At 41.8% G+C, this 72,089-nt stretch overlaps 2 protein-coding genes across 2 annotated transcripts in view; one reads left to right on the forward strand and one right to left on the reverse strand.

The window, feature by feature from the left end:
- Positions 1–15,454, reverse strand: part of cpped1 (calcineurin-like phosphoesterase domain containing 1) — a 29,519-nt gene extending 14,065 nt beyond the window's left edge. The window contains exons 1-3 of the mRNA XM_041029559.1: positions 15,279–15,454; positions 11,730–11,948; positions 903–1,075 (exon numbers count right to left, since the gene is read on the reverse strand). Of these exons, the coding sequence (XP_040885493.1) occupies positions 903–1,075; positions 11,730–11,948; positions 15,279–15,342 (456 nt within the window). The 5' untranslated portion in view covers positions 15,343–15,454. The remainder of the gene's footprint in view (positions 1–902; positions 1,076–11,729; positions 11,949–15,278) is intronic.
- A 1,747-nt stretch (positions 15,455–17,201) lies between these two features.
- On the forward strand, positions 17,202–57,616 carry shisa9a (shisa family member 9a). The gene is made up of 4 exons (XM_041029221.1): positions 17,202–17,716; positions 18,504–18,610; positions 48,323–48,508; positions 56,727–57,616. Exons 1-4 carry the CDS (start codon positions 17,202–17,204, stop codon positions 57,614–57,616), a joined length of 1,698 nt encoding a protein of 565 aa, XP_040885155.1.
- Positions 57,617–72,089: the final 14,473 nt, after the last annotated feature.

Here is a 72,089-nt window from a genome sequence, read left to right on the forward strand (position 1 = left end):
TTACCTGCACCTCATTCATTTTTCAAACTGTAACAACAATTTGTCTAGCTGTAAGAAAGGGTTATTTTTATTTTTATATAGTCATCTCCATTCCTACAGTTAGTTTTTCTTTTCCTGGATGGCCATACGATCAAAGTGAGCCATCGCAGGGGGTTTGGAAATTTGTTTCAAGTTATATTATGGGAGTAGGCCTACATTTAAATGGTGAGCAGAAAACAATTCATTTCAAATGCCATCTATGATTTTAAGATGAACACATTAACAGTGGGTCAAGAAATTGTAGAATTAAAAAATGAAAAAGAAGTTACGAATGCAAGTTAGAGATACAATCTGACAGTGTTATAACTGACAGAGTGAACCCTGATCTCCCTCTGATTTAGATAAACATCTCTCTGATGAACTGATGCACTTCAGACGTTTGATCAGATCTGACACACAGAGTGCGCCTCCATCAAAGCTGGCCACTAAACAAAATGCTAATTCAAAAAAACAAAAAAACAAAAAACAAAACAGCAATGACGTGTGAACAGGCTGTCACTTATGGCCGCTGACTATGAACTCATCTGGACGGTGTACTTTGATGACTTGATCAAGCCTGTGTTCTAGGTAGAACAGTTTTTTCAGTTTATTAGTGCTGTGTTGTAGTGGCTGTTGCTGTGCACTACTATTTAATTCTCATGTTTGCATGTATGTTTTCTTTTACAGTCAGTACGGTGATGTTTGATTAAGGTGTCATTATTCTACCTGTGGTTTTTGTTTCGACCTTTAAAAATGCACTCCACAGATTTTACACATGAAAATCATTAACTGGCCATGATTAGTCCTGCTCAGCCTGTAAAAACAGTTTTATAATGTGCTGTACTGTGCTCTATTACTGCTGAATATCTAAGGTGTCTGCTTACCCAGAAGCTGAAATAGTCATCCCCCCATGCACTGCAGTACTGCTCCACTGTACTGGGGGTGGGTGTGTTGCCCAAGTCATGGTTGCCACTGACAAACACCAGAGGGATGGAGGGATCTGTTCCCTTCAAGGCTGCCTTCAGGTCTCTCTCCTGACCTTCTCTGAATGGCGTGTCTGGAGGGGGAAGCAAAAGGGGAACTTAGCTTGTGTCCTTGTGACAAATAAGGTAGTGGTTGCAGTTCACATAAGAAAAAAAAAAACCAAATCAATACTGATTTAGAAAAGAAGATGTTCATTAACAATAACATCTAACTTGGACAAGATAAAAATGAGATGGAACGAAAGTGAAATTTATATGGATGTGGATGATAAGTGTCAGATGGAGAGTGTGAAGGGTACTACAGGTGAGAGTCGCCTAAGGGAAGGGGGATTATGTGGATGATAATGATGACAGCTCAGAGAATGATCAATGCCCCGTACAGCTCGACTTTATATCACCATGGTTACTGACACGATGAGTGGCGTTCTGGTGGTACTCTCTGTGGTCAGCGCGGTGAACTCAACCTTTCTGTGTTGAGCTGCTGTGCGGGCCACAGCTGTGTGAAACACTTGCCACGTTCCTTGCTCTTAAGATACTTGAGGCTACTTGTCTTACAAGATCTTCACCATGTGTTCAGTTGTTTGTTGTGTTAAAATCAGCCATACTACTCCATTAAGCCTGGAGTTCAGAGAGAGGAGAAGCATGAAAATATGACGGAAACGTTTTGAGTCAGATTAATTCAGCCCCAGCACGGGGAAAGGGCAGAGAATGGGTGAGACTCAAATCTATTTATAATTTAGAATGTATATCAAACAAACCTATCGGCCCCTGCTCTCAAGTTATTCCTCCCTCTCCCTCGTCTCCTCTCCCTTATTTCTTTTCCTTTTTACTCATCTCAGTAATTATTTTACTGGCCTACTTTTGGTGCAAACGTTTCCTTGGATGTTTGGATAGGACTCATTACATAAGAGCCTTTACAGACAGAACATCTTGTGCATGACAGAGTGAGAGAATGAAGAGTTTAAAATGTAACCAGATAAAAAGGTAAAACATCGTCCCCCCCTCCCCCCGTTTTTTATAATTAACTTAGCCTGTCAAACCTCAGATTGTCAATACAACACGGACAGGCACTCAAATGTAAAGAGAGACATTAAGGCGCTTTTTCTTGTGTGACACGTTTAATACTGCATTGGTATGTTTAACTGCACACAGTATATTAATTTCATAAAGTAACATGTTGTATTTCAACAAGTACAATTAGTTCAGCAATAAAATGTTCATAGATCATAAATAGCAGCCAACAGTCTGGTTAAGTATGGACTGAAGGAGCAAACATTCAGTGTCAGAGTTGAAGAATTAACATTGACTTTATCCACTTGGATGAGCAGTCTATATGGACTAGCAGCTATGCTAGCTGCCTCCTCTGCGGGGAACAGCCAACAACAGTCCTTCCTCGCGCGCATGATCATGTTTTGGTTTGTATGCACGGAGAAGAGAGAGCAGGGCAAGGAGGAGATGAGCGAACAAATGCGCTTGACAATGGAATAAGGTTTTACCCAACTGATATAATTAAAAAAAAGGATAATAAAAATTATGAACTCTTATTATAAGTGTGGATAGTGAAGGCTTAGTTATGCACAAAGCAAGTTACCTTACTCATCAATGCACAGTGTTATCAGTAATTATCAATAAGTACAGCAGTGGTCCTAGCAATGGCCTCCAGAGGATGAAGCATAAAGAAGATCTGAACAAAACTAAACATCCAGGTTGTTCCCCTGTGAGCTGACAGTCTGAAGATGAATGCCGATGAAAGTGATGACAGCTGAGGCCACGACAATGTGGACTCATTATTCCACAATCACAATATTTGACCGCTGCCTCAATTACATAGAAACAAAGGCAGCCTCATTAATGAAGCTGGGATGGAGAATAGGGGGCGCACAAGGTTGTCATTTGAAAAGCTGAGGCAATTGTAGCAGCTGGTAGTTCTCAACTAACCCTGCTGTTACAGAGAAGTGGATTTTAACAGATTTATTCACAAGTGGAACACTTTCCCTGTTTTAAGGTCCGTTTCAACACGTTTAGAGGATCTAGGAGGGGAAGTGAATGAGAAGCACTCTCCCCTGTTTCAAACACCACCAATGGTGGCCCTTTTAGCAAGGCACCTGACCTTCTCAGCTGCTCCGGTGGAGCTTCTCAGTGGTAAAGAAGAGAAAAAAAATGTTTTATCCTTGACACTACCCAAGTGTGAATGTGTGAAATTAGGGGGGAGAGAAGCAGGGTGGGGTTCGTCCAGAGCATCTAGCCGCACTTAACTTTGTCCCGATAAATAAATGTGAATAAATAGCACTGGTAGCCTCACACAGAGGCAGGGACGCTGTGCTGTCTTCTGCTTCCATACACCTCCAGCTGCCTGCCTAACACAGCATATCCATGAATCATCCCTCTGCATTACATGGCTCAAACCAATGCTCAACCATATAGTCACCCATCAATCTGCATTTGAGACGCCTTGCTTGAGATTAGTGGGATGGTGTAAACCCATTAAGGTAACAGGTCGTGTCAAGTTGAACAATCATAGGTTATTTGGATGAACATGTCCTGCTGTGGTTGAAGAGAAAGCCTGCACAGTTATGATGTGAACCCATTTACCCTTTATGGACGTGCAATAATTAGAAAAAAGCCAAAAAGAGTAATAAAATGCTGCAGATGCGTTCACTTCAAAACTAAGCACGATTCTCTGTGCTCAGGAAACAATAAGGAATCATGAAACATTCTGTGAAAAATGAATTTTATGCATACATTTTCTCATTTTCCCTCTTTTGAAATAAGTAATTTATGTAAAGAGTGGGGTATACGGAAATATAAAAAAAAAAAGAAAAAAAAAACAATACTGCTCTCCGCTCTCTCTGGAGCTCTGACTGAAAGGCCTTGTTCATTTAATGAGATTGCAGCACCGTGATTTTCAAACCCTGACAGGAGACTTTGGCAGGTTCTTGTTGAGCCTGCCCAACATTGTAAGCACTCCTCTCAATTCCCTCTAAAGACTGGCTGTCGACACTACACACAGGCCTCAGTGCGTGGGGTCTTACTGCTGCATACATTGTCTTCACTTAAACAACTCTATATTCAATGTATATTTGCACATTGGCACTCGTGGCACTGGTCTACAGTTTAAAACAAGGTGGTAGCTGAGATGAAGTCATTTTAACGCTATAATAAATCTTTTACACACAACCTATTAACAGTGCCTAGTAACATCAACCAGTATGGGTTCATTTAATGTTTAGATCTATCGTCTGAAGAAGACGTCAGCTCTTCACTTTGACGTGAACGTCTTTGCCTGTCTGATAAGGTGTTTTGTCATCAACTGATAGTATCCTCTCCCAACACAGAAATGGGCCGATGTCAACAAACTTGTGCAGTGCTTGTCTCTTATCTGCTGTCCTATCCACACACTAAGCTGAACATATCCGCAGCTTTGAAAATTCCATTGTCCTTGTCCATAGTGCCAGGAAGCTGAGGGGAATGGATGTGCTCAGTCTGATCGTCCTTATTTACATAAATCTAATATGATATGTCATAAACTGTGAAGTCTTCAAACCAAATTGAGCCGAGATTATTTGAAGACTGGATTTTGGATTTAAGCACGAGTGAAGAGCATCAGCAATAATGGGGGTGTTAGGGCCGGCCTATCAGTAATACTGCAGTACTTTTTAGGACACATTGCAATACATGTTTATTTCTAGTAGTCCCTGCAACACGTCCGCATTAAAACGTTCCTGTTTATATTCATCAGTGGTTGAATTAAACAAAACAGTATTTATTCAAACAAGGCAACTGCACATAAAGGCTTTTAATAGGTGTTAATTGATAATAAATAATGCCATGATGTAGGCCTACATACTGTGGCTTAGTTCTATAGTGCTCAAGCTCGACAAAAAAGTGCATTCAACAAGAAACCCTCAATTATCATGCATTACAGCGCATATAATTCAGAGAGGGAGACGTCTAGTACATGAGACAGAGCTGGAACTGCGTTTAAAATCCCTACTGTTCACAGGACAGGATTTCAGGGAAATCAGAAGGGGGTTGGTAGGTTATATAATCCAGGCAGAATTAGTAAATAGGGTGTGATTTTTTTTCTTCTATAGACCAATCAGTATTCAGATGCTATAATGCCATGATTCTACATACTCCGGCGCAGTAGGCAGCAGCATGAACCTTTAAAGTTGGTTTGCGACCTGCCAAATAAACACACTGAAGAGAAAAAGTGTCTGTGACGCATGTATGTGCGCTCGATGTTTGTGATTTAGTCATTTGCTATAACCCATGTAGAACATTGAGTTTATTCAACGTATTACCCACCCCTAGCCGCTGCTGTACTGGACTGCTGCGGTGAAGAGGGAGCTGAGCCTGAAGGTGAAATTCTTGATTTACCAGTCGATCTATGTTTCCATCCTCAGCTATGGTCATGAGCTTTGTGTAATAACCAAAGGAATAAGATCACTGGTACAAGAGGCTGAAATTAGTTTGAGTTTGCAGGGTGGCTTGAGGGACAGTTTAAGGGGCTCAGACATCAGAGGGGAGCTCTGAATAGAGCTGCTGTTCCTTTACCCTGAAAGGAGACAGCTGAGGTGGTTTGGACGTCTGTTATGGTTTATGGGAGAGAATAACTGGTTTGTGTACATGTCAAATGACCAAAGTGAGCACACTGGGAGGATTACATACCCCTTCGGGCTTGGGAACCTGGGAAAGTCTTTCGATCCTCCAGGAGGACCTGGACGATGTGGCTTAGGAGAAGGATGTCTTTGCCACCTTTCTTGTCTTGCTGCCACCACAGCCTGGACTTGGATAAGGTGTCAAAAATGGATGGATGGACTCACACAGACATTTACTGGGGTTTTCTTACAGGGTCCCAGGATCTTTTCAGACTGACACTTGAACTGTGTTTCTCCTGAGTGCCTATGAAAGTGTGAAAGCGGTAACAAAGAGACATTTCTAAACTTATACACTCCTGGCAGCTCCAAACCCCCTAAGAAACCTATTACTTCCCACAAGCCACTGGATGAACCCATTAGAAAAACACACACAGAACATCCCTACTCACTCGCACGCCCCCTCCCAAAAAATGTTTCCACGTGTCCCAAAAACAAATTCTCCCTAGGCAGTCTATCCTTCAAACTCTCCTCTCTTCAGCTTCAGAATCCCACAGAGAGCCACATTTTATCTGCCTTCAACGGCAATTAAACAGGTTTCCACAGCTACAGAGAGGGGACAGGGAAGTCCCAAGGTAACCTCTACTTCACCTTTGTGAGTTTTACTCACATGCGTGCACAAACACGCAGATGCGCACACATACTTGAACACTCCTCCCGCTGTATCATGCGTAACATCCCTCACGAACCCCCAGAGACGCAGCTAGAATCCTTTGTAGTGCTCATTAGGAGAGTGTTAAGTCCAGCATGTTTCTCTAATCTAATCAGCTCTCAATCTCGCTCTTTTCCCCCCCGCCTCCTCCCTCTGCCGCCGCACCCCTCCCTGCTCTTTATCCCCTTCATTTGTCAGCTTTGAAAGTAAGTGAGAGAAAGACACAAGAGAGTGAAAGTGAGAGAGGGAGAGGCAGAGATAGGGAGAGAACGAATGGCGAGATTGAAGGAAGTCCTTGAGATGAGAAAGCGTCTCTTGGGGGCTAGCTTGGATTGGAGAGGAGACAGGGAATTGAGATCAAGGAACTTTCTGTCAGTAAAGGTCTGGGTGACATGATGTTGTGGGAACAAATGCAAGCCAGCTTCCTTTTAGGAAGCACGACCTGTTTGGTATTGGGGAACACAATTGTTCCGTGGGGACCACTGGGATGGGATTCACATGAAGTCCATCACGGTTCCTCTCCATCTTGTGTGCACGAGTGCTCCTGATCACAGCTTCACCAACAATTCTTCAATAAGAATTTATTAAACAGTGACAGACAACGGTTTCGTGCCTTCATATCGAGATAAGTTTAAAAAAAACCAACACTGATGAACACAAAGATGCCATTGTTTTTTTCATGTTTGCTCCTGAACAATTAAAACTTTTGATTCCTCAGTCCACCAGATTTAATTCACACTGATGCCTCAAATAGATTCATCACAGGCAAGAATAAGTGAGTGTTTGCGTACAGTGTCAGACTCGCAAATGAGGGTTGTCAAAATAAGGTATGAAGCATGAGACCGCAGCTGTTTAGAGAACAGACAGATGATAGAGGAAAGAGTAAGGGAAAGGAAAAGAGACTGTGAGAGCGACGGAGAGGAGAGATAGAGAGTGAAATCTGTGGGAACAGAAATACAGTTGCCAATTTCCCGTCGCCGACAGGCAGCAGTGTTGACAATGCCGGTTGACAGCCAGCTTCCCCTGGCCGCCACCCATTCATTCTGTATTGTAAATAAACAGTTTAAGGGGAAATGTCAAGCGAGAGACGGAAGGAGCAGCTCCTAATATCTCTTCCCTCCTACCCACCGATGCAGCAGCCCAGTTGCCAGGCAAGTGACGGACGTGGCGAGTAATGAGGATGGCACACACAACCTGCTCTGCTGGGGCTGACAGTAACAAGGGCTGACGCCACGGCGTTTAAAGGTCCTCAAGGCCTTGCGGTTTTAAACCCCATGCTTACACTATCTACTGTCCCACTGTGCATCTGAAATAGATCTCGCTGTGACCTATAAATGCGACTGATCAGAGGGAGACGGGGAGAGTGGTGGAAAATGGACGGCGGCCATGTTTTGGTCTAAATGGTGCAGTCATGGAGATGATAAGGATACTTGGACGCCTACAGCAAGACTCTTGGATGATAGGGAGAGACAGCTCCAGGAGTGCTCATGACTGTCCCCCGTGCAGCTAAAACTGGTGGTCATTATGACCCAAAAAAGAGAAGAGGAAGGCAAGAGTTGCTCTGTGACTAATCCAAGCCAAATCTGTGTTGCATATGAATAGTTTGCCTTAAGTCAAATTTTAGAAACAGGGGCCAAGGACATTCTACACATGACACACTGCACCAAATATAACAAAATATTCTGCTTTTGCATAATAACTTACATAATCTTTAAATCAGCATCAGGCTCAGCGATACTTTCATCATGATCCAGTCAAACATGTAAACAGATGCACAGAGAGAGAAGACATGCAGCGACGGAGAGAGAGAGAGAGAGAGAGAGAGAGAGAGAGAGAGAGAGAGAGAGAGAGAGAGAGAGAGAGAGAGAGAGAGAGAGAGAGAGAGAGAGAGAGAGAGACAGGTTCGCCTGCCGACTTCTTTTCTCTCTCTGTGCCCATTCCTTGAGGCCAGTCAGCCAGGCAGGCACCTCATGCTAGCTCCCTAATTGTCATGCAAAGGTAGTTTGCATTGGTTGGCAGCTTGCGGCTCTTTTTTGTTGAACATTAACTCCGCAGTGGGTCCTGCCAGGCCGTTTCGTTTACCCTGTTATCGAATCAGGCAGCTGGACATCGAGAAAAACGCACACCACGCCGTAGTCACTCATTTCATTACAGTTACGTCAACAAAAGCATCCGTTTGCCACTAATGCCTGCCAGGCTACACAGTCAAGGTCCTCTACTGAGAAACGCAGCAGTATTGTCTATAGCTTTAAAAGGCCTTTATAAGTGGAATTGGCTGGCTCATGTTTACAAGTTAACATTAATAATCATATCTCTAGTCACCACAAAAACAGAGACAGGGACCAAAGGAAGAACAATTAAACACAGTATGATCCAAACACAGCATGTCAGCCCCAAACAAGGTGGAAAATGAGCAGCAAAATGATTATTTTGTTTACTTGGCAGGTAGGTATCCAACTCTGTTCAAACCCAGTTCTATTCTGAGAATCTATTTGTCTGTCTGGACAGTTGAGAGGATCTGATGAATTGGGGAAACCAGCTGCCAATGTGGCAACAGAAATTGTCTTGCTGGTTCAGAGACATCTAACATGTCTTACTCAGAGCATAAGACTGATGAGGAGAAACCAGTGTACACTACAGTTGGATATTATTTACAGACTAAATGATTGAATACAAAGGCCTCATATTCTCCATCTGCAACCAGTATTCATCTGCTGAACCATTTCAACATAGCAAAGTCTTGCCTTCATGTAAACAGCTTGACGGCAACCAGGTGCTTTTATATAGATAAATATTACATGCTGTCACAGGGGGGTCTGATGTTAACAGACTAAACTTATGAACAAGGCAGAGAACCATTTTTTTTTTAGCTCCCAGCTGCAGTGGGAACACAGTAGACACTGTTATAGATTTTTAGAATTTAAAGTCTGGTTGGTCTGATCAAATAGCCGAAATCTTCATCAGCATCAGCCTGAGAATAGCCAGAAGGCCTGTGCTTTTTCATAGATAAATATCAGCTGCTGTCATAAGGGAGCACGTTGTTTACAGACTCTGGCTTAGAAACAGAGAAGGCTAATGTTCAAACCTACCTCAATGAGGAATATTCTGCAGCTGAACCATAATATTCAGCTGATGTTCTTCACGAACTGTATTAATTAGATTAGGAATCTCAGAGGGCAGCTGAGAATACATTAATCGATATATATATATTATATATTATATATATCAGACATATTCCATTCTCTTTAAAGGCGGACGAATGCCAGAAAGCTCACTCGGCTTCTGCTAAGAACATATTTGAGAATCTGCAGCAATGGACACAGTATGAGGACAGTTTGAAAATTCAAGACTTTCTACATGTTCACTCACTCCTGACGGCTATTTCTATACATGTGTGTGAAATAATTCAGTCTAACAAAACACCACATCTATTATAAGTGTCCTCCTTTAGGGTTACATTGCATATTTTGCCCAAATGCCAGACACATATACACTGATATTGCAGGTCATCACACACCTCTCTTACCTGCTGCACTGGGGACACATATAATCAATTCTGCCTGAGGCTCAAAAATGAGACTCAGATTACACTGCATGCCTATTTGTAATTCTATATGATAGAAAAAGCATGAAATCTTAATGGTTTCAGAAACATTCATGTCACATTTTACTATTATAGCAAATATATTTGACATTGGCATAATAGCTCCTTACAGTGCAGCTTTCCTGGCTAATCAGGAAGTCATCTCATGCTGGGCAGGACAGAAACTAAAACCCCCAGTGGAAATGAAGTGAGAAGAGTCAGGTTCAACACTGCTGATGGGTCTGCCCTCTACACATCATGAAACACACTGAAATATCGGAGCGAGTGCCTGACATATCACAGATACATGGTTAGTTTAAATAATAATCCAGTAATCTGCTTAAAGTGACTAAGATCTCAGCGAGAAAAGGTGTGATGGCAAATGAAAAGCTGTCAAGAATGTAAAGTTTACATCAAATTTGCTGTGGGTGCAGGATGGAGTGTGGTTGGTGGTGCAGCTTTCAAAACGTGACGTTGCCTGGCAATTTGTGGGCGGTGTGTCCCAGGGTACAACATAGATTTTTCACAGATTTGTTTAGGGTCAAGCGCACAGAGTTGCTGGGTTTTCTCTGGAAGAAGGAAAATAACTTCTGCAGTGCCTATAAAACTATATCAGCATCAATAGTTAGTGTAATATAGTGACTGTAGATGTAATTTACTAACTCAAAAAAGTGGATTTACTGTCTAATAACTCTTTAAGCATCAGATTTTGCATTTAGACATATGGAGTTGGGTGTTTAAATAGAGCAGTGAAATGTAATGTGTGTGTAGTTGGCTGAGACCAGCTGATGACCCGCTGATGTGGGAGGAAGAGACTTCTGTTCCTGCCTGAACCTACAATGAAAGTCCTCCAGATCCATACGGTTAGTGTCATACATCAGATCACTTCTTAGTCATAACAGTGATTAACACAGATGAACAGTGAACGATGTCCCTCATATAAAAAGAACTGTATTATATGTGTGTAGTTAGCAGCCTCATGACCTTACTAGAAGGTTTGTTCGCTATCCACAGATCCAAATAAGTCACCAGTTGCTTTATTTTACCACAACAGACATAAAAGCTATGACCTGGTTTGGTGGCATATTACCTTACCGAATAGTTAGTACATCTTTTTGCTCAATATAAAGGAGCCATAAAACAACTGGTGGTTGACTGGTGAGACGGTGTATAGTGAGTGAAATCAGAGCTCGTGTTTCAAAGCAGTTTGCTGTTATCAGTAATTTGGGAGAGCCATTTTAAACACTTTGAAATAAGTGCAGCATTTGGACGAGCCTGCGTGAGGTACCAGATGCCATGATATAACACTCGTGGGGCAACTGCTGTATCATTTGGTTTGACTAAAAGAGCCCAAGCAGAGTTAAAGCTCACACAACTGGCATCTGTGAGTTCACATTATGTCCTCCAACATTAGGCGGATAATTGGCTGCTACCCCGCTTGTTGCCAATATTTTGTTTTTACTGTCCATACGGCTGAGTGTCCACTGGGAGCCTCTCTTCACTGCTGTGGCTTTTTTTCAATAGTAAGCATTTGCTGTTGTAGTTTCTTTACAGCTCTCAGAACTCAGCATGCATTTATCGCTCTGAGGAGTTCAAAGGAATTTAATTTTTAGTAAAAAAAAAGCAATGTACTTCAAACAGTGTTTCATCACAACGCAACAGCAGAACCCACACTTGGTGCTTCAGAGTCAGTGTTAAGAGCTAATAGCAAACAGAGAGTATTCTTAAAAACTGACGGCGACTGTCAAGAAAGACTTTACCAGGTGAAAAACTGAAACTACAACATCTTTATTTTGAAGTGGGTTTCAAGTCTCCTTAATGTGTTCCATCCCTACCTGGCATGGCATGGACCAGATCCCCACACAGCACCATGAACCTTGGTCTGGGTCTGAGCTGGTTAACGGCCTCCACAGCCTGCTTGGTGAGCTCAACCTCCTCCTCCCATATGTCCCCTCCGCCATCGCAGTCGCCGTCCCTCCAGGCCTTCATCAGCCCAAGCTGGGGGTCTGCGGCCTGGATGAAGCAGAATGGTCCCGTCCACTCACGCTCTGCATCTGGAACAAAAAAAAAAAAATACAAACATGAACTTAACAGCTATACTGGCAGAGATGCACAATACAAAAAATGATAAGTCTTGTTTCCAGCTACAACAAGCTTCTGTTTTCAGCTTAAAAAGTTCTGAAGTTTGCAACAACTTTATATTATAAAGGTGATAAAGTGTCAGCGTTGTGTTCTTCTTGCGCTGCCTTCTGGTGGCAAAACAATCAATTAATGAGGCTTTATAAAAGATGAGGTGACAGAATTAATATTGCTGTAAATTTTACAGCATCTGCCAAATATATTCACTTCACTATCTCATATAGTTGTTTAGTGTTTCACTTCTGTCAGTCTTTACAGGTTGAACACTTGGTGTGGAAGCTGGGATGCACAACAACTATCTCATCAGAAGAATCTTGAAATAGATGCTGATCATTTTTCCGTTGATCAATCAACTAATCGATGCAGCTCTAGTTACCTATCAGTGGAAAATGCATTTAGTCAGGTAGTTTGGTTTAAGTTTAAATTTGTTCCCACACACATTTAATGGACACAACTTTCACTAGCAGCCGACCTTTTGATTTATCTAACTGGTATTAACTTCACATTCTGGCAGCAACTGAACATTTTAATTTCAATATGTTTAGGTCTCAGGATGCTTCCACAGAACACTGCACATAGTAATAAGCAGAAAAATAAAAGCTTTAAGGATTAGGTGTCATCACAGTATTAGTCATTCAGCTGTATAAGGCCCGCTGTGAAAGCTTCATGTAGAAACCTCATCATATTTAGTCTTAGAGTCAACACAACTCTTGATTTGTTGAGAGTACTGTGATTGGGATTTAGGACTGGGAATTGAAGACCAGGGGAGGGGCCGGGGGTGGGTTTGGCTTTCCATGTAAAGAAGGAAGCAGACACTCAGCACAGCTTGGCTGATGGGTCTGATGACAAGGTATTGCATGAAGGACTTCAGAGACAGTCTGGGGGTGGAGGTAATGTATGGCCTTTTGTTAAAGCTGTACATGCTCACTTCATGAGTAAAACACGCTAAATAATTAACAAACAGCCACATGCTGGAGAATGAATGGCAAAGAACAAGTGTTTTACATAATCCTGATATTACGTAACAGAAGGGCCCTACAATCTAATCACCCTCAAATATTCATTAACAAGGCAAACTGCGCCTGGCTTTCCATGTAAAGAGCGGAAACAGACACTCAAAAGCAGCTTGGCTGACGGTAATGACGAGGTATGACATGAACGACACGAGAGACTGCCCGGCAAAAGCTATATGGAAGTCCCCTTGTTGCTCGCAAATGGACAGATGCTAAGAGCAGGTGTAAACAACAGCTTTCTGCTCCACTCATTTCGTTTCCGCAGGATGTGAAAGCAGTGCTGTAGTTATGCACGGCTGACACTGTGGAGAGTCTACATCTGCATTCTGCACAAATCCCCTCACTCACACTCAGCAGGGGCTAGTGGCTGTTCAGCATCCTCTGTGTTTAACATGCTCTCCATGTATCTCTCTCCCAAATGAGTTTATGATAATTGTGTCCCCCAGAGAAACTTGAGCAAAGATAGGAAAAGAAAGAGCGACAAAGACTGTCTTGCTCCTGGCAAGTAGATGAGTATAAGCTTAACAATGATCCCTCTCAGTGTAATTGACATTTATGAAAGCACGAGTGGAAACACATTCTACTTTTATGATTATCATCACCATCGTCTCTTCAACCAAATTACTTAAGAAAGTCTTCAGTCCAAACTAGCCTGGCCTTGATCTCAACAAATGACTACACAGCGAGGACTGCTTATGAATTCTGAATTTAAACCAGCTGTCATGACCACTGTAGTATGAAGTGAAGTTCCCTATCTCAGCGGTCTATGACAGTCCATCAGCACTTACTTACTTTTGGAGAGAATGCACACTAGCTCTGTCTTTTTAAACAGATCAAAAACTTTCATCAGCCCATTTTTCGAGCTCTTGCAGCTCTGCAGAATGCTCTCCAAACTCTGTACCAGCTTACGAGTGATTGCATTTGGAAATCACAGCCTAACAATACACACCTCAGTAAACAGGTAAGACATGCTCTTCTTTGCAAAGGAATGTATTCAAATTACAAAGGGATGAAAGTGAGCCTATGCATACACACACAACATATAAATGTGAATGGACACTCCCATGCATATTGGTCCTGGTCCTGCGTTACCAGCCATCTTTTTTTGCCAGTGCTCCTAACAAAAGACAGAACCTGTACAGATTTCATGAAGGTGGATGGCACTCTCACACAAATCTTGCAGGCTTTCTGCGGCACTAAGTACACTTTATAGTACAGTATCTCTCTCTGAAGTCAGATGTGTGAACCATTTCACAGAGAAATGAAAAAAAACAAAACAAAAAAAACACAAGGACTTGGAGGAGTCAACAAAGCTCCCATGACAGGAGATAAGAGGCAGCAGCCTTGTGTGTCTGTGCTGTGCGAGTACAACTTCAAACATAAATTGCAGAGATTTCTCAGGTGGCAGATGGAGCGCTGCAAACAAAACCATCATGAGATAAAAGCACATGGGAGTTTGCTTCTGCAGCAAACAATAAAATACTGAACACTTCAGTTTCTTCCCTTGGGTTCTCTTGCGACAGCAGTTCTCCTATACGAGGTTCTGAAGATTTAAACAGATATTAAATGAGAAAACTGATGAACACATACATGAACATGTCACTGTGGTTACGTTTCTACACATTAAATATTTTGACTGCAGGTCTGGACCAAACAACTTCATTTTTAACAGAGACAATAATTAATAAATCGTGCTACATCAGCCCGTCTCCACCAGAGGAATGTTGTTATATCTTGCTATAAATTAACAACAAATTAGAAATTGAGGCTCAAAACTTGAGACTGTAACACAAACGTGAGTTTTTAGAGTGAAGTTTGGTGTGACTTCTTAGTCCAACCTCTAATTACTCCACAATAAATTACCGAACTATTGCCTATGCCCATTATTAGTTATAGGACACAACAACCACACCAAAGAAGTAAGCACTGAGCTAATCTGATTCATTATTGAAAAAGCGAAATAAATAACATGACGAAAATGTTGTAAACAAAAGCTAACAAGCTAGCTTTGTTGCCTTGTGACCGCCAGGCTACGGTTAACAACGGTGACCCGGTTATCAAAGCAAAGTTACAGAAAAGCTGTCAGAGGACAGTGTCTGCTCTGTCAGACCGCTGACCCGTAGCCAGCAGCCACAACTTGTATAACAGCCAAGTAACAGGGAGCGTTAGCATGCGCGTTAGCCTATAAGTTTGCTATCCGGCGGGGCTAAAGAAGCTAAAACAGTGGGCTACCTTCAGTCAGTCCGCTAAATGTCCGATGTTTTGCCCTGAGAAAGATATCCTCACTCTCAGCCATAAGATCCACTGGTTAACAAGTTTTCCGAGCAAACTACTTTGCCACTTGTGAGCCTGTCAGCGAGTCTCCGGACAGGTTTGTTGTGTTGCTCCAGCTGTCTCTGCGGCTAGCTAAGGCTGCTGACAATCGATGATCGACTACACTGCCTGTTTGTGAATCTGCGAGACTTTCGCTGCAGCGGCACCCAGTGTGGCTGCAATAAGCAGGTCTCACTGAAATACAAAATGTAGAGACAACAGCGCTTTGATATATCCAGACATGTGTCCAGCAAACCAGGTTCAGCCGTTAACGTTTACTAATTTAATTAAGTAAGACTTACTACATTTTAAAAAAATAAACATGAATCCTGAATTGGTCTAATTCTATTAATTGATTCCCAAACGCCCAAAACTACACCACAGAGAGGCCCAGGGGTCACTGAAGGCGCTGCAGGATATCTGAAAATGAGTAAAGAGATGAATTATGCTATGATTTTATTCACAAACTTCACCAGAATTGCATTTATATTCGGAAAAAAATAAAAATAAATAAATAAATAAATAAATAATCATCAATCCAGGTTTCTAACTCCTTTCACTGAGCAAACACAGCTCCCAAGCATGAACCTTTATAAACTGAACATCTGGACTCCAAATCGTTTTGCATCCAGAAACCGTGTAGCCGTGTGATCGCCCACAGCTCTTTGTTCATCCAAAAGTTAAGGACCTTGGACAGAGGCAGGAAATTTTCAGGACCGTGGAGAGAGGCCGTTCCAAATCGTCTTTGTGCCAGAGAGGGGAAACAATTTAAATGATTGCTTTAATATTTTTATGTGGATGAATTGTCAATTATTAAACAAATTATTAAACAAAAAACAAAAACAAAAACATCAACATGGATCAGTTTTGTTACAGTTTTTTTTGTTTATTGTTTGCTTGTTTTTATATGAAAAATAAGCAATTGAAGAACTTGACATAATTTAACTTATTTAACTAACTTAAAGGGGGAAAAAGACATTAATTATGTGTGTCTTTTGGTTAGATTACATTTGAACCAAGGCCTGGATCTGGATTAGCACTGATACAAACAAGGTTTGGAGAAAGTCCTCAGGGATCCATTCGACATGATGTCCTGGGGCCATATTTTTGGTGATGGATTTTTAAAAAAGATGTATCCCCTGTTAGTATTGGCTGCCCATTGTAACACTTTAAGCTACTCGTGATTTGAAACAATTGCAGCCTACGACTAACGATGCTTAAAGTGGGAAAGGGGGGGTCTCCCACGCCTTTCCTCGATTTCCTCGATGGCAAAACAGAATAGTGAAATGCGTATTCCGGGGCTTTTCTCATAATATTTTACAATAAAGGCTCTCTCTCTCGCTCGCTGTCCTCAGCCCTCACAGTCTCCCTCCCTCCCCCCTGTTTTCCTCCTCCTCTCCTTTTGCGCACCAGGCTCCTCCACCCTCGGTTCTTCTATTCGCTCACTGCGCTCTCATCCTCGGTGCGGCTTGTGTCTCTGCCTACTCCTGTGCGTAAGAGCGCACCGATGGATATGTAAAGTGATGCACTCCTGAAAACGCGAAATCTGAGCCTGCCAATGCCTTTCTGGAAAGACGTATAGGGTGCGCAGCAGTGAGCGCGCGTTGGAGAGCAGTTAGTTAGATTACGTCAAGTTTTTTTTTTTTTAAATTGTGTCTTTGTTCTGTGTGTCTTTCTTTTGGATGATGATATGTTAGTAAAGATGTTCATCAGCGCAGATGACGGTGCGTTGCTATTTGGATGTATGTTTCTGGACTTTTCAGCATATCATGACCGTGCGCCTATTTTCCTCTCTCCAAGTCTTTTCGTTTCTGCATGAAGTTGAACGGAGGAGACAACACAATGAGAGGGAAATACTTTCTCCTCGGCTTCTTGTTGCTCAAACTTATGGCTCTGGTGTGCAAGGCTGACGGGGAGCCAGGACTGCTCGGAGGATTCGTAATGATCGCCACCTCCAACGGCTCCAGGGAGGAGGAGAGCGTGTCCGAGGAGACCCCGCACACGGAGGACAAGTGTCGGGGTTACTACGACGTGATGGGCCAGTGGGACCCGCCGTTCATCTGCAAAACGGGCAATTATCTGTACTGCTGCGGCACCTGTGGCTTCCGCTTCTGTTGCTCCTACAAGCACTCGCGGCTGGACCAGAGCACCTGTAAAAATTATGACACTCCGGTGTGGATGAAGACCGGACAGACTCCCTACAACAAAATGAACAAGATGCACGACAGCACCAAAGACAAGACGAACTTAATTGTTTACATCATATGTGGAGTAGTGGCCATCATGGCTCTTGTGGGGATTTTCACCAAACTGGGGCTGGAAAAGGCGCACCGGCCCCAGAGAGAAAATATGTCCAGGTAAGTCTCTCCCTCTCTTTCTCTCCCCCTCTCTTCTTCTCTCAGTGCGCTTGTTTACAAAGAGACTAGCAGTAGTAGCCTACGCACGCAGTGGTCTGGAGCGCGCAACGTGTCTTTCTTTTCCTCATCTGCCTCTGTGAATATCTATATAAGTATATAATAACAACAAAGAAACTTGTGATAATATAACATCATAAAGCTCCAACTTGCTTTAAATGCATTGGGCATATTATATTTCACACCCAGACTGAGGTTTCTGGGCTACCAGAACAACTTATGTCATTTTCTATGTTGAGACTCTTTATGGACAGGAGTGGATACTGCATGCTTTCTTCACTCCAGTCTATCTATCCATTGTGATATAACATTACGTGAGCCACTCTCATCAAGCGGGGGCGGTTTCTTTCACTAGAGTAAGGCGGCATTGCGCTCCATTGTGTACGTCTGCTTTGAGATCAGTGAAAAATGCTTTTATATACACCTTCATAGTGTAGTGTAATAGTCAAGAGTGTTATGTGCAATGACTGCTGCAAAAAAAACAACAACAAACAAACAAAAAAAAGCAGGACAAATGAAACCAAATCCTTTCCATTCATCAGGGAACCACATTTTTTACACACAGCTACACCTCACAGTTTCATGAAAAGATGCTGTGCAGCAGTGCAGCCCAACTGAATAATTAAATTAACCATGTTATGCACAATTCCTCATGTCTGCACCCCTCATCCATCACCGCCTCTCTGTCTCTCTCTCCTCTCCTCTCTTCTTCTCTCTGTCTGTCTAACAGGGCCGTCGCCAGTGTGCTGCAGGGCGGGTGTCCAGGTGAGCAGTATCGGGGGGAGGAGGCCCTAGGGATGCATTCGCAGCACTATGTTTCCAGGGCCACAAACCTCCGTAAGTTTATTTTATTTTTCATTTTTATTGTTATTTTTGTTTAAAATGTTCTGGGAGTTTTGGACAGCTCATTACTGGCTGTTGTGAACTGTGTGTATAACTTAGAGCAGCATACGGAAGTGTGGGTGGGGTGTGTGTCAGCAAAAAGCTGCTTGTTTAAAGTGAGTTGAATATGTCCAGGTTTGTATCAGAGGCCATTATGAAGGCATTTGGAGTGATGTAAGCGTGTGAGAGATTGGGATTAAATCAGTCATCTCAGCTGGACTCACCAAACTCATATCTGGCTGATGGTGCGTGGTCAGAAAATCCTCAAAGACAGAGTATGTGCAGAGGGAGAGCACACACATCCCTGCAGGCTTTTTCCTATTTTCTTTCAAATGACAGCGTTGGGTTTTTGTTTTATCTCACACAGGCCAGATATTCATCCATTTCATAACGCGCTAGAAAGAGAATATCTGCCTGCCTTTTCTGCTGCTTTTCAAATCCAACCGTTATTCAATGTTTTATTTTGGTTCGTGCCCACATGATATAATGAGAGAGAAAGAGGGAAGTGGGAGTGTGTGTGACTCGGTGAGGAAGTGGTGGTAGTGTGTGTGTCTGTGTGTGTGCAGGGGGATCTTGAGGGGGGTGCGGGGGGGTTGTTGGGAGTTTGCAGGGTGGTGGTGTTGGTGGTGGGGGGTAGAATGCAGAGCGTATGAATGCCATCTATTTCTGTTGCGTCCCGTGGGTTGCTACAGTACCAAGCTTCTTTGTGTTTTTAACACCAAAGATCAAACAGATGAATGCACACAAACACACACACACACTCAAATATGTACAGACCAGTACATACAGTGCATGCACAGACATCATACTCACGGAAACAGTCAGTACGCAGCCTTCAGATTCCCTCAAAGTTGCATCTCCAGTCCGTCTACTTCTAGTGCAAAAACAAAAAGAAGATCTAAGATGAATTTCACCATAGACGATGTGTTTGAGACGCAGAGAGATTGTACTCACTTTTGTCGTGTTAGAAGACTGTTTTTCCCTCGTTTCTTGTGTTACTATCAAGCTGTACATGAATGGCACCTTTTTCAATTCCATCTGACAGCAGATGAAATCCTCCTACATCAAAAAGACTGCATGTTGGCTTTTTTTTGAGTGCATTTCATCACGTTGGTGCATGAAAAAAAAAAACCCAAAACAATCTCACCATGTCATTTAATTTGGGTTTGAGTTTTTAAGTTCAGTTTTTATGAAAAATGAGAAGATTTACCAGTTGGATGAGATTATTTTGCAATTTTCCAAAGCAATTAAACTGGCATCAAGAATTCTGACCAAATTCACATTTTTTTTTACTACTACTATGATTCCTGATTAGTTTATAGCACCGGCAACATCCCCAAATCTCTAAATCTTTCTCCAGTTCACAGTTTATGCTTGGAAACCAATGACACAGATCTGGCTAGAAATTCTGGGAAGCTCTGTTAAGTGAGGAAGTGTACATGTAAGGAAGCATTGGGGGGGCTGAGTAACCACTTCTATTTGTGAGAATGAGATAAATATGTAATCCTACAACAGCTCCCCTGGCTAACAACAAGGTGACATAACCCTACTCAGCGTGAAGCACTACGCCCACAGACACCATCACCATCATGATGAGAGCACATCTCATGGATAAGGGGGAAAGAAAGGTTGCATTCATTAAAGTGGTTTGAGAGAAAGGGGGGTTCTAAGTCTCAAAAAAAAAGTTCTAGCAGGAAAAGAGATACATAACATTTGGAGTAAGAGCTGGTTTTCACACAAGCCTTTTTTCTCTCCTCTCTGTGGGAGAGATGAGATAGCGGGGTGGCCTATCACCTGAGTGGCCAATAGGACACTGCTGTGAAATAGCGATTATTCTTTGCAATGTGGAACCTGCTCCCCTGAACCCCCTAATCCTTTGGCTTGTGGGTAATCATGCGGAATGTTATTAACCTCTATGATCTGGCGGGATCCTCCCCGACAGCCACCTGATTGGTTTATGGGTCCCCTCAGTCGGAGAGGGAAGGCGATTTATCACGGGGGCACGGGGAGGGGGTTGCAGGAGAGGAGAGGAATTAGATATGGATTTGCTGGATATGGACATGTTATTCTTGTTTTAAGTGATTAACAGAAGATAAATTCACTGAAAATGGCGAGATGATTTTTCATTAAGCATGTCACTCTGAATGCGAAGGACGGATGAGGGAAAGACAGAAGAAGAATGAAGAGAGCGGTAATTGCAATGTAAAGATAAGTGTTTGGGTTAAAAGGGCCGTGTGCATGTGCACACGGTGTGCACGGAGGGAGTTTGTTCAGATATAGAGCAGGATTGTGCTAGAAAATCTATTTTTAGTGCAAACCACATATTGATTATAGCTTATGGCCAGATTGCCCTATTACTGGCATCAATGAATCTGGTCTGGCAGGTCTGTGCTGCTTATATAGGAGAAAATTCCTTTGGGCCTCATACGACTGTCAGTCACAGAATGCTATTTGTCTGTAAAGGAATCACTGATGACCAGCACTGCTGTATCATTTATATGGTATCCCCTGAGTGCATCTGCCAACAGAGGTATAGACCAGCAAGTGAAGCCGCTGTGCCCAGTGTGTGCTTTGCCGTGTCTTGATAAGTCATAATTGTTATCGCATGTGCCATGCAAGTGAGAGATGCACAGTATCAATTAGTAATACAAAAGCCTGAGGTTTGTGTTTGTTATGCTGGGGGCCCCATGGGAACCCAGCAGGCACCCCCGCAACCTGCTGCATATTAAAAATGGACACTTTGGTTGCTTTGTGAACCAGAACCAGCCAGCCCACCAATTCCCCAACTGGGCCGGCTCTCAGACTTTCATGTCATCTCAAAACCCAGAGACTTCGTTTGAATCCTTAAAAGGCTGAAACTCCCAGGTCTCTTCACTTTCAGCATCAAAGAGCTGAAGAGACAAAGACGGGATGAATGAAGGAAGAGGGGAAAAAGTGAGATCAGGGAGGGAGAGTGAACGGTACAAATAAAGCAAACATCTAGACCGATGGCAGCAACCCCATTTTTAAGCACTGAAGAACGGGGCTTTGCATTTGTGTTTTAAATTGGTTCTCTCTTGTTTGCTTTGCCATGGAAAAGTCTGAAAACATCTTGAGCCATTTAATTCAGACATAGTTTTGAATACTAGAAACTAGAAGACCTGAGTATTTAAGTCAAATTGACAAAGCTGCAGCTTATCTCGCTGTTGCAACAATTACTGTATAATCTAATGAAGAAGCCAGATGTGAAATCTAATTGGAAAAAAAAGTGGTTACGCTTGTGAATTATTACATTGAACACTTCCTCCAGACGTATATTGTTTAGTAATATTTAATTGTCATTTGGGCTATCACACTAAAGAGCTTTAGGTGGGCAGCACTATTAGTTTTATTAAGACAAAACACACACAGCTACGAGAACACATTCACACATATACACAGTACTCTGTATTCACAACTCAATTCACCATTTGCAGGCTTAATTACCTCCCCAGCAGTTATAATCTTTTCCTAAACATTCTGAGATGGGAAGGATGAAATTTTAATAGGTAATTGCTTCTGAGATTGCACAGGCACGAGAAAAGGCGCTGTCTGCAAAATATTCCAGCTCTGCCTTGTGACTGTGTATGTGTGTACAAATCTGTGTGTGTGAGGGGCGTATGCGTGTGCACAGTATGGAAGCATGTATTTGTGCACAGCGCAGGCCTGTCAAAAGGAGCTGTGCATATCCTTCGTTAAAAGTAGGTGACTGTGTGACCTTGTCTTCCCAGCTGTCATCTGAGCCTTCAGTGTGTCACCTCTGATTGCAGAGTGTCAAGAGTGGAAAGAGGAGCTTCAGCTAGTGAACCAACACGCAGCGGCGCAGGCCACAGAAACAAGCAAAGAGAGGCTGTGAAAGAGAAAATGACAGAGCTGGAGGTAGTTATCTGCGAGGCGTCACTCCAGCTCCCGCTCCGTTTGAAGCTCAGCTTCTGTCCTCGTGTTCAAACAAGAAAAGCAGGTGGAGTTGAAGTTCCGTCCCCGAGTTTGTCTTTCAGGCTCATAAACCGTTGGAGTGACAGAAAAGCTTCCACTATATCTACAGCTAGTTTTTCTTTGATCCAAACTATTGAGGAAAATGTTCTCTCATTCCATTTTTTAAAAAATTGACATGCTTGCATTCACACTGCCTGTTTACAAGAAAACAAAGCTTGTCACACACAGATACAGCGACACAGATACTCCAGTAACTTAAGAAACTCAAACACAAAAATGTAATATCTGCTATATCATCCTGGATTTGGCTGTACCACATGCCACCACACAGGTGTTTTTAACCAGAAAATTCAAATTTGGGCAAGAAGCAAACAAATGCAGAAATCAAAAAGTGAAATCAATCAAATTCTTCTCTGTGTTGTAACTTTGGCAACACAGAGAAGAACTGTCTGCACAAATCACCTTTTGTTCTTGCTGTCTCCTCTCCACATCTTGCATTTGAGGCTATTCACTTGCTCTAAATACCCCATCACTCCTAACAAATGCCATCACTTTCCCACATTTTCTACAACATCTTGGCGCAGTTATTCAGTGCCACACAAGCACTTGCATTGTTTTTACCATGAGAGTAAAGCAAAGCAGTAAATGAGGCTACAACAAGCAACAAGGCAAAGAAACAGTAAGTTACAGGCCCAGATTCTGAGAAACATCAGCCGCGACTCCTCCTCCTCTCCAGGGCCTCATTCCTGCACCTTCTCTCCGCCTAATTATCTTAATGTGAGGCCCCTCGGCAGCCCAAGGACACCATTAGATTCCTGTTTATTAGAGCTCTGGGGCCGCACAGCCGGAAAGCACCGAACAACGACAGACATTCACTCAGTTTAGGCACATAGGGAGGCCTGGGCCAGGGAGGTGTCAACACAGCCTCAGGAGGGATGGAGACTGGGACTGAGGACAAGCAGGAGAAAAGAGGCAAAAAAGATTTTGGAAAATGAGGAAAGAGAAATAGAAAAACTTGAGAAATAAATGTTTTTTTAGATTACTTTCTGAAATCTTAACAAAGCAGCATGTGACATGAGCTGTGCCATGGTTCTGTTATTGAACATCGGCTTCACTGTGGAAAGATAATGTAAACTGGAACAAGTGCTCACTCTGTGGACAGTTAAACACATCAAACAGTATTTTAAAGGGCAGAGAGAGAGAGTGGTGTAATGCATGCCACCCATCCTTTTCTGTCCTTAGTGTTTTGCATCTTGCAGTTCGTAATTTCCCATCTTGTCACTGAGGTGTTGTAATAAAAGAAGCAATAGGGATGGTGAATATCTTAACTTCTAATCAGCCGACCCCCCCTTCTCGACAACCCCCACCCTCCTCTCGAATATTAATCAGTTCATTTACTCCCAGGAAGCCACATCTTGCATTTGACAGGTAATTATGTCTGTGTGTGTGTCTGCGTGTGTGTGTGTGTGTGTGTGTGTGTGTGTGTGTTTGCAAGTGTCCAAGTCTACGTTCACTCACAAGCTCAACATATACGCCTGTGTAAGCTCATGCAAGCATATGTCAGCTGCAAAACTTGTGGTGCGCTTCAGTTAAATCCTGAGTGCAAAGAGCAATATTACAGCCATCTATCTTCATCCATTTCAGTCTCATTTACATTTGACTATCTGTAATGATACAGCACTCGCAGGCAGTCATGGGATAAGCACACAGACCTCCCATCTGTATGTTTGAACAGGTGGTTATCACCACTGGTTTCTAATTAACTGCTACACTGACTCTTCTTAATCGACTATTCAAATTAATGAGTCAAGCCTTTTGCAAATATTAGAATTATTTTCTGTCTTTTGAACTCACACAAAAATGTAATTATTAATAAAAACATAACTGTAAACAGTTTTCAAGATATTCTTTTTTTTTTTTTTTGTAATTCAGGCTGTGTTTAAATTTCAAGAGGTATTTGGCTCAGTGCATGCATCCTTAGATTTCTCATTGCAGTGGAGGAGCTGTTCAGGAAGCAGCTATGATCCTTTTAACAATAACAAGCTCACTGTAAGACATAGAGTGAAGCAATCACATAGTGGCATTATAAGTCTATTTATGCCCCCTAACATGTAGCTGTGTTACGCTGTGTGAAATCCCCAGTAATCTGCAGCTATTGTCACACAGTTTTCCTTTTTATACTATTTCTAATGGGGAAACAGAACTCTAATCTTCTATGCGGCCGACAATAATAGTATATATATATTCCTGCCACTCGCCAACAGTGTTCCAGCTGTGTTCTATTAGTATTCACAGTGGAAGCTCTCCTCTCATGGAGTACATCAGTGATAACCAACCTTGGGACTTGTATTGCAGGGGGCACTTCTGCAGTTGCCAGGGGGTACATGGGAAGACTATGGAGTAGTACAACTAATTTGACCCAAAAAAAAAAAAAAGTAAAATTGGAATCAGGGCAGCATGGTGGTGCAGTGGTTAGCACTGTCGCCTAACAGCAAGAAGGTTTTAGAAGGTTCTGGTTTGAATCTGGGCCAGGGTTTTTTTATGTGGAGATTGCATGTTCTGCCCGTGGTTGCATGGGTTTTGGCTTCCTCCCACAGTCCAGAGATATGCAGATTAGGTTAACTGGCCACTCTAAATTGTCCTCAGGTGTGCCAAAGTTGGCACCTGATGACCACAGGCTGTGATAGAGAATTCTTGAAAACTAGCTAGCAAGCAGAGAAGTAATGGAAAACAGCTGAAATGTGTAGTTCCTGCCACCTGTAGTACAAGCTTTCAGACTTGACCAAACCAACCCGAACACTGACAGTTCAACTGTGTAAAAAGTACTGTAACGATAGTGTTTGTATAGTGTTAAATGACACCCAGTTTAAAATCTCTATTACTGGTTGTGTCAGTGCAGCGGTACTTGAGTTCCTCTATCTGGGCTGTAAGGGCATATCTGAAAAAACACAAAAGACTGAGAACCACTGGAGTACATCTTATCGCACTCACAGCATTATAGGAGCTAAGCTGTGCACTGGCCACTCACTCCTCCATGTGTGAGCGTTTTGAAAGTCTTGGCTTTGGAAGAGAACAGTCTGTTTTGGATGAACAGGCCAACGCAACAGATCATTTCCCATGTCCCAAAAGTGCTGAAGGCTCTTTTTTCTTTTTCTCTTCCTTATGCACATATTATGCATATGGACACCAAAAAGCGCCCACACGTGTACGGTCTCCATATACACACATATATTCCATTCCAGGCTTGTGTTTCACACACGGCTCGAGGGCAGGTAGCAGATTTGCTTGGCTAGCTGACTGATGCCACCAGCGATGCTAAGTCACAGGCAGGGAAAGCTCATGCTGGGAGCACAATTGTGAAACCCCACCTTCCCCATGCACCATCCATGCCATCCCTCCCCACACATACACACCCATCACCAAACCCAGGGTGGCGGTCTTGAGAGAGCTCCACCTCTTTCTCTCTCTCTTGCCTGCGGGCTTCAGTATGGCCTGGCTCGCTCACCACCCTGCCCTGAGGAGGCAGGGGCACATTGGCAGCCTTCCCCACCACTCACCCTCCCATCCTCATGCATACATATGGACACATGCAAACACTGAAACACACAAACTCGTGGACAGGCTTACAGCCCCCGCTCCCACCACCCCCCATCCTGCTGGGCGCTGGCCCATGGATAGGGGACATGTGGCTGGGGCGAAATGCGTCACGATGCTGGGCTCTCACTCCGACAGATCTTGTGCCTGTATGCCTGCCTGCAAATTACCAGCCTGGAACGCCTCACAAAAACAGAGAAGGAGTTTTGTTTTCCACCCCTCTGATTGCAGCAATCGCCCTGCTCTCAGCTCTCCTTGGCTTTTCTCATAGCATTTCTAGTCTCTTATGGCTGTAGTTGGTCACAGAATCTGCTCTTCTCTCTACTCCTGGTGTTGTTTTTGTTGCAGTTTCTAGATGAGATTCTCTCCATTTTCCCCAGAGTTTCAGAAATGTGTCTGTGTGTGTGTGCAGCCATTTGCACTATATGTATGTAACAGGCTTAGAAGGCACTGAAAAATATGTTCACATTGTTGCATTGTATAGACTCTGTGTTGTGAGACTGGGAATGAGTGGAGTCTACAACTGAACAACAAATCTCCTTCCTTAGAGGATTCAGACCCTGAGATCAAACTTTTTTTTTTGTTTGTTTCAGGAGCTTTTCTTTGGGGAAAGGTCAAGTGTTGTCTTTATTTATTTCATCCACACAAAACCTGACACCGTTAGTGAAATCATCACACAGCCAGAATCACCTCAGTGTCAAAGAAGAGACTCAAGGAGAGCACACCAAAAGAATACTTAACTTTATCAGTAAGACTTTCCACTATTCTTGCTCCCAAACCTTTTAAAAGGCAGATCCACTAGAAACACTTGCACATAGTGTGAAATGTGGTTCAGAGAATATGGTTATGGAGCTTTCTCTGTGGGAAAAGGAAAGAAAACAGCTGAAGAGATAGCTTAAATTAACAACAGTTACAATGGATTGCAATGGTGACCCAGTTTCACAGCATTAAAGGAATAGTTTGACATGTTACAAAATATGCTTATTTGCTTTCTTGCCAAGAGTTAAATGAGAGAACTGATACCACTCTGATGTCTGATGTTATATATAAAACTACAGCCGGCAGCCAGCTATATTATCTTAGCAGAAAGACTGGAAACATGGGGAAACAGCCACTGGTTGCCTGGAAATCTCATGACAATGACAAGATTTAGGGAAGTCATCGCTTCCAGCCAGTTTTACGTTTCGGTTTTTGTACTAATTCAAAAAAATGAGACATAAAATGTTAATTAGTGAGCCTTATAGGTTTATAAGTCACTATAGAAATTCAAGCATGTTGAAAATTCCATGCATGCCATTAATCCTTCCACATAAATAAATAATATTTATGTGCATCATCAATTTCAAAGCTGATGGTTTAGATCCTTTCTTGCCACAAGTGAAGTGAACCTGTTGATTCAATATGGAAATCTGGATTGTTTTGCTGCCCTTTCACTGAGCACCATGTTTTGCCTCATTCATATATGCAAATGCACCATTTCAGTATCTTCTCATCAGATCACAGTCAGCAGCATGGCACTGTGTCTGCACACAAAGCAACTTAATGAGCTTCGTAATCCCAGCGGCCCTTACCTTATTGGAAAATCAGAGAGCACATTAATTTAGGTGGCTGCCCAGTAATGTATAATATACAGTACTGTGCCTGTGATGACGCATTCAACTTTTATTTAGCTCTATTATCGTGAGTAGAACTCCTGCATGGAGATTTAATACTTCCCTCGAGTGTCTACCACACAACCTATAATCATACAACTCTGTACATCTTAGAACATAGGGTAACCATCTTCGATCACACAAGAAAGGTACTTTTTCCACAGTAGAGAGATGGCAATTGCTGGCAGTGAGCAAAAGAATCGGAATTCGAGAGAAGCATAAGAGACAGACATCCAGAGGGAGAGGTACCTTTAGATGTCACTGTCAACCTCACCAGCAGGCAGCGATTGAATCAGTCCCCCCTCAGGAATCTTGGGAAATGGAAGCAGAGGGGATCTGAAACTGCCTCCCCCACCTCCCCTCCGATTCTGATATACAGAGAATAGTTGTACATGCCAAGTCTGAAAGATAGAGACAGAGAGAGAGAGAAATAAAGTGAGGGGGCAAAAATGAGATGGCCAGAGTGCAAGTGGAGGACGGGAGATGAGAAAAGAAAGATTGTGAAACAGAAAGAAGAATGGAGCCGACAGAGGGGAGGCTGAGTGTGTTTGAAGAAAGCTGGAGTGAGGAAATCTATACCGAGACCATCGATCTTTCAGGGCTCTCCTGATATGAAAGTGGGAAGGCACAGAGCAGATAGGATTCAGACAAAGCTCCCTGTTGCGTTTCACCTTCATGCACACAATGGCAACATGCTTCTGTTGTGGCAATGTGGCTTCGGCGATTTGACATTCATTTAGTCCTGAATTGGTCAAAAGCTCCTCTGAGTACAAAGTCCACATTTGCGGTTGCATCTGCGAGTTTGTTACATGTCACGTGTGAACAAACAGCATTGATGTGAATGTGGCAGGTGCATCAGTCTTGCATGGTATGGGAAGAAGATGAGACATTGATTTCTTATTTTAGCTGGTAGACAATGAGAAGTCAGTAGATAGGTAGGTAGAGAATTCAACAAAGGCACAGGGAGTGAGTGTGCATACTGCATGATTGTATGAATTTGGGCTAATTAGTACAAAAATGCTTGTCAGCAATTCTGAATTTGTTTTCTCTCACACACCGAATTATCATTTCTGCCAGCTTATTTTTAGGATTTATTACTACCTAGATCTTATTTGCATAGCTTTGGTCATCATTCGTGATGGTAATAATTACATTATACAAACCAAATGAACAGCTGAAATCTGGGAAACATGAGCAGTCACGTGCTCAGACTGGATTTAAACAAATATCCAGGGAGACTAATTTTCTTTGGAAGAGAAGTTGAAGGGTAAAATTATTACCCATACTGCCCAATGTAAATACCCATCACATGCACAATGATTTGTTTACTAAAAAAAAGTACACATTAAAAAAAAACAAACTTCCAACACTTTTCGAGTGTGCTCATGATGTATACATCCCTCCTACAATTAAACTTTGACCTCCTGTGTTTGCCTTAACTGTGCGCTCACCATTCTCCAGTGCAATGAGAGATTATTACCAATATTTTGGGTGTGCTCACTCTATGTTTTACTTCCATATAAAGTGGTTTAGGTAGGTACAACATGCCTGCTGCCATTTGAGTTTATTGCCCAACAGACTTTATGGAAATGTTGCTGTGTTCCTTCATCTGAGCAATTACTTTGGTAAGCACAATGCAAATCCTTCAGGTCTCTAAATGTCTACCATTAAATTAAAATGGTATCTGAAGAATTCACTGCAGCTGTGATAGTGTTTTATACATCTGAGAGACCAAGTTGTTTTAATGCACACGGCTAATAATTAAATATTCAAGGTTTGTGGCTGCTTGATGCTTTTTTATCTTTTTTTTTTTTTAATCTATTTTTAATTTCTCTGGGATTTTGAAAGGTCAGAACTTGATTCAAGTTAATTCTTTAAACGGAGAAGCCATTTAAAGAATTATTCAACTTTGTACCTCAAGTCCCTATGTATGTGCATATATGAATGTGTGTGTGCTTTTGTACAGTCGATAAGCCTAAATGTAAGATTTTGCACGCACTGCTTTGAGTGCAAACAGTTCACTTATCTGCCTGTCTGCTCATCATGTTATTTCAGCATCACACTGAATTTCACCTTGCTGTACTTGAGTTATTTAGTCCAGCCGTATGTTTGTATTGATTTTAATCTCCACTCTCAATACATCCCCCACCGCCAGCCACTTCCTCTCCGCCCATCCCATACTTCTTTCTCTCTTTCTCATCTTCTCCTCCTTTCTGATTGTGTACATTGTTTCGCCAGGCTCTGTGTCGATCTAAGATCAACAGTTAAAAGCCACCAATGATGTATAATTCATTCCACACAGCTTTGCCTGCACAAAAGATTACATTTAGTTATGAACTGCCTCCCCTGATCCACAATATCTCCTGGTGCCTTGCTAACTTATAATGCATCTAACACTATTCCATGTTCTTTTGCGTGTGTGAAAACAAGCTACATTTTCTTTGTAATGTGTTGGTTAAGTTAAGCCAAATCTCTCAGGAGCGCTGCTTGATTAGGAAGTTGTTCATAATATGAAAAGCTTGATTAGTTATTAACAACAAATAAGGTTTTTGAATCATTAATTATATTTTTTTATCATGTCATTATATATCATTACAGTATGTGTTTGTCATATCAGTTGTGGTACCTTCATGTGACTACTGTAAACAATTTACCTTTTGTTAAGCCTTGCCTACTAACAGTGATTGTTGAATCATAGCTTAACAACTATTCCTGCCCTGGGACCGAAGGTGTAAATTAGCTATACAGCTGGTGTTATGGTTGTATTGTGCACGGTCCCTGTTAAATAAACTAATAAACTAAACTAAATGGTAGGCCTGTCAGACTTTGGATTTCTGTGTGTGGGGTTGTAATACGAGAGATTCCAGTGATCTGGTCCAGGGCTCTGGATTTTATGAAGTCTGTAGACGGTTTTACACGGAAACTGCAGCAATAAAGGGCAACTGGGAATTGGTGACAGCTGAGTGAGGAACAGACTGATGGCTTTGGATGGAAATTGTGTCACATTGTCATTTTGTAGAATTGTCCATAAAATTCTAAACAGGTGCACAGAGTGTCTTTTCATGATGCTGTGTGGCTGATCAATAATACTGATTAAATCCTGTTTTGACACAGTTTGTCATGAGTGACAAACCCTATGGTGCAGCATAAGAGGCTACTGTGTACCTACAGTGTTAATTCTATGCGGAACTTTGTGAATAGCCTCGTGTTATTGCTGCTACTAGCTGCAGCCAGCAAGCCTGGAGTAAATGTTTTAATACCAAGTGGTTGACTTCTGATTAAATTTGCAACACAAGTCTTAAAATTTTATAGAATACTATCGGTTTAAATATCAAAATACAGTTGTGAAACTGCAGCACAAGCCTGCTTTGCCAGCCACCACTCTGTCCAGAACCACCTTTACCATCCCAGCATTAGCTCAGTCCTAAATTATTTACTGTTTTCTTATCGTGTTTGCCAACTGACATCTCAGGCTTCTCCATCGCCACATCCACACTCCTACACTGTCTACCCATCTGTGGTGGATGGAATTCCATGACTGCTACATCCACGAGCGGGGCCATCGCTGCAACATTTGTTTATAGCTGCGCTTATTTATTTTCTGGGATGAATTGCTAACAGCAGGCACAGGCCACACAGGTTGATGGAGGTAATAAGCAGGGGAGGGAAGAAGGAAGCAGGAAACAAGAGAGGAGAGGGAGAGACAGTGAGTGATACTAGCTTAACCGTGTTTTTATGGAGGATAATTTTCCTCCCCAGAAGGCAGTGATTGGCATTAATTACCTAACAGGTGCTAACAGCGATGAATCTCGTAATTAACCAGTTTAGATTTAGTTCATTTGGGAAGACATGAGTATGAGGCAGTGGGTGCAGAAGTGTTTGTGTGTGTGAGCATGTGTGTGATTGCATGCATAATAAAACAAAAACAGAGGTGAGAGATAAAGTGGAAGATAATGTCAGAGAGAAATATACAATATTCATGTAAGGTAAGAATGCATGCACATGTGTGTGTATTTCTAAGCCTGTGCTGTCCTTCTATCCTTTTGGTGCCTGTTTCAGGTAGAGAACTCCAGACTAAGAATTTCCTTAGTCTCTATTTCAGTGTGGGATATCTGTGACTCATTTTTGTCTAAATGCAGTTGAGGAGGCATTTCCACCAGGAGAAAAATACATTTCCATGGGAAACCCCTCATCAGTCTGCAGATACTACTGCTGTATACATGACCTAATGCAAAGACTAGTGTTTGCTAGTGTTGCTTTGGAGCTACACTGAGGTTGATTGATTAAGTGTACATATTTCTAGTAGTTCGTTGCACGTCGTTTGGCCTTGCAGAGCAGAGAGAGTGTTTTGTCTGTGCGTGGAATATAGAAGATGGTTGTACAAATATTTTACTGTAACATGTAAAAATGGACCCTTCCACTACATTGGCAACCACGGCTGCAACTAGCGATTATTTTCAACATTGATTAAGAAAATACTCTCATTTAAAGCTGGGACTACAGAATCACATTTTTTGCATGAGAAATGATTGAGTCAATTATCAAAATAATATCTATACATAATAATTTTCCTGGTTTTGTTGGGTTGTGGTTGGCAGTTCTCACCATCTTTAATAGATCAGGGAAACATCTGTCTCAAGCCATGATTGCAAGCCTACAGCCAACAATCATGCCACATTCAAAACCACTAAGGTTATTCATTTGCCCTTTCCAACATTCAGTTACACTTACTGATTCGATTACACTGACTAACACCAACTGATGCACGAAACACCGGTCTTCCACACACATGCAGTCACGTGACATATAACTTGTTAGAACATACAATCTGTGTCAAGGCAGAGATTGTTCCAAATAAACTGGCAGCTCAAGAGAAATGTAGCCAACTGTTTGTCCCCTCCGTGCCTCTCGCTCAGGGCTCTGGGTTAGTTTTGGAGGGCTGCTGGCAGCGCCCAGCGGGATAAGGTGGTGGGAGGGGGGGGTCGTCCATATGGGGATTTCCTTATGACCCATTTCTTACCCCCATGCTGTTGTACAGAATCCATCTCTCGCCTGCCTGCCTGTCTGCCTACCTCACCCGCTCTGCAGCATTCGTCAGGGAGAAGGAGGTGTCTTTGTCTGCTCGCACTGGTTCCCTCACACTCCCTGTTGCCAAGACACAGAGCGGTGCAGAAGAGCCGACAGTTACATTGCCACTCTGCAGGACCACTGCCTTGCACGGACCATCACATGAATGCAATCAAATAGCATTCAGCAGACATACAGTACAGTATGTACATGACGCAAAACTCCATGGAAAAATGAAGGTACTGACATGGAAAGAAGCTCTAAACTGTTGCACAAATGAATGCTCTTCAGTGCAAACACCCATGTGCACCACATCATTAGAGAAAATGTGGAATAGCATGTAAACTCATGTAATAGATCTCCTCACATTCATCACTATATGCTACCATTTCCGTTGTTCTTTATACAATTTTTCCAGCCAGTGACTCTCTCACAAAGACACCCCAACACACAGGCACATTCACACAGAACACTTTACACAGTACACAATGACGCACACTCACACACTGTACACTTTGCACCCTGCCAGTGCTTGTGTTCTCTTGCTTACAAATGGAGCGAGGCAGCCGGTCTTTCTTCAGTAACCTACTTTTTCTCTCCCCTCTCCTTTTTCACTTGCATCCCTAACTCACTGAGGGAGTATGGATGTCTTGCTCGAGTCGATTCCTGCAGCGTGGGCCATCAATAAGTGCTGTATTTAGTTTATATCTCTAATAATAGAACGTCACTGAGGCATCTTTGTGGATGAATAGACGGGACCCCGGGTGGAGTGTGGGATTCACTCGCGGGCTAATCTGTCCCTCTTAGTGCGGAGATCCCTCGGGGCCTCTCCGAGTTTCCTGAAATAATATTCCTCTCCCCCCAAATTTGATATCTTTCATGAGCTGGAGGAAAGCAGGAGAAAAGTATCAGATGCCCCTCTGGATATGTGTCTGAGTGCAGTCCAAGTGTGCTGACCTGCTCTTTGAGCTGCAGCTAGACAAGAAGGGAGAGAGACAGGCAGATAAATACTCAGGATGCTTTTGACAACAGATGGACTGAGAGAGCAGGGGATTGAGAGAGAGGAGGAGGCACAGAGAGAAAGAGAAGACAGATAAACAGGTACACAAATAAACAGGCACACAGATAAGAGTGTGTTGCCTACCATGTGCTGATATCAGACAGGCATATGGCAGCAACGCAGAGGCAGGCAGAGACAGAGGGAGAAGAGAGATCACTCCAAACACCAACCCTCTCAATCTGGCCCTGCGGTAGCCTTTCACCCTCTAGTAAACTAATGCCACAACAGTAAAGCATCCAATCACTTTAAGCAAATTATGCTTTCACAGCCCAGTAAGGAGCACACACAAACACACGTCAAAGAACATTTCACAGCCACGGTGAAGCAAAAACCTGCCATCAGATTGCCCCCAGCGAGCAAACAGAAGGCAAAACCAGTGCTTTTAGCTAAAGGAGGAGAGAGGCATGAGACAGATTATGTACTTCACAGATGGAGCGATGTGCAGGATGCAAGGCTATTCTGCGATCTCGCTTTGAGTTACTTCATCTTTGATGTGTTGTCTTGTGTTTTTTTGGGATGGAGGGGGGCACATGAAAGAGAAACACAGAGAGGGACTGATTATGATTAGAATGTTGTTGAGGAAACTTCTAAATTTCATAAACAAATTACGTCTCTAGATAATGATAAAGCATCATGCTATCGAGCTGTTGTGCCTCGAGCCAACTCCAGAAAGTATGTAACAAAGGGTTATTTGTACTGTAGCTCTCTAGATGCACACCTGGAAGCCCTTTCTCTCCTTCTTCACCAAACAAACAAAAGCCTGTTAATTGCAGTCAAGGATTGATTAGATTGTTCTGATGCCACGTGAACTGCGTGCGGCTTAAGTTGTTACTGCTTGCACTTAACGCTGCGGTCCATCTGAATTCAGCAATTATTGTTGTGCATTTCTCATCCTGCTGCTGCTGGCTGCAGAGGGATGAGCATGGAGAGATCTGCCTACTGCCCTGTCTTGTCTTCCCAGGCCAAGAAAAGCCCCTCACAGCTGTGCTCCGACACTTAAACCTGCCAGGGATTCAGCCCAAGGGCCAGGTGCAGCAGACTAAAGCTTTTAAACATAAAGCTCCTTTTCAGCGGAGCCAGAGGAGCAGACTGTGGGTCAGAAACTGCAGGGAGAATAAATTCTGAGGTTACACTTAATTAAACACTATCAGCTATCAGAATCCTGCCTTCAGTCTGGCTCGTGTGTTATAACAGAGGCTGCTGGATTAAGTATTAAGGTGAGGACGATATGAGAGTTTAGCCTCTATTAAAAATAGATACCAGCTGTTTTCACAGCTAACAGGAAAATGTAAAATGTAAAATGTATTTTTAACAAAATAATCTAAGCTCAAATGTCCACTTACTAGCTTTTGAAGTGTTCAACTGCATCTCATGGTCTTCATTGATGTTGTTTTCGGGACTTTTCAGAGAAAATATTAATTTTTTTTTTAATATGGATCAAACTCCAAAAATACTGGATCCTACATTTGTCATAATCCATCTGGGTAGTGTCTTTCATGTCCACTTTTTCCAAAATTCACACCTGCACATCATAACAAAGGCTTTCAGTTAAAATGTATTAGTTTAAAAAATAACCCTGAGGATGTTGTCAGGGTTATACTCCCTCCAGAGCCACAGAAGACATTATACAACTTTTCCACAGTCTGAGTATAACTCCTTGTGACAATTAAACTGAAATGTGTAAAATCAATGGAGCTCCCTTTAATTCTATTCCAATTCAAGGATACTGAGTACAATTCTGTATATTGGACTATTGCTAATTACAAAGTTAATTCCAGGGTAATATCGCATTCCTTCAGTTTAAATCACATATGTTTTCCTTTACTTCTGTCATCATAAATACCATAACTACCTGACAGGCCCTCATAAACAACCGCTGGAAAGCAGTGTCCTGCCTGTCTCTCTGCTGTTGTATCTGGGTCGGCACCGCTGACATGTTGTCAGAGGTGTCAGCCCCCCGTGGAGACACACATCATTATCATCACCATCTCCCACTGCCTCCCTCCCTTATCTGTCTGTCTCTGTCTGTGTCTCTTTGTCTCTAGCAGTATGTTGCCCTCAGTTGATGGAGCGGCAGTCCCACTGCTGACTCATAACTCTGGAAGAGGGGGAAACAGTATGGCCCAGTAAATGAAGGTGGCACTGCAGTGGTAGCATCCTGCCAATCAGGACGCTCAGAAACACAACAAACGAGCACTTGAAAAAAGAAACTCAGAGGGACAAGCAAGACAAAGTTAGAAAGGGGACAAACATGAAGGACGCTAACTTTTAAAACTGGCCTCTTTTTCATAAACAATCAGGTCATGACTTAAAATGGAACATTTATCTGTGAGAGAGACAGAAGATCGTTGAGAAAAAACAATAGGCCCAGATGTTATTACGGATGCTCTGTTTCCTTGAGTGGTGCTCCATCATCATGATGAATAAGGGTTCCTCCTTGTCAATCATGTGCTTTAGTGGAGCAGGTATTTATTTCTCTGTTTCCACTGTCTGCTTGTCTCTCTCTCGCTCTCTCTGTGGCCCGGTGACTGATGAGCTCTGTCACAGGGAGGAACACCCAGTCTGCAGCCACCGGAGATGACTGCCCCAGGCACTTATGAGATACAATCATGTGATAGACACCTGAATACTGGCATTTTAAAACACCAAGGAGAGACAATTTCTTTGAAGTCTTTTGGGAGTCACAGGAAAAAATGCTTACTGGCTGAAAAAGCATTTAGTAAGGAGAAACAAAATATGTCTGTTTTCAGGATTAAATTTGGCCTCTTATGACTGAATTGTTTTTCTCCTTTTCTGAAGTTCAAAATCTTAATACTTCACTACGCAGAACCCACTTGAATAACTTTTATGAAAGCCATCATGAGAGGGGACTGCAGTTGCATCCCTAAACATGTACCCATGCACTCATATGTGTCTTGCTTTTCCACCGAATATAGATCTGATACGCCAGATTGATATTGTGTCAGAGTCTAGCGTTATTAATGGGATTGGGATTTGGCCAGGTGTGACAATGGGTCCACATTAAATACAGACTCTTTGTCAATGTTGTTCAAACAATCAGTTATATTTATTAAGTTGTAGCTTTCAGCACCAAAGCCTCATGTTACCTTTCATAAAATAATCCCAATGAGTTCCACTCAATATGGTGCACAGATTTTAAATATGGGGAAAAGAGAGCACTGGTTTGGGGTTGGGAATTGATATTGGCAACTACCCTGAGCTGAGGTATCTGTTAACTGGTAAGAAATAAAGTTAGATCAAATATTCCCATTCCCATCAATCATTACATTGTGAGCATTTTCTTCTGAGGTCATCATTTTAGCATTAAAGTTACAGTAGTATTGCACACCTTAATGCCCCTAGCCTGCCATGCCACTGATGTGTTAATCAAAGCATATACTGCTATTACACTTTGCACAATGAGAAACAAGATCAGTGTGCTGCTGATTTCTGGTTGACTTGATTTCTTGGTGATGTGAAATTGCAGTTATTAGACAGTGCTTTGCAGCTTTCTTTCCAAACAACTTTTTTTTTTTGCACACTCTGTTTTCTACCTGGTGTTCTCCCACACATCTGTCAGCACTCAGCAGTGCAGAGGACTTATGGTTTTAAGCATCTGATAAACAGGTCTTGTTATCCGGAGGTGTTATTTTGCATTTCATTTGGTCTGATGCCCTTCACGTGTGAGTTGTTTCCATCCAGTCGTGCAGTGTACTGTAGATTCTTTTCTGTTTAAATATGAGTGTGAAGTCAGTTGCAATGACACATTACAATGCTGTTACAACTGGCTGCCCCCATCTGCCACAGTTTAGGCTTGGATACAGATAAAAATCTGTAAGATAGCTATCGTTGTATACAGTATGCATTAGAGGGAAATTAATGTTCAGAAGTGTCTCATGGGACAGTGATGGCTATTATCAGAACTCTTATGACACTGATACCGTACTTTTTTTCTTTATTGCTTACCTTTAAAACATAACTCCCTTGGAGCGAGATATTTCTCGTTTAAACAGCTATCAGGTCTTTAGAAATACCAGAGTGATATCTTGCTATCGATTCAGTGACTAGCTTTAACAATGTCCTGTGAGACCCAAGTCAATTCATTGTCCTGTGACAAGACAATACAAGAGGGAGATAGCTGTTGAATCCTCCTGCAAATGCTCCACTGTGAATAGGAGAGAAAAAAAAAATAAAGGAACAATAGAAATCGATAGCTCTTCAAAATGAGGAAGGTATGACGGAAGGCTGTAATCATAAAAGGGTGCAGCGGAAGTCATTGTGCTTTCAAAGGCTCAGGGAGGAACAATTAAGGGTAGATAAGCTATTCTTTCTGCTATCATTTCCTGCCGCCATTTCCCATGACAGACTTTTCAATAATACGGTTTCCCTGCATCACATTCCTATCTGTTTAATGGTCAGCCCTCATGAGAATTACTCAGAGATATGGGATTGGTTTTGGAACAGAGTTGGCTGCACACATTTCTCTGTATCTCTCGAGCATTTCACGACACACTCTCTCCGTCTTGCCCCCCCTCCGAGCTCTCTCTCGCTATCTCCTCCTAAATGGGAGTGTACTGAGGAGCTAATGAGCGAAGACAAAGTTAGCAGCATATGGTGATGATAATGAGATGAACAATGTTTGGAAAACAAGGCCATATATAAGACTGAGAACCTGACACATTGCTGTGGAGCAGACAGACAGTGTTGCATATGCTCAATGCCATACACAGCCTTACGGCTAAGCTATACAAGATATATTATTCATGACCAAACACGCCCAAGTCCTTAAGGCACAAATGAATGCTGGTGTCAGTGACACGCCTTTAAAATAATAAGAGCTTCTTATCAAATTGCACATGCCTAGATTTGCCCCCAAGTGTTCATGCAAGTTCTCATTTTGTAGTTCTAAAACCTATTGTGTTGCTAAACAGCTGAGTCCTGCAATCTAAAGCAGCAGCTCCCACTGTGCTCAAAACAAGATATATTTTTTTTAACACTATTACCTATATAAAAGTGGATTTTGTTTAAAATTCTCATGCAGTTGAACTGTCATATCCTCTGGCAAATGCAGCCTCTGGGGTGCAGGTAGCCCTGGTTGGGAATCACTGATCTAAAGGCTACTCAGTGACTTTTGAAGCACCTCTAAAATCTGTGAGCTGTTTGCTTGACTCTCATGAAGCTGGCACTCTTTCAAGGTGTAAGCATCGGTGTCAAATAGTTTCTGTCTGTGAGCTTTTTGGCCCTTACACTTCAAAACTGCCACCCTCTGCTGACAGCACCAGCAGGTAGCAAGACCCATGGAGCCTCGGACATCTGTTCTTGTCTTGCTTTCCATCTCTCTCTCTCATGCTAGTAAACTTTCTTGTTTATATATCACAAACATCTGATGAATTTTCTCCCTCATGACCACTAATCACGTAGGTCTGACCAGTTCACCTCAGGCTCCAAACATACCGTCTTTGCTCAAGCCTCCCCATGAACTCATTCACCTTACAACCCTCCATACAAAGTGGATTTTACACCCGGCTCCTGGCGAAATTCCAGTGTGCTCAACAGTCACATAACTAGGCTTCTGCTCACTATGTGATCCTTGCTGTCCTCCATGCTGCAGGAGAGCGATACGGACCGAAAGGATGAAGTCAAGACATAAGTGGTGCTTATGTACTGTAAACAGACAGAAGGGCAAATAAAGAGGAAGCGCTCGACTCCCGCCTCAAACAGGCTCACACATAACCTTCTTACCATTTTCAGTGTGACTAAATATGCATATGCAGAAAAACAGAGAGGACCCCACACACTCCTACTCATGGCGAAGGATGTGTGTACACTGTCACATGAGGGTGAATGATCTGGACAATTCAAGAGCTCTTACAGCTACAGAAGAAATACAGAAGACTTAATGCTTAGGAGAATGATTTTTCTAGTCTCAGGAAGCCTTTTTTTTCTGGGCACGGCTTTCATTCGACGGTTCTCAACTAATATCACAAAGGTATTTACTGTCGCTCCCATTTTTACAGAACAAAACATACAGCAGCTTTGGACAACTGTGCACGTCTCATCTTTCATTGTCAGGCTCTATTTACACAGGTTTTCATCGTAGGTGCAGACTTCTGTGTCAACATCTATTCAATGTCAAAATGTCTTGCTCGGCTATACCCAAAGATGACTCATAAAATTGCCTTTTTACTAAACTAGAGCAAGTCGTTCAATAAAACATGTGTGCTTTTTTGACAATGCCTGACAAAGCTGTTAGGATGTGACCCAGAACAAGCTCTGAAGAGGCAAGCAGACACGTGAAGAATAAGTGGAGAGAGATGAACAGACAGACCGACAGAGCAGCAGGCAACATAACATAGGTTGCATAACAATGACTTTTTCAGTACAGTACAGCCGGCCTGCCTGTTGATATGTGGGCGCGGGTGACTGCGGGACAATGTGAACTCGCCGTGTGCTGCAGAGCAAATACTACACGAGAGAATACTGTTGCCATGACAAGAGAGAGGAAGAGAGAGATGGAGAGGGTTGAGTAATGACAGAGAGGCAGTTTTGCAGCTGAAGGAAAGAAGAGGGTTTATCCATTTGCAGAGTGAGGAGAAAGAGGGAATAATAGATGAGTCAGCTGCTTACAATTTTCAGCGCCGAATCAAACAAGCAGTGAAATTACACTGTACAGCCAGTAGCAATGGAGCCAGGCCAAGCATGAGATAGAAGCACTCCTACATACATGTGCTCTGGCTCTCTCTTGATGTCTCTGTCTCCCTTTATGTTTTTTCTTCATTTTCTTTTGTACGCACACACTACTATACAGTACACATCAAGGGACAGAGTTGACTGTATTGTCCCCCTCCCCTCACACACACACACACTTTGGTGTGCAGCAGAGGAGAATATCTTCTTGTCTGGGACATGACAAAAGCACAGATACCGGTTCTGCCCCAGGAGGATTGCCTCTCGGCTCCATGCTGGATGTCTGGCTTCCCACGAGGGAGACAGTGCGGCTTTGAAATCACTCAGTGTTTTGGTGCTGTATGACTCTGCCTCTGCAGTGTTATGTAGTGCACACTCACGTTGTGCGTTGCTGACTGCACTGTCTGTTACCTGGTGGTCATAAGCTCATCATCCACATGCTGTCTCATCAGTGCAGTCACACTTAGTGTAATCCTGACATTCCTGCACCATTGCCCTGCAGTGTGAATTCACGTAAATGTCTTTTTCTTTAATGTTAAAAATAAGGTTCAAACTGTGGCATACATTTCAGACCAAATGCAATGCTTTCCCCAATAAACCCTTAAGTAGTCCTCTATGATGACTTCATATAAATAAATGCCCAGTTTCCTCCTGTCAGTGACTCATGCAACGTAGCAATGATTCAGCTTTAAGCCAATTTACAGCCACTTTTACAATATACTGCAAATAAGTAGTGTTGTGAGTGGTTGAAAAAAATGATATACAGAAAGGGATAAATCTTTCATATTGGTCAGAAGTAATCTTGCACAGTCAGACGTCCATCTTGTCAAGCTCACAGAGGTCTGAGGAAAATCATAATAAGTGACCTTTAGAAGAACTGACTGTGAGACAGAAAACAGCCACCGGTGGAAACAATAAACCTGGATTGATTCAATTATAAGTCAAGCCACTGATTTCATATTTCAGAGGGAAAAAAACAGCAAAACAATTCTTTCATTTAAGTTTCTGTACTTTTTGTGACATGGCATTAATTGAACATGACTCCCACTCAGCCAGCACTAAATATAAGTTTTTCAGGTCTGTATTCTAACCCTAACACTTCTGAATTAGAATTTTAGTATGGCAAAATGTTTTTCTCATTTTTCACATGCAGAAAAAAATGCACAGATGTTATAAACCAAATGCAGAATTGAATACAAGCTAGTTTGCTGTTGCATTACTTGATCGCTTGTGCCTCTGACCTTTTCAACCAAAACTAACCTTTGAGCTTGAATTTCCTTGTTGAGGTGTTACTTTAGCTAGCACACTCTAGCACCCATTATACCATCATTACAGACAAAGAACACAATGTCAAACTCAAAGCTCAACAGTCAAGAAATAAAGTGAATGGCGCATTAACCTTCCTAAACCTTTCACCAAACAAGCAAGCAATGCATTAATCAGGGACAGGACAAAGATACATTCTCCTGAACAACTGCAACAGCCAAGTTTTCAAGTTACCCTTAAATATTTGTTGATATGAAGAGCACTTTGATTCCACATGACTGAAAAGAGAGATGGAGAACCTGGATGAAGAAACCTGGAGGATAGCCTATTACTCAACACTTTAACCGTACAAAGACTATAAATAGAGAAAAATGCCCCATGCTAGGTGAACAATCTCCAAGAGGATTAAGATATCATGTTACAATACAATTTAAATGAAACCAGCATCTTGCAACTGAAAGATTAAGCTACTTTGTATGATGTTAACACTTGACTGAGCGTATTATTCATGTCAGCTGTACACCTATCTAGAGTATTTACAGTGGACTTGTAACTTAATGTGCTGTAGCTTTCCCAGTACCTCACACCTATGATTTTTTTGCAGTGGGACCCCTGCTGCACCAATGCAGTCTCATTGAAATGAATGAAGAAGACTGCATATTTAGCCACTTCTTCTATTGTGTAAAAGTCCTCTTAAAGGATTACATTCCCTTACAGGATTAAATCCGCATTCGACAATAAATATGTTCAATAGCATCCAAAATGGCTACTTCAGGGACCACAGACAAGGTTTATTTCCACATCCTGTCACTGCTAAGAGGCTGGGCATCACTGTCTTTAAAATAATTCATGGCACGGCAGTGTTAGAGTCCATATAAGTGAAAGGCAGCAAGATTTAGAAGACTAAATTCCCAGGTGCAGGAGTTTTATTAACAGAGAAGACTAGACTGCCACTTTTAAAGATCTCAAGCATCATCAGTCACTGAAAATTATTCAACATGTTTTTAAGCGGTTGACAATATCTCCTACACGAGGTGGTGGTAATAGTTACTAAAAACTGCAGATTATGTAATCAACTCTGTTTATTCATTTGTCTGTCATAAACACACACTATCTGCCAGACTGTCCACTTGGTTTTAAAATACATTTGGCAACATGAAATTTTGACAGAAAGTCTTTCCTCTAGCACCACCATCAGTCCAAGCTTTCAATTTTCAGCTGAACACACCGTGTCTTCTGGCCTTTTCCATAAACTCAATATCTTCTGCACATGCTCCCTACGTGAAGAGACCCATTGATTTTGTTGACCTCATGACCTTTCGCCCAGCACTTCAAACAGCTGTCATCTCTCCAGAACTGCTTGGCTGTGTCAGCACAAAATAAGTGAGATTATGAGACTGGGGGAGGTTTCTGTTGGGCTCTACTGAGCCACGTTTGTGCCGGATTCCTTCAGTTTCTAGGATTTCTATCTCAATTTAGTACATTGATTTTTTTCAATGAGCTCTGAGTTGTTGTCTTAATTGTAGATTAGGATGTAGAGGGGTATTGCTGTGGGATTTGTTTCTCTTTATTCTCCATTTTGATCAACCCAAAACCTAAAAACAAAATAAGCTTGTAATTGTCATTACTGAATCCCAGCTGTATCCAATTTACTCTCCATTCTTTGTATTGTGCTGCTGTCCTAATCCTGGGGAAAAAAAAAAAAAAATCCCAAAAGCTGTCGTGACCTTACAGAATCAGTTTGTTTTGGTTCAGGCACCGTGACCAAACCGGCAGAGTTCAACTGCCACCCCCACCACTCCCACCGTCATCCTGACAGGAATCCTGGTGACAGCTGTCAGTCATCCAGGTGAATGGGTTCATGGCGTGATAAGTCATCCAAGGTGCTGTGTTTGTTTTAACTCTGAGCCTCTGAGTGCATGTGATCTCTTTTACTTAGATCACAATGCAGAGATGAGGGGGTTTTGACAGAGATGGATCCTGGATCAGAATAAAGTAGTAAAGTAGAACAATAGGATGGAAGTAGTATAATGATTGGATTTTTCTTTGTTCAGTCTCTCAAGTCTGTATGCGGCGAGGTGGGCAATTATTCATATTTTGGCTTAAAATCCTGTCATCTTTGTCACCCTTGTCAAGCTACTGAACATGTCAGGAGAGCTTACAAAGTATTTCTGTGAAGCTTAAATAATTATAGTACTTTGTAAGCAAACAGGAGCAAGCAGAGAAGATTGTAGACTTTTTCCTCAGTTAATACTGGAGGCGACTACAGGAGAATGTTAGTGTGATTCAAAGGGAGACGCAGTACACAGTATTAATTCTTGTCATGGTTTTTAGAGGCACTAGACTTGAACTGACCAAAAAAGCCTCTAAAGGGACAATTAGTATTGCAAGTTCTACTGACTGGAACACTTACACTTTTGTGTTATAATGTAATAAACAGCAGAAAATGCTCTTCCCAGAATGGATACAGAGCGTCCAATAAATCTACTGGTATACTTATTATAACCACAAGCCCTAACTCTGAGGGCACCGCTGCAATTTCTTGTATGAATCACCGTCCTCGCTGAAAGCCTTCATGAGGCGTTGAACTGCTTTTGAATTTGGTTCTTTTAAACTTGGTTTACTTTTGAAAATGAAGGAGGCAAATTCAACATTTTTAACAGGTGCTGGAGAAAGCAGGTGGTATTGAAGGCAAAATCTGCCGGCTCACTCCAGCACACTTGTTTCTATGCTCTTGTAACCATTTTTACTGTCTGTTACTGCAATACTTTGAGCCATCATGAAAAAGTTGCAGCAACAGGAAAAATTTGATATTTTGGGAAATGAGATTATTTCCTTTCTGGTGGAGACTAAGAAGAGAAGATTGATAGCACTCTTATGTCTCTCAAAGACTCAAAACAGGGTGAAGCAGCTATTCTGGATCTGTACAAAGGTATGGATTAAACTAATAAGAGGTGCTGGTGGGCAGATCTGGTTACCTTTGAACTGAGCCAGGCTAGCTGTTTCCCTGTCTCCAGTATGCTAAGCTAACCTTCTCATTGGCCTGCTGCAGTTTCATATTTACAGCACAGAATATGAAAGTGGTTTGTATCATCTCATCTAACCGTCTGCCAGAGAGTGAATAAGTGTATTTCCCAAACTGTCACACTACTGCTTTAGCTGAAATGCACCACAGCTGTAGCCAGATGTTTATTTGTGGCCCAGTGAGACAATAATTTGATTCGCCAGCTTGTCACACCCAACAGCCATCCAACTTGGCAGAGCAGACGTGTCCAGTTTAATGCATTGTCTGTAGCCTCCCTGGTATCTTATTACTAAACTGTCTCTCAACAGAATTGTATTTATTAAACAACATGAGGATTACACTTGAATACATTCATAATTTAGTATACAGTATAGATGTGGGGCAGTCTCCTCTTTTTTTGTAATTGTGGGTTTTGCAGCTGTACTGACATTTCCATGAGTGTTCATGGACTCACTGCAAACCAGTTAATTCAGGTGCACCTGTGCTTTGACAGGTGATTGAATTTTACAATTGTGCTCCTCAACCAGCCAAAATCCATTATGAAATGAGAAATTTGGTGACCTCGTGCCATCCATTTCGGGCTCCTGTGAAAGACAAAGCAGTGGACTGGCTTTCATCATGACTAGAGTGAATGTTGTTGTTTTTTTTTTAGAAATTCTGTTGAATTCATGAAAGCCTTCAGCTCCAGCTCTTCCTTATTCTTTCTATTCACAGCTGTCTTTCTTCCCCCATTTCCCCTTTCTCCCTTCCACAGCGACTCCGTCACTCAGCCTCAGTTTCAATTTAGTTAAAGTCCTGTAGCCTTCAGTGAGCCAGTGTTGCCAAACCATTCCAGTACATCCCAAAGTGTTTACCCAAGAAGTGCATCACAGAGACACTGTACGAGTGGCATTCAAATCCAATAAAACAGTCAGAAAATATTTCACTCATGCTTTTTCCAGTCATCTATATGAACTGATCTCACGTCTGTTTCTTTTCACCAAGCACCACGGGACATTTCATCACATCAGGGAATCTTGTCTCTTATTCTTTCTTCTACACGGCCTCACACTGTCTCCTACTCTGATGTTCTTTTTAATTGTCTCCACTCCCTGTCTACCTGTGTCAGTCAATGTGTGTGTGTGTGTGTGTGTGTGTGTGTGTGTGTGTGTGTGTGTGTGTGGTTTGAGTCAGTGCCAGGGCTAAGTGATTAATTAGTAACAACACATTCTGCTTTGCCTTGACAGTTGAGCTGTGGAGGTTTAAGGCCTTTGAGTGCACCTCATGGCTCAACACTGAGACGAAACAGGGAGAAAATGAAGGAGGAAATCAATATTGTCGGGTTGTGGCCACACAACTTTCTCTCCTGTTTGCTGGGGAGAAACAAAAGGCCATCTGTAAGTGAGCTCCTGTAAGAGGGCGAAGGAGAAGGAGGGGAAGAAGATTTTGCATTCATAGGAACTGTACTGAGATCGTCTGCCTTTTACTGTCTATTCTTTTCTTCTGCTTTCTGTGTAAATGATTTTGTCAAGCTCCGTCTGTGCTTCACACACCACTCTTATTTTTCTGCCAGCCATTTTTCTAATCTTTTCTCACTCTCTTCATTGTTTATGCATCCTCATCCCTCTCCCTTTCTCCTGTTACACTCTTTCCTCTCGCTCTCTGTATCTTAGGTTTTACTTGCTTTTTTTTTCAAATTATCAAGTGGCAGTGCTGGGGCTTTTAACAGAATGTATTCACTTAGCAAGGATACCTTTGCCTTCAGTAACAGGAATTTGCAATTATCTGTCAGGCTCAGCGCAGCGAGAGAACAATGCTGGAGAGAGTGTGTCCTCTGAATTCCCTTTAAAGTCAGACTGTGCAGTTCTGCCGGAGCAGTTTCCCCACCGCTCTCATACAGCTCTGTAGCCTTGCTGGCGCCGCCCTTCATTTCCATCTGTACATTCGTGGATGTGTTATCCTGCCATCTGGTTTCTGCGTCTTCCAGAGGAGGTGCAGCTTTAGGCACCATTATATAACTGAAGCGTGGAGGAAGGCTGATTCATTGACTAATCAATTATGGCCATAGTTGAGAAGGCTACATTTAAAATCTGCTGGGGTGTGGAGGACTGATTACCTGCTAATCCCAATCAGAGCAGAAGGCCCACTGGATTTTGTTGTGAACCGAAAACATAAGTTTTACTAACGATTTACTGCAGTTTAGGGGCAATTTAAAGCCACTGGAATTTCTCTAGCTGTTTGTGCTGCAGTGATTTCTGAGAGTAGACTCATACTTTCAACACGTTTTAAAATCGTATCTCACTTATTTAATTAGGGGAATACATTGCGGTCAACAAATTCTGCAACCAGGAAACTGTAATTAATGAGACATCTGTTACTTCCTACTGTAACAACATAGAAAGACTGGTTTACTCCACTGAAAGCCATAACAGGCAATTTCACATACTAATAGACAGTAATAGTAAAAAGATCTGTTGTCATGGTTTGAAAAAGCTGAAACTTATGACACAGGATCTCCATAAACTATATCGCTGATTCCCATCAGTATTTCTACCATCTGAAATAATTCAGAGTAAAAACGAGCAGGTAGCTGTTGTGGACCTTGAATTGGAACAGTATTTGGGCTTTGACTGATGATGTTTCACAAGTCCAGAAGAACACATTACAGAGAAGAACGCAGATTGAGCCCAAGGACAAACCAAAGAAATACTTAGCTAAAGGTAAAATATGAGTAGTTAGCTCAGAGAAATGGGCAAACAGCTAAAATGGTTTGCAAAAACTAATAATGCTTCAAATGGTGTATATCACTGAAGCTGAAAGATTGATATATTCTTGAAATACTTTTAAAACTTGCTGGAAATTCTTTGACCCTAGTCTAGACCGAGTCCTCGCTACAGACACAGTTCTGAGACAGTCAATTCACACACAGTGCCTGACATGAGAATGAAGCACCTCAGATAGAGAGGACAAATGCTCTTTTATTGATGCAGTTCAACGTCCATATTTAGTCAAATGTACATAGAAAATACTATTAGTATTAGTATTTCAGCTCTTGTAATGACACAAATATACTGGCACGCATGGTGAAATTACTGATAAAACCTCATGTAATATTCAGCAGATGCAGCTAATCCGTGTACATATATACACTCTGGATTCTGCCCAAATGTGTATTAGGCAGGATGGCATACAATAGGCTGCAGCTGCAGAATGATGGCAAAGGTGGACAGAATTTCTATAGCGGCCCATTACGCAGTATAAAAATGGTGGTTATGTGAGCGGATGCTTTAAAATGTGAATGAGAGATATTCCTGTTCACGCTCCCTCTTGACCATCCTAAACCTGGTTATAACCTTGTCCTGTCCATGTGTCTTTGTCCACAGAGAGTGCTCAGATCAACAACAATGTGGGACCGGGCTCAAACATCGGCCAGCAGCACCCTTACCCTGCCCTCAGCCAGCTGGCTCACGTCTATGAACAGCAGCAGCAGCACCAGCAGCAGCAGCAGCAGCAACAGCAGCAGCAGCAAAACAAGGATCTCAACAAGTACGCCTCCCTGAAGGCTGTGGGTGAGTGTCTATCAAACTTCGCATTATCTTAACATCTTTAAAGTTTTAGATGAGCAGAGAGCGTTTTCACAGTTTGAGAGAGGCAGTGTACTTGATGTTGCGTGACTGGTTATAAAAAAAAATTTAAAAAAAAGAACAAGAAGAAAACAGAAACTGATTTCTCCAGCTGTTGCTACTGGCTCTGACTATAGCAGTGTTTGGAAAGGGTGTATCGTCGTCACTGTGATTCTTGGGGCGCCCCGCCACCCCCCAATGTGGTTGCCAGAGTCACCATCTGATGTATCCTGGCAGCGAGAACTTCTTGATCTGATTGAGAAATGGAGAACTGGGGTTCTGATTTATTCATTACTTTCCTTTTTTTATATTTTCCTGAGGGAGTGTATAAAAATTATTAGGGTGTGGAGGGGGCTGAACCCTATATTTGACTTTTCGTTGAAAGCATCATGTTCAATCTCTAACTATAATTATAAAGTTCCAAGTCTACTGTTTCTAAAAACTGATATTATGACTCCAGTATACTCATTTTAGTTATGAAGTTCTCTTCTGCATATGGCTAAATACATGTTTATGGTCCATGGCTTCTGTACATAGCTATTTTGTCTTCTTATTCCAATAAATTTTGCAAGAAAAAGATTAAATTATAAATCTGAAGCAAGAAAAAACTAAAGATCATCCCCACCTTCCCTTCAGCAAAAGAAAAAAACTACATAAGGTTCCCTTTTTTCTTACCCTACCTCCCCTCCTTAATAATTTACAATCCCTCAAGATTTTGGGATCCAAACACGAAAGGCACCGGATCATTTTTCCAGAGGTGTCCAGGAATGATGCAACTAAGCTAATGCAGTCTCACAGGCTGGTTTGACAGGTGTTATTGATTATCAAACTGGACCCAGTGTAAAACAGAAACAGCCTGCTTATCAAGCTGTTCAGCTTGATGCATGCCACCAAATTCAATGAGGTCATTTGCCAGTGCAGCTGATTTGAATTTGCCTCACCATATGTTATTGGCAGTGGCATCACTATTTCATAACCTGAATGAATTTCAGATTGACTTGTGAATTTTTCAGTGTGTGTCTTGTTGGCTTGTTCATTCAAGACAGGTACAGAGCCCTGCCCTCACTTGATTCAGAATTCAGCCCACTCACACCAGACATTATCTACTAACACATTGGCATATCTGTATAAACAGTGCAAACAAGATGCTTTTTGTGCCTTTTATTAGAGGAACAATCAGACAGAGCCTGTCTTTGAAAAGCCTTTTCTCTGCATGCCAAACAGCAGAAAGTAAAATATTTGATTCATGACAGATGTAGGTGTGAACTTCCTCTGTATTGTGAATGTAACCCCCTACACCACGCTGCATGTCAAGTGCTCCAACTCATCTGTAGACATGTTACAGTAACAGATGATGCTTGTTTGTGCTGAGTACTGCTTTGTTGCCCCGGAAGCAAGAAGATGTGTAATTACGGTAACAGTTTATATAACTGCCAGCAAAACTGAGAGCAGAGAAACAAATGAATAAGTGATAAGTGGACACATCTTTTTTTTTTTTTTTTTTTTTTGTGAGCTTAAAGGAAGGCCACGCTAAAAGAACATCAGTGGAAATGGTGATTAACACTGTCATCCTGAACCCTGGACACTGACATCTTTATTATTTTGTGGCATATTTTTAGAATTCCCTGATTACTGGCCAAATATAGACTTCAGACAATGGCTAGATATTTTCAGCCCAGCTACAAATGTGTTTGATTGCAGAAAATTGCTCAGTTATCTAAAACACCAACAGAAAACGTCTTGGTGTCAGTCTCTGAGGACCAAAGAACAAAGGGATTCTTTCTCAGCTCAACATTTTCGACCAGTGTTCAGCAAAAAAGAGAAGTAATCCATCATAGAAGAGGCAGAGATGCCAATTCCTCCAGCGACGGGAGCTTCGATAGATCTGAGTGCAGTGCAGCCACAAGACGCTGCAATTTGAGTAAGGGATGTAACCCCACTGTTTCTCAACTGGAAAACCTCACTCTGATGTTAGGCTACTGCTCTCCTTTCATCTAACCGTACATTACACCAACAGATGGATGCAGCACATGCTCTGGGGACTGAGTATGGCATTTTGGGAAATAATGGAAATCTCCTACTGCAAACAGGTGCAAGAAAAAGGCAAATTCTAGCAAAAACCCTGGAATTTGGGGACTATTACTATTATTACTAGTATTAGAATGTACTCTGTGGAATATCAGTGTTTATGGATACACTTTTCCTTTGTTTCATGCATTAAAAATGACCAAAATTTGCCCCAAAATATAAATTAAGTAATTAAAATTAATGTGCATCTGCTCTTTCTCCCTCAAAAAATCCTGATCTATCAATGTACAAACAGTCCAATTCACTGCTGGGCATGAGATGTCTTCTATTTCACAGATAAGTCCATTCTCAGTGTGCATTGGATGTTTTTTTTTCATACAGACAGAACAACTGTAACATGTTTTCCAAATTGAGGCAGTTCAGTTTTTCAAACTAAAATGCTGCGTACTCCCACACACTTCTCTCTGCTTTTTTCTGTTTGACGACCTAACTTCCAGTTAAGTTTGCATTTCAGTGGACTAAAAAACATGAGTGAACGGTTTGGCGCTGGAGAAAAAGTCTGAAACTTGTACTGCCTTTCATATTTTGTGAATCAAGAATCAGTTTTATGATTTATGATAATCAGTCCTGAATGCAACTGTGACACCAAGAATCTGAACAGAGTTGTGACCCCAGATAACAATAGGCAAAATTTCTGAGGACCGGATGACATTGATATTGTCTGTTTAAAATTGAAATTCCTTTGTTTTATCGTTCACACGTACAGAGTTAATCTTGTCTCACAAAACCCCTGCATAAATATCCAACAATAACATCCATGAAAATGTTCACTGTGACTGATTATTATTGTGAGGCTATGTTTTTATAATATACTGACATGTTCTGAACACCAAGTTTGCCAGGGAGGCAGAAAATCAGTCTAAAATGACGCATTATACTGTGAAAATGATTGGAAGTAATCTAAAATGTACACAATCTCAAGTTAAAAGGATAAAAAGTGCAAAACTACCAGTGTGGTTCATTTACAATGAGGCAAATTTGTACATTTGGGTTTGCACAGTGCTCTCTTTGCAAAGGCTGAATCGAGTCCAGGCAGCAATACTGAAATTAGATTCAAACCTTTTAGCACATCTGTGCTGTCTGTCAATATCCTCCCCTTCCTCCTCTTCAGCTCCTTTTGCACCCACTTCTTCCTCTCTGTTTCTTTATATGTAAAATGGCCCTCGTCTTCCCTTCACCACCTCTCCTGGGCCATTTTCCTTCATCCTGTTTGCTCTTCTAACCTTTAATGTCTTGGTTTGTTTTTCTCTCCCGCATCATTTTCCTCTTGCCTAGCTTTTCCCTTCATTTCCTCTCACCTTTTCTCAAGCCTGTTCCCTCCCTCCCTCCTCTCCCCACTCCCCATCTTCTCTTCTTCCTTCTTTCATATTGCCGCCTTTATCATCCACCTCCTGCCCTCTCCTCTGCGTCTTCCTTCACCTTTTCCTTTTTGATTCTTCCACCCCCTTCCCCAATCCATCATGCTCCGTATCGCTCCTTAAAGAATCATTGGGCTGCTAATCTCGATCCTGCCTTATAGTGGCTCATATCTGATTCTATTTCTGTAATTGAAGGAAGGCCTCTCTCCCTTGGGCTCACACTTGACTGACAGATTTCCATTCCACAAGTGGTATTCAAAGAGGCACCTATGAAATGATTGGAAACCTGTCCAGAGATATACAGCAAAGGATCATGGGATTCCAGTAGGCAAACTGCCATTGCTGTGAGTCCAGTGATGGGAACGTCACTCACGAGCTGTGAAAAATATTTGTGTGTGTGAAGTACAGAGACAGAGAGGGCAGACAGAAGGAGAGGGAGTAAATGACAGCAAACAAAACCAAAATGCCAGCGGTGGCTCTTTCTGAAGTCACCTTTGTGCGAGTTCTGTTAATCCTGGACAGCATAAATGGACTTTGCTTTCCTTTTCTTCTCCTCTGCTGCACCGTCTGGTGTTTTCACTGTCTGTTGACCCCATGAGAAATAGAACCAAAGTCTAAGACCAACACCATTTTCCCAACTGCCTTTTTTTTCCTTTTCTTTAATTGCCTCTGCCACTTTCCCAATGGTCTACCATCCAGCTGATAAGCCTCACTTCTGTCAATCAATAGCCATCTCCACTGTCCCCCTGTGCATCTATATAAGGTCACTTTATTGAATTCTAACTGCAACCAAGGCAAAAACCGACTAATAAAGGTTCCTGTATGCAGACCTGTAACTCAGCTCGGAGGAGGACACATTCTCCTAGAAGCACAAATGACCAATTATGGCCCACGTCTAATGCAAATCTGCTGCCATAAACCCCAAAGAGATGAACGGCGTGCTCCTACATGTCTGTTAATACGTTACTTTATCGTGTTAGGACATGCGTGGAAAGTAGTAATTAAGGAATGAATTTATCACGATTACTCGTGTCCTGCATCTTCCTAAAGACTCTACAGCAACACTAGGTTTTACAATATAAGCCAATACTATCAACCTCATGGTGGCACTAAGGGCAAACTTAGAGGATCACCAGTCACTAGCACTCATCCTTTGTGTATCACAAATGTCTTCTCTGCTCAAAGTTTCAGATCAATCCAACCAATAGTTGTTGAGACATTTCAGAGTGGACCAAAATGGTGCATCAACCCAGGAGACCAGCATTGACATTCCTGGAGCGACCCTGCTCCGGTGGCTGAAATGTCACATTTTCTAGCAGAGCGCAAACAGTTTGCACCTGTATCTCTAACAGTTGATTTTATGTCCTACAATTACCAGTAGTTCAGCCACTCTTGCCTGACATTACTGTATTTCTGCAGTGAAGATAGCAGCTGATCTACTACAGAGAGCAGGTTCAGATTACATCTCACATCCTGTGCCAACATCTTTCTATTAGACAATTTTCCTGCCAAAGAATGGAGCCATTTCGCTGTGAAGAATTTACTTATCAAAGTTAAAAAGAATCACAGACGGCATTTGCTTCATCATAAGACAATAAAAAACTAAAACCCAGACTAATGGATGTGTTTTATTAGGGTGGCAGCACCGTGACATTAAACTCTACTTGCTTATAGTAAATATTAAAAAATGTCAGGAATAAATTAGATCTTTGATTTTGCAAAAAGATATTGTAAAATGTAAAAAAGAAATTTAATGGAGGCTGTAAAGAGTTTTAAAACTAATAAAGCCTCCATCACCTTGGCAGTAGACAACCTTCTTGTCTAATACAAATCAGATTGACACACTGGTCTAACCCTAATAAGGTCTTTATCGGTGCTGAGGGACCTCAGAGAAGCAGTGCTTGATTTTATTTTTTTTTTTTCCTGTGATGCATAATGTGTGTTAGTCTCTGTGGGGTGCTGGCCTTTCTCAGGCAGAGGCACGCAGAGCCCATACTGCGTAACAGCGGTGTTTTCCATTTCCACTCACGTACCCCGCTGGATGTGTGCACTGTTGAGCTGACTGCCGCCGGATTGATTCACCTGTCGCCTGAGCAAGTTTGATCCCCAGGGGCGGTCTAGCGGCAACTCTGTGGGTGAGACGTTACTGCTCTCCTTCCACCCACAGCCCCCTCTGCTATCCCTCCACTTGCTTCTCTCCCCCGTTCACAGAGCGATAAACTAGATTTATAGTCACAGTGGAAAAGCAAACTCGCTGAGTGTGTTAACTTTATCTTCAACGATGTGGAGGCAACAAGGGTTTAAGAGTAATGACTCGACTTTGAAAGTGAATCCGACGGAAAAAAAAAGGTCACATTTTGCAGTGATAAGAGAGACTGTAGCTTGGTGACAGTGACTGACAGAGGGAGGAATAAATGTGAGGCATTAAAGCTGACTGCTCCAGGGCTAAAGAAACACACACGCACAAACACACACAGGTATACAGAAGATATGTGAAGACGTTTAAACCAGCACATAGAGCACAGAGAGGCTGAACCATCTGTATTGATTCTGTCTGCATTTAAATAGGTAGACACAGGTTGTGTGTCTGTTGTGTGAGACTGACAGTCTGTGTAAGCTTGTATGTTTATACTGTATTTAAATCCTCATAGATAAAAAAAAAAATAACTTGCCACCAATGACAACAACTTTTTTCTGCAGTTCTCTGGCCTGATTGAAATGCAGTACATCCACTTGTTGCTCTTCAGGGTAGCGTTTCAAGAACTCACAAAGCTAAAATGTTCATACAGGATGCATTTTGATATGGATTCACAACATTTGTGCAGAGTGCTGAGCTCATCAACCTACCCCCAGGCACATCTTTCATGAACTAGCAAAGTTGCAGAGCTCCCCACAAGTATTTATCTCGAGAGAGAGAGGGCGTCCATAAGCCAGCAGACCTACACCACTATTTGGAAAGTGGAATCACACAACACACAAACACTGTTACATTATTAGTTAAAGGTCTTCAGAGGTCCAAAATCTTGGACCGGATCTAAAACTGACCTACAGAAAACACATCTGAACCTAAAGTTCGAATTTCTTAATTAATTTTCAAAAAAAGAAAGACTCGACCCAAACAGGTCTGAGGATAATTAGACCAGATCCAGACTGTGATTGACTCAGAGAGAGAGAGAGAGAGAGGGAGACAGAGAGAAAACACACCGGCAGCAGCATGAGGTCCTATCAGTTAATTTGATTAATTAACAAACAGCCACAGTGGAAAACAGCAGCAGCACCATAATAATGATAATATCCTACGAACGAATGCAAAGTCGTAGAAAATGAAATAATTTGTTTATTTGCTTCAAAGACAAATTTATAGAAATAATTGGAAGTTTCTTGCACACAGTAAAACAATTGGTAGCCAATTGGGTGATAAATAGTCAAAAGACAATGTTCTAACTGTGAATCAGATTCCAGTAAACTGCCATTTACTTGCATAAATCTTGTGGGCTAATGCTTTTCCTGAGATAAGCTGGGTTTCAGTTCCCTTCTCAGAGCAAAGCTCCAGTGAGCTGTGAAGTTCACGGTTCTCATGCTCCCTCTCGCCTCATAACACACCTGACACCACACACGCTTGGGATCATTCGGATTCACTCAGGTATTGGACACATTGACACAAAGACCTGAGACCTGCAGCGCTGGAAATAGTGGTAGAAAGTAGAATTTGGACCCAGTCCAACTCAGGTTCCAGGTGGGGTTTTGGTTCCACAGAACCTAATTTAAGGAAGTCCTCAAAAGGAAAATTACATCTTGTCACTCAATGATTGGACCTACAGACAGTTTATGTACAAGGGACAGGTGTTAGAAGAATGACCACTGTAGTGTATGCTGTATTGGTTTTTAGCTTTTTTGTGAGATACAAAAATGTCATGCCAGTGCATACACAGAACCAGATCTATCACTTTACACGAGAGAGCATTGTAACTAGAATTGCACTTCCCTTTTCCTCCTTAGAAAATTTAAATATTCTCTTTATTAAATGTCAAAAGGAGAAAAATAATGCACAGTGTTCGAAAAAAAAAAAATGGCCACCACAGTGCATGTTGTAATGGCTTCACATCTTTCTCCCAGATTCTTCCTCTTTTTATCACAGTGAACACCTTCCCACCACACAGAAATGAGATGTTTTCTTGGCTTTGTAAGGGAGGAAGAGGCGAGGTGGAGGAGACATTCTGGGCTTTCCTTTTGATTTCACTCCTCCGGTGGCACAACAGGCCTCAATATGCAGGCGTTTACAGTAGCCCTGACACCCTGGTTGGTCAGTTTGATGAGGGGAGGCTGACTAACAAAGTTAAAGTAAACGGGGTTTGTTGTGCGTGCGTGTGTGTGTGTGTGTGTGTGTGAGTGTGCGTGTGCATGTGTGTGTGCTCACATGTGTATTTCTTAGTTTGCAGCTGATCTGCAAACTGCTGAAAGTCTTATTTTATGAGTCACTCTATATGACGGTTTTATTTTCTTTCTGTTCCACAGCAGTAAAAACAGACGAGATGAGGATATTGTTTTTTCACAACTGACAGCCTAAAAAGAGCAAACAGCCAAACTGGAGGAAGCCAAGTCATTTAGATTTCAACATTTAACCTAAGATTTCAGCTGTGCTCTTTATCAGCTTTCATGTCCACTTATCATTTTCATTAGCTCTCTGTTTCTCTCTCTCTCCCTCTCTCTTCTGCCAGCTGCCAAGTACAACGGTGAACTCTACAACAAGCGTCGGCTGATGGTGGAGCTGCCTACGAAGGGCGGCCTTCCTCTCCAGCCGATGGGCAACTCCAGACCCTCTATGGGCAACATGTCGACGATGACTCCTCCGATGACCACCAATCCTATGGCTTCAAACCCCATGACCTCCAATCCCATGAACCCCACTATCACCCCGATGACTTCAATGACCCCAATGACGTCTATGACACCCATGACCTCAATGACACCCATGACCTCAATGACGCCCATGACATCCCTCACCCCGATGACCTCCATGACACCTATGACTTCTCTTGGTCCTCTGACTCCAGAGCCAGTGGCCACCTACGTCACAGAGATGCCCAGCATCTCCTCTGTCTCAACTCTCCCGACAGAACGACACATAGCTGGTGGAGGAGGAGGTGGGGGACTGAGGCCGAACGGCCAAAAACCCAAAGGCAGCCATGGCCACGCTGCCCACAGCTCTCACAGCTCTCACACTCATGCTCACAGCCATAGTAGCAAGCCGCCAGGACTCGGGGCTACCTCCCTGGCACACATGGCGGGGACCATGCCAGGTGGCACATCCCTGGGCTTCTCCAGGGCCGCCGAGACAACCATTGGCTCCAGCTCAGCAACAATGGGCCGCCCAATGGCGTACAGTTCTAACACAATCGCAACTGGGCATGGGATTGGGCTGGGGTTGAGGGGCTGGGACGGGACTGAGACAGTGGGCCGGAGGAAGACCTACGGGCATAAGAGGCCTCAGTGTACCGTGTTGGAGCCAAACCAGCTCCACAGCACCAGAGGCCACAGCCACAGCCAACACTTCCTCCCCACACAGCCCTACTTTGTGACCAACAGCAAGACAGAGGTGACTGTGTGAGAGAGGAAGAAAAAGAGGGAGAAAAAGAGGGGGAAAGGATGCATGTGGAGTGATGGCACAAGTAATCTCTGAGTGGAGACACCAGCTCCTGGGGTGGTCAAAGGGTGGTGCAGATCTGTGTGTGTGTTTGTGTGAAGAAGTCAAGGCTTGTTGGTATAGTGGTAAATGTGGTGGGACAGTGACACTGTGTCTGAGTGGTCCTCATTTCACAAATGGAGAGTTCACCAATCAAATCACTCAACAGATCTTTGTTGTCAAGAGGATGGGAACCAAGTTGGCGGCGTCTGTAACCATAACAGCAAAGCCTATAGAACAGGGATGTCTGTACACTTGTGGTGAAATTAGAGTGTTGTCTCACGGATAATATCTACTCTGTAATGATAACAATATCTGAGCATTACAGTGCGACTACACACAGATGATGAAGTGGGGAAACTGCTGATAATAAGAGGGACTGGCTTTATGGTACGAACCAAACCTGAGAAGCAATATAAGGGATCAGATGTAAAGCACCGAAGCATTGTGGGAAAGGAGAAATACAACAAGTTCACCCACAAACCTCACAGCAAGAGTTCTGCTCATCTGCCCAACAAAGCTTCAAATGGTTTGGAGGAAATAACATTCCCTTATGATTCACCCCCAAATCTCCTGAGGGCTTTGAAACAGACACACACGATGAGGGCGCTGGGCTTTGGACTGCAGACATGCAGGGCTTTGTACTGTGGCTATTCAGAAGCGCCTTCAGAAGCTCTGCAGCTGAAGGTCGCCCTTTTCCACAAGGCTCCAGCACAGAGAATGGAGGCTGTCGCACTGGCATTGTTCTGTTCTGATCTCTTCTGTGTGGTGACAGCTGGCCGAGAGGAGGGATAAGGAGGCAGGGAGGCAGCATCTGGATGATGCTGCAGCTAGCAGAGGCTCCTCGGAGCATTATACACACACACACACACAAGTGCACACATTCAGAAAACGTGCACATGCGGACACATGTTTTCATACACACACTCACACACACATACTCACACTTATATACTACAGAAACACAAAACACCAGGGTTTGACTGATATGGGTTTTTGAAGAATGATACCAGTCATTTTAGATTTCAGTTAGAGATGGTTGATAATTTATTTAATTTGTCTATATTTTTTTATCGTTTCATTTGACTGTTTGCTTTCCAGAATTTATGTTTGGTGTTGATGATATTCATGTCGGTGAATTTAGGCCCTTACAATACTCTAAAACCCTTTTCTGAAACCCTGAAAAATCAAAGTCACTTTGTCCTTTCATTGAGAGGATTCATACAATTTAACTATGTTTGAATTCCAAACATATTTACAAAAGAGGTGCACAAAAAAAAATAGTTTGACAATTTGGGAATTGTTGCTAGATGAGAAGAATGATATCACATGTCTGTACGCTAAATACAGTATGAAGCAACAGCCAGCAGCCTGTTAGCTTAGCTTAGCACAAAGACTGGAAATGGTGAAGCAGCTATCCTGGCTCTGTGCAGCGATACAGCAACAAACTTAGCCTACCAGCACCTCTAAAGCTCCTGAATTAACACATTATATCTTATTTGCTTTATTTGTACAAAAACCAAAATGTAAAAAGGACACTTTGTGGTTTTATGGAGGGTTATATGCCAGACTGTTTCTTTACTGGAAATCGTTAATTCCTGGAGTCAGTCAAGAAAATGTCGAACTATTCCTTTAAAAGAATAAACTAAAAAATAAAGCTATTTTAATGTGATTGTTTAGTAAGGGCCTCAATCATACTGGAAGTGGGCGAAATCACTTATTTAATTAAAATATATGTTTTATGTACAGCACATATTAATGAGCCAACTGAGCAACTATATACCTAAAATATTTCATTAAGTGGACCAAATGTAATCTCTGGCTTCTCAGCATTGGATTTCTGCACAGATTTTTCTAAGAATGTTCTACTTCTCCAGATTTAGGCAAAAGCAAGAATCTTTTGTGAAAAGGTGGGTAAGACAGGAATAGAAATACCACAGTTTTTGCTGGTAATGGAAGACACTGCCACAAGAAAATAGTCTTGATTAGATCACTCACTGTACTTAAGCTCTAGCTATAAAAAAAGAAAAAAGAAAAAACACATCACAACCAGCAGGAAAAAAAATATCTGGGTTACATGACTCACACATGAAAATAAATCCTTAAGTCTGACAAATAGGCCAAATCTTCTAAGGGCTTCTCTGAGCCTATTTGCTAGTTTGGTAATGATGTGGTACTTATTAGCAACTGCAGCCACTGTTATCATTTTGACCTTGTTATCTGAAGTGCTGCTTCCACCTCTAAGACCCTCTTTACACTTGCGATTAAGATGCATTTTTGAGCGATCAGATTGTAATCAGACAGTGCTTAGCCACATTAAAGTAAGAATCTAAATGCACCCAAGACACGGTGAGGAAGGATTATGATTTGATTGCTTCCATCTCTGGAGGTGGTCAGAGAAGCATTTGGAGTAAGTGTCAATCATCATGTCTTAGAAATTAGTGTGCAGGTCCAGCTGAAGCACAAGCAAACAGGTGATTGGGCTGCTCAGACAGCATCACACTGACAAAGACAGACTGTCAAGGCATTTGTCGATAGAGAACAAGCTCGAAAAAAGGTGTTAAATGTCCATTTTAAAGCATGTAAATATAAGAGGAAGAGGTGCACATGACAATCTGGTGAGAGAAGAAGACACTGGATTTCAGTGTGACACATTTTATTGCCAGGTCCAGCAGAGCTACACTCATTTTGGGTACACTGTGTATTCAGAATGATCAGGCAGGAGGGTGGGGGGGCTAATACTACAGCTTCTAAATCAAAAGCTACATGAAACAACTAAGCCAGCTGAGAACAAGATAAGGGGGTCTACAGGGGATATTTCTGCCCTCATGCTGCGGAACCCCTGCTGCCTTGAGGTTCACATGACTGGAAACCTGAGACCAAATTGGAGGCATGGAACAGGATTTAAGAAGTCATCAGAGCATTAAAATGTGTCACCTATACACCCACACCTAACTCACGTACGCACACACGCACACACACACAGAATACGTTACAGGGTGGACTCTGCTTCCCTTCTGCTCCCACAGTTCCGAGCGGCAGGCGTCATCACAGCAGAGAGACAAAGAGTCAGTACTGTTACTGCGCCTGTTGTACATGAAAGACTGTGAAACTCCAGACCTTGGCCCTTTGTAGCGAAAACTGATATTATGCTTTTTATATATATACATATATATAGATATAAATATAAATAGCCTTTCTCTCTTAATCTCTTTCTTTTCATGCTTTCTTCTTCAACACTTCTTTTCACCCTTTCCTTCTTTGCTCCCTCCGTGTCTGAATGGGAGACCTTCAGAGCAGAAATATCTGAGAGAAACAAAAGTGAGGCTGTGATGAATCTTTTCTGTGATCGTGGAGTACAGTCATGATGAGACAGTGAATAATAATAATTCACCCCCACATTGAAAGGCATGATTGATTTTCCCCTTGTTCTAGCAGGAAATATAAGTGATTGATTCTGTGTGCCAAAAAAAATGTAATTCAGTTTGCAATTTTGTACCATTGTGTGTCCTGTTGAACACTGCGCACATTTCACTCTTTAAAACTCTGTGTATGCCTGTGTGTATGTGTGTGTGTGTGTGTATCCAACTTTGGCATATGATTATTGTCTCTGAAGAAGTCAAAACTCAAACAAACAAACCAAACAAAGTGAATCACAAAGAATTGGAGTTCACAATCCCTTAAACCTGTTTGCTTCCAGTGATAATCCTTCGCAAATTATGTTGTTTTTTTCCTCATCGTTGTATTTATTTCCTCACTTTCTTGACAGCTGGTGGTTTTGTTTGTGACAGAGACAGAGTTGAGAAGCAGGTCAATGTTTGCTCAGGATGTGCATTATCGGACCCAATTGACTTAATCCAGCAAGGCAGAAATGTAGAAATGTGAACCCTTCTTGCTGCCCCATAGTGCTCCCTCCTTAAAGCCCATTCAGCTCTGCAAAAGCAGCCACTGGAACAATTGGTAAGCAGGCAGGGCGGTGGAAACAGCCGGTAAACAAAAATAAAATAAAACAAACAAAAAAACCTTTATCCCTCACCATAACAGCCAAAATAAACCTGATGGACAGAGAATTGGTTGCGCCGACAGGGTCATGGTTGATAGGGTCAGGGCCACAAATGAGTGGGTTCAGGAGGCAGTCATGTCTGACATTTTTCATCACACGTCTCAGTCAGACAAAAAATGCCACAGCAAAGACAAAAGGACCCAGGTAGTCTACACAGGCTCAACACAGCCAGTTCAGCGACAGAGCCAGGAGAGTCTCTGCAACAGTGAGTGCTCCTGTTAATCATTTATTGAACAGATAACCTGTGAGATTTTTTTGTTTTTCTGAATTTTGATAAAATGTAGTGTTTGAACTTATTGTCAGTGCTGGCTCAACATACTGTCATTTTAAATGTTCACTCAATCATCATTCCTCATCAGTCCTGTTGTAATTTGAAGGATAATTTTATAGCTCAGAGATGGCTGCTTTCCTTTTTGGCATGTTTACTTTTAATCAATGAGCTTTCCCTCATTAGATTTTCTTTTTAGTTTCTAACATTTTCTTTAAAACAAAAAACAAAACGCTAATGCTTATGCCCACAACCTCCTTTATCCACAAATAGTTCTGAAAAGGCGAGACACCCATTGAATAACAGTGCAAGCATCCATGAGCAGGGTATAGAATGAACCCATATTGTAGTGTATAATTTACAAAAGTATACTTTTAACACTGCAAAACCAGTTTTGCAGTGGCTTGGTCACACCAGCATTTCAAACTGCAAAATTTACTGGTGTAATCCATGCACGTTTTTCGTGTTGAGTTCAGCTTTGGTTTAGCAACAAGCCCCGCGAGCAGCCAAATATTTTGCAAAGACACATGGATGACTTCACTGTCCCACTTTCTGGTGTGACCAGGCCTTTAGTCCATCAAGCTACTGGTCATACAAAAATTGGGTCACCCAGCTGGCCACTCTGTAGACAGACAGTTCACCTCGTAGTGTCTTACCACCTACCACGACACTGCCAAATGAGATCCCCATTTAGGATGACCACTCAGTGTGAACTCATTGCTCCAAACCATCCAGGTCCTGATTGCCCTGTAGGTGCACCGCCTGCCACAGTTTATAGCTTTTTCTTTACTATTTTTTTTCTCCTTCCTGGCTGAATGGAAGTCAAATGAAGAGTGGAGGTGCAATTGCCCTAATTACAGGAATCAGACCCAGGTTAGAGGGTTCAGCGATTCACCGGCACATTGATCAGCAACAGAGGCAGGAGCAGGAATCAGGCCAGTCAAGCATGCAGCCTGAAGTTATGTGGTGTTAAAGCTTGTGCTGAATATGCTTTGGCCTTGTGACCTAGAGTTAATAAGTAATATTATACTGTGTTTGCAAATGCGAAATTTTGACTGCTTTTACACCCAGCCTTGCAACAAAAATCCCCAAGTGAATAGAGAAAAGTGAAACCTGTCTCATTTGTTCTTGTATTAAATCAAATTAAATTAAATTCCTGCATCTGGCATGAAGACTTCACATTCCCAAGTAAGAGATCTTTTTCCTCTTTTGTCCATTACATTCTCTTTGCTGTCATAGACCAGCTAGCTTGTCAACCACATGCTAACTATCTGATCATCCAAATGATTTAATAGAAATACACATTTTTCTGCATTTTCTGCCTTTGCTCACAAATTTGCAAAGCCCATTCTGCCAGACTGTCGGCCCCCCTATCACTGCTGCACCCCCGGACTGTGATCCTGCAACCCACATTGTGGCAAAGCCTCCTCCCATGCGTCTAAAAACCATAAGGGCACGGACAAATGCAAACAGCAAGAGTAGCTTATGAGTAAGCAAGATTTTAATGAAATGTCTCAAAGCAAAATAGAGGATAAGCTGGAAAGCAAACACCTTGAAAAGTCACCCACATACACGCTCGCAGTGCACACATTGACAAGCACGAGCAGTGACAAAACCTTATACTCCCACCGGAAAGCAGAAGCTTCACTGAGAGGCAGGAAGAGGCAGGTGACAGAGATGGCTTGGCAGTTAGAGAACGATATGAATGGGATATGAAAATGGGGATTGTGGTCCAACTTCTCTCTTGGCGTGGCTCGGAGAGAAGCCCATTAATACAAAAACGTGACCCCATTTGACAAGTTGTGCTGAAATCAAGCTCTCTTGTTCAGCAGAGCAGCGAGCCGCCAGGTAAAAAAACGAGCAGTGCAATATCTACAAGGAATATTCAATAAGAGACAGAACAGGGGCCGTACTGAGACCAGTGGCCGGGAGTGGGGGGGGGGGGGGGGGGATTTATGATTTTTCACTGTATTTTTTTTTTTTATCACCGAAACCCAGAGAAATGTGGGGTACAGTTTTGGTGCTGCAACAGAGACTCTGTCCACAGTGGCACACAAAGACTGAAAAGGGACTCAATGTCAACACTTGATGGGGAGGAAGCTCTGAATTATTGATACTGCAAAACGGTGGCGGTGAACGGCACATGAGCGCAAACAGCTCCATTTAGAAAGCTGTGAACCAGAGACTGTTGGCTCACACACACACACACACAAACACACACACAATCAAAAACTCCTGTCCAGTGATTTCATATTGTCACAGTATTACTACCCAGACATGCAGACTCTCAGACTATTGATCATTGATGCAGCAGCTCAGTAGATTCTGAAATCAATCACTGATTCCTTTAGACAGATTAGACAGATGTCTAGAATATGAATCTGGTTGAGTCAGTATTTTTTTTTAAGCTCTGTATCCCATTTAAAGTTGAAGGTGTGAAGCATGGATTGTTGTTGATGTCAGTCTGAATCAGGACAATGCAGTTGTCTGTAAATATTCATTTCTTGATGAGGAAGTAGTGAGGATTTTTCCCTTCATCACTCCAGATAAAATGCAGTACACTCTTTTCATTAAAGAAAAGAAAGAGCAGCATCATCACGATCAGAAAGTGGGATATGTACAGTGCATCAGAGACGACACTAAAGGGCTCAAAACACAAGCTACATTTTTACCAGATTTTCCTCCATTGTTTTCTTTTCTATCCTTTGCTGTTGCTGCTGGACTTGATAGCGTTGTAAACGTTACAGCCTATGAAGAACAGCATCCTTACAATCAGAAAATCTGTATATCACGATATCATCAAAGAGTTTCTTGTCAGCTACGTTTACGACTTTATGCGCAATGTTTTCACCAGTATGGAGCTGTCTACTTATGCACATGGACACAGAGGAGACGCAGTGTTTGTTGTCCAGTAACGCTCAACATCTGTTTTTTAAAAAGGGTTTGCTCCTACGGTGTGCTTTATATGTACAATTTTGATCATAAACCTATATTAAATATACCTGCTGTTAGCATTACGGAAAGGATATAAATCACAGCGGATGTGAAAAACACTCTGGTTATTGACCTCTGCTACGGTTCAGAGCCAAGAGATTTTCCATTACCTTTGAAGAATCAATAAGCTATTTGCGATATGACTACTATCCATTAGCAAGCATATCCTTTTATAGAATAACTCATTGATTAACTCATTTTGGTGTTAATCATGCATTACATACAAAGTTATATGAGATCCAATTTTCTATTTTTGATGTCCAGACCAGTTTGTGGTATTTATGCATATGTGTATATGGATACATATGGCCCCAACACTGCATTTATGCGTGACTAGTACAGCATATTTTCTATGGTAGAGCCCATCTCCCACTATTGTTTGCACAGTAGCTTATAATATGCACCGTGATGCCCCATCGTCCTTTTACTGTTTACTGACTTTATAATTTGTGAAATTACGTTATGGAAAAGCTGTATTTTGGTACTATTCAAATATTGTTAGAAAAAGAGGTATAGCAGACGTTTTGTCCAAGAAATATATTACCATAGTGTTGCTATGAATTAGTCCGTTTTCCTTATTTTGGGGAGGGATGACAGGGATATTTTTGTTCTTCTTTTGTTGTTGATTTGCAATCTGACAGTATATCACCATTGTTCTATATACGACTTTCTTACGTGGCAATAAAAGATGACTTCTGTAAAAACGCTTCTGTCTTTGCCTTCCTTTGATGCCTCTTTTTATTCTCTTTTGTTTCTTTATCCTGTCGTCTTCAGGAAGAGATACAGTACAGTCCTGCAGTCCCCCCCCCCCCCCCCCCCCCCATCATATCTCCCCTCCAACTTTCCTCCTCTGTGTTTCCCTTCCCAGAAAAACATCTGAGGTTAAACAGATGTTGTTACTCTGGCTTGGCCCAACTTCAGAAACACACTTACATGTAGCAGCAAAGCAAAAGTTAAAGCAATGTTCATGCTCGACTGTTTGACACCTAAATGTCTCACAGATATTGATTAAAAACAAATTCCTGTTCATTGATTTCCCCTAAATTTGCAACATTTCCTTACCTCAAGGATGTAACCCTCAATGTTTACTGTTAACTCTCCTACAGCTCACTGGTGAAACATGGGGTACCTTTAACTGTGAAATAGTAAACTGGAAACTCAATGTGTGTGCTACAGATGTTGGTATTGACAATAGCTGTTCATCAGAAATGTGTCTACAAAGACAGACACGGTCAGTTTCTGCATTTTCTGGCTGCTGATCAGTTTCAAATATTACAAGAAGCAGTGGAACAGGAAGGAGCAGCCACACTGACCTTGTTGTGTGGAAAGCTACTTACGCCATGCATAGCATGAAATCAGATTACAGTTGCTCATGGCATAATGGAAATAGGCCATTAATTGACTTCCTTCGTTATTAAAACAAGTTTGTCACACCAGCTGCTCTTTTATTGGATTTTATTGTCGCATTGTTGTACGCCCCCAGAATTCTGGGGCCTGTAGTATTAAACTACACTTGTTACTTGGTACTTGTTACCAGTAGTAACCACAGACAACACATCAACCAGGACTGAAATCTTAAGGATTATATAAGCCATGATTATGTAGTAAGCCTAAATTTCTCAAAACAATTTAAGCAACAACCACTCCTTCCTCAGCCTTATCTTAGTGTTAAATTTACACTACCTTTATACGTATTTGCATGGAGGATTATTTTTGGCAGTTTGCCTTTCATTAATAATGACTTAAGACATAAAAAGGTCCCTGTGCAGTTGAAATGTGCCTCAGTCTACAGAGTCCCACATTCAAATTGACATCTATTCACCATAAAAACATCTCCTCTCCTCTCATACCTCTTTCCCTGCTGCTTCTCTCCATGCATGCAGAGCTCAAGCCAGGGAGTTAATGTGTCCTTGGGCTTCAAACAGAAGATCGCTGCCAGACAAAATCCACCTTCCTGTTTTGGTTGTGAAATATTTATTTATATTTATATATATTTGTGTATTTTTACCTTAAAATGAACTGTGAATGCAAGGTAAAAAAAAAAAAAAAAAACAACAACCCAAAAAAACAAAAAAGATCTTTTAACTGCACACAAATGTTGCTTTCACACCTATCAGAACAGAACTACACACCACAACAGACACGTGCATTTGCACAATGTGAGTTTACACATTAATTACTCAGGTTGCCAGTGCTATTGGCAGTGAGGAAACAGTCCAGGGAATTTGACTCAAAACAAAGCAAACCTGCTTTTCTTCCCGCTCCCCTGCCAATCCCTCTCTACCTTCCTGAATCCTGCTCAGCAGAGCGGAGCTGCACAACAAAAACTCCCTATGTGTTTAAAGCCATCTGGCACTGATCTCTGCTTCAACCGTCAGGGGCATCTTCATCATCACCCTAATCCTTTGGTATTTGGTTCTTTGTTTTGTTGTTACTGGTCATTGTCATTAGTATGGTCAATAACACCGTCACTATCAATACATCATCATCATCAACATATTATCATCACCACTGTTTATCATCGTCCTTCAGTCATCTTCACTGTCAAGCTCCCAGTCTTTTAGTTTTAATAATGATAAAAATACTATAACATTTAGTTGTGTAACCAGTGTTATGCAAAACCAATGTCACAAATGTATAATCAAGCTAAAACTGGAATAATATGTTCTCTTTTGCAGCAGATACATTTTGTACGAGCTGAACTAGTTGGACCCTGTTGAACCAGCATCAGATTTATAAAAGTAATAAAACACAATAAAACTGGGCTTTAAATCAGAAGAAACTGTTCTAAGTTGTGTAACTACTCCTTTAAAGATTTGGTTTCACTGTCTGATGACTTTAGGGCCACATTAGTGAAGGTCAGTTCATACCAGGATCCAATCAGTGAGCTCGCCGTTCACATATGTGTGTTTGAGTTGGTATCAGTCCAGGTGACTGACACGATCCTACCACAAGAAGACTGTTCATCTGGCTGTTTGAGTGGTCGTGTAGATTCTGGGCTGCGGGCAGCTCAAGCTGTGAGACTCACCATCTGCTGAGATTGTTGAAGCTTCCCCACTGGATCTTCAAACTGGATCTCACTCAAAGAAAACACCTAACCTGCATTCACAGACAGACAGAAGTTTTCTCTTATGTTTGGCCTTGTATTGTACAAAATCACATCAAAGATTAACTTGAGTTTCAGTACTGTCTCATAAATGTGACACATTGAAAATTATTTACTAGTTTCTAGTTTGATTTCTGGATTTTCAAATCAACATTAGAATTAACTGTTTCTTACAAAAATATGTGATAAATATGAAAACAGGATTCATCTGTACTCAGCTTTCTCATTATTGGACTGGGCAATAAATCGTGAACCCCATATTTTGAACATCTTAAGTTACAAAACTTCTCTGTGAAAGTAAAAATAATGTTCTGTCAAAACACAGTATCTTTTCAGCTGCGTTAACAAGGCGATTTCATTAAAAGGTATCCTTTTACAAATAGTAAAACAAAATTAATTATTTTACCATTTCTTTTCAAAAGTACAGCTAGACGGTCCTCTGAAGACTTGTTAGTAAGCTAAGGAGAAAGTGAATAATAACTCTGCATCAAAGGCAATTCATGTTTTTGTGCCTTTAATATGATTAAATGAATAAAGATATTAAGTCATTATTCATTTGGTTTATTTCTATTTTAACACTGTCTATTCAGCAGGGCTACACAAGTTTTGGACTACACAAGTGACCAAATTTCTATCCAAATTTATCACAAATTTCAAACAAGTTTCCAGAAAATTAGCAAAAGAACAAACAAATTAACATGCATTTCTGTCCACAACTATCATGTGAGATAAACAGTTGGTGGCACTAATTTAAGGATGAGAAGCAGAAGAAGAGAGTGCAACAAGATGGTATAATTAAAAGAACACCAATCACATTACAAGTCAGAGAAAAAAAGATGAAAAAGTTCAAACAGTTCACCTTTATTTAAAAGTAGTGCAGACAAAAGCAGGTAAGGGCTTAGGTGAGGGGTGAAGTCAGTAGGCAGGCTGTGGTCTGTAACACGCGGAAATATACCAGGAGAAAAAGGCAAAAGGCAAAGTCCACAAACACACAGGAGGCCAAACAAAAAACAAGCAGGTCCCACAAAAAAAAGGAAAAAAACAGCTACAAGAGTGACATGATAGCCAGTCTGACAGAGGGCAAGTGGAAGCTGACCTGTATATATTCTCAGGGACTAACGAGGGAATGGGGAACAGGTGAGCAGATGGGCGTGAGGGAATCAGGTGACTGGAAAGGTGGGAAGGGCTGGGGTTACTACAGGGCAGGTGGGAGTGGCTGGGTTTGAAATGACAAGACAGTTAACGAGTGATGGCAAAACAGGCAGAGAAAGACTGAATAACTGAATGAACTGTGACAAACCTCTAACGAATGAAGACATGATGGAAATATGGCATTTATATTTGTTTCCTGTATTCATTTGAGGAAGGTCACTGTGTCCTTTTTCATTCACATATGTGATATTTTCTTCTTCTTCTCTTTTTCATCTCTCTAGGGGAGCAGAGGCCAAGGTCTTTTAAGTTACATGCTTCATGCACGTAATGATTTATAAGTCTGTTTCAACACTTTGTTGTTTTGTTTTTATCAGGACACCAAGATTTCCACTTCAGCCAAGCATAAAACAATATTATTTACCATTTTAAAAACCCCCACAAATGTTTGTGTACATAAAATAATCTAATCTTTCATGTCTGCTACACATTGACCAGACAAGACAGATCAGACAGGTAATTGAGCTTCACAGGAAGATATATTAGAGTATTGTCCACTCAACAAATGTCATGCAACGCCCTGTATGACTGACCGAGGGGGAAGCATATACAAGGAAGACAACACTGGCCCTGGAACTGAACCCCGGGGCACTCCACAAGTTATCGAGGCTGAGGAAGAAACACTGTCGCTGGCTGAAACAAGAAAACCTCTGATCTGACAAACATGATGAAAACCACTGTAAGGTTGTCTCAGATATACCAACCCACTGTTGAAGCCTGTTCATCAGAATGCCATGATCTACTGTATCAAAAGGCTGTGCTGGTAAAATGAGAACAGAGAAGTATTTGCATTAAAAGAAAAGGTTTCTTTTAATGTTTCTGTACTGCAGTGCCTCAGAAAACATGACTGAAATTTTCAAAAATATTATCTGACAGCCTCCAGAAGCTGTAATCAAACTGTCTTTTGCCAATAACAATGATCATTTTGTTGTCTATATCATCACAAATAATGTGATGATCTTTTAATGTCTTTCTCAATGTTCTTTTTTTTTGTTTCTAATAAGTCTGCCGAAGCATTAGATTTCACTGCACAGCACACCAATTATATGGTGAAAACAGCACTCGGCTTTTCAGAAATTGCATATGTTATTCTCGTGGCCCACGGCGGCAGAAATCAGGATCTGTGAAAATGAACCATTCCCTTCCAAAGCTTCAGACCAGGAGGAGTCAGACTCTAATCTGTGAAGAGAAAGCGATGTACAGCCTGGAGGGGTACCACTGACAGTGATGACGGGACTCACTTTGTCGTCTTTTACACTGTTTGTTTGAACTTGGAGATCCGAGGGAGCTTCGCTTCATAACACAGTAATGTTGTCTGTCTGAAATTAGAAACGTGCCCTGATAGTCAGAATATATCATGCTTGGTTCAGTTTTTTTTCTTTACATTTTCTGTTAAGCTTATTTTTCCATTTTGCCTGTTCATCTTTTATCCTGTGCTGCAGATTAGTAGGCCTCCAAGAATGGAAGAAAAAGAGAAAATATTGTGACAAAAAAGAGGGTTTATAGAATCCAGAGCTGGATACTTGAGGTTCTGCAAGTTAAAGAGGTAAACTTGAATTTGTGTAGAAAATTACTATCAGAAATAGACACACAATGACAAAGACAGAAAAAAAAAAACAAAACTGAAAGAGGCTTAGACAAAGAAGCATTTTGGACAAAGTAAAATTTTTATGGAGCAATCCTGCAATGCAGATGCGGAGGCCTCTAAAGTAAATTGTGACTAAAGAAAGGAAAAAGAAATATTATGAAAAGGAAAATAGTATAACCAACAAAAGGGGTTTAAAGAATCCAGAACAAGACAGTTGAGGTTCTTCAGAAAAATGGGGAAAAAAATAAGAAAAAGAACAAAAATTGTTTAATGTATGCTAATATATGTAAATTAACACACATAAACATCATGTGTGGAGCTACTGCAGCTCACATCTTTAACCTCTCACTGTTAGTGACTTATATTGTTGCTGATGTAAAGCGATCTTTGTCATACATGTCAACGTCAATGTAAAGCTGAACTTGAGCAGCATAACTAAAGTCAGAGCCGGGCCTGTCACGGTACGCACGCCCATCAAAGTGCGTCTTTCTTCTCCCATGACCCTGCTGCAGCAAATTATCTTATGCAGAAGGCAGTGCATTATGGGACTACCCTCTACACAAAGTTCAATGAGTCATCTTGTCAAAAGGATTGACCGGCCAATCTCCCTGGAGACTTGCTCTCGCCTTCACTCTCCTTCTGTCAAGATAATACAGTATTCAAAGACACACGGAGAGACGGAGTGGGCTCTGGGCTCGCAGGGATAAAATGCACCATGCTAAGCTGGGCTCCTCTTCATGATCTTCAGACTGCTATATAATGTGGAGTAGCTGAATAAATAAGTTCTCCTTTCTATACCCGTCTTTGTCAGACTCTGCACTTGTTCAGTCAAACGTCTTGCTGGCGTAAATGAGAGGCATAGTGAATTGTGTCTGTGAGTGTTTTTCTTCTGGAGCACATCTATCCTTGTAAGGACCATCTTGAATATTAGACAAAGACATTTTTTTCTTGCTTTTTTTTTCACAGTGATGGTGGTAGGTAACATAAGATGTAGAAGGTCACTTAGACAACAGGCAGAGAGAGCATAACATGCATAAGAAAACAGTGATTTTTAAATCACATGCTGAAAACATTGCATGTACAGTATGCAACCAACATGTTTCCCCAGTGTTTCATTTAGATCCTCCTGTGAACACGAATGTCCTTGTCATTAAATTGCAGTTTTCCTAA

Source organism: Toxotes jaculatrix, chromosome 21 (genome assembly GCF_017976425.1).
Source record: "Toxotes jaculatrix isolate fToxJac2 chromosome 21, fToxJac2.pri, whole genome shotgun sequence".
Classification (NCBI taxonomy): Eukaryota; Metazoa; Chordata; class Actinopteri; family Toxotidae; genus Toxotes; species Toxotes jaculatrix.

Excerpts from the sequence above, each read along its gene's own strand:
- shisa9a (XM_041029221.1), top strand. The coding sequence starts at position 17,202 with ATGAGAGGGAAATACTTTCTCCTCGGCTTCTTGTTGCTCAAACTTATG. Across the intron at positions 18,611-48,322 it reads TTCCAGGGCCACAAACCTCC|AGAGTGCTCAGATCAACAAC; the intron begins GTAAGTTTATTT and ends CTTTGTCCACAG. Across the intron at positions 48,509-56,726 it reads CGCCTCCCTGAAGGCTGTGG|CTGCCAAGTACAACGGTGAA; the intron begins GTGAGTGTCTAT and ends CTCTTCTGCCAG.